Source organism: Erpetoichthys calabaricus, chromosome 13, assembly GCF_900747795.2.
Source record: "Erpetoichthys calabaricus chromosome 13, fErpCal1.3, whole genome shotgun sequence".
Classification (NCBI taxonomy): Eukaryota; Metazoa; Chordata; class Cladistia; order Polypteriformes; family Polypteridae; genus Erpetoichthys; species Erpetoichthys calabaricus.
This window is the reverse complement of record NC_041406.2, coordinates 146,687,386-146,756,197: the sequence shown is the minus strand read 5'-3', so window position 1 is coordinate 146,756,197 and position 68,812 is coordinate 146,687,386. Positions and strand designations below refer to the sequence as shown.

The window sequence follows — 68,812 nt, the reverse complement described above, 5'->3', positions numbered from 1 at the left end:
AGACAGCATATTAAGAGCACAGCGAGTCTGTCTACTCCAGTATGGCCCTGACATAACACCCTGCACAGCTGTACACGACTCCACTTTACTGGTCATTTAGCACACACTGCACTGAGTCTGTCAAGTCACAGCCATTAAATAATTCAATCTGAACAGCTGGAAATTTATTTTGGCAATGATATTTCTGGTAAGGCATTTTTATATTGTCGTTTCTCATTGGTTTATACTGAAAATCTGGTTTACATCAATGTAGTTTTCAATAGTGTGTATTATATATATAGTATATAAAAAAATTAAAGGAACACTTTGAAAGCACATGAGATCTTAATGGGAAAAAAAATCTTGCTGGCTGTCTCTACTGCTGTGGACTGATGTGTTAGGAACAAAAGGATGGCAAACCGTTTGTTGGAAATGAAAATGATGAACCTACAGAGGGCTGAATTCAAAGACACCCCGAAAATCAAAGGGAAAAAACGATGTGGCAGGCAGGCAGGAGAGTCCATTTTGCCGAAATTTCATTGCAGCAACTCCAAATAGCACTCAGTAATTTGTATGGCCCCCATGTGCTTATGTGCATGCCTGACAATATTGTGCTGGGGGGGGGTAGGGGGTTATGCTGCTAATGAGATGAAGGATGGTGTCCTGGGTGATCTTCTCCCAGATCTGGACCAGGGCATCACTGAGCTCCTGGACAGTCTGAGGTGCAACCTGGTGGCATTGGATGGACTGAAACATAATGTCCCACCCAGAGGTGTTCTTGGGGCAGTCAATGGGATCAATTCCTTCATCCTCTGACCACATGAGGCCGGCCATTGTGGTGCACCAGGAGGACCTGCACCAGCATAGGGTCTGCCAATGGGTACAAGGATTTCATCCAGATACCTAATGGCAGTCAAGGTGCCCACTGTTGTCTAGTCTGTAGAGGTCTGTGTCCCCCTCCATGGATATGCCTCCATAGACCATCACTGACCCACCACCAAACCGGTTATGCTGAACTATGCCAGTGGCAGAATAACATTCTCCATGGCTTCTCCAGACCCTTTCACATCTGACACATGTGCTCAGGGTGAACCTGCTCTCATCTGTGAAAAGCACAGGGTGCCCACCAGTGGTAGACCTGCCAATTCTGGTATTCTATGGAAAATGCCAATCAAGCTCCATGGTGCTCACTAGAGGACGTCGGGCCACCTTCAGGCCACCCTCCTCAAGTCTGTTTGTGATTGTTTGGTCAGAGACATTCACACCAGTGGCCTGCCTGCTGGTGGTCATTTTATATGCTCTGGCAGTGCTCATCCTGTTCCTCCTTGGCCAAAGGAGCAGAAACTGGTGAGTCCTGCTGATGGTTAAGGACCTTCTACAAGGGGCCTAGTCCAGTTCTCCTGAAGTAACTGCCTGCCTGTCTCCTGGAATCTCCCCCATGCCCTTGAGACTGTGCTGGGAGACACAGCAAACCTTCTGGCAATGGCACGTGTTGATGTGCCATCCTGGAGAAGTTGGACTACCTGTGCCAGCTCTGTAGGGTCCAGGTATGGCCTCATGCAACCAGTAGCAACACTGACCGTAGCCAAATGCAAAAGGAGTGACAAAACAGATGAGGAAGAAAAAATGTCAGTGACCTCACTCCACCTGTTAAACCATTCATTCCTGTTTTGGGGGTCATCTCATTGTTGCCCCCCCTCTAGTGCCCCAAAGCAGCTGAAACTGATGAACAAGCCCCACTGCTACTTAACTGACCAGATCAATAGCCCACAAGTGTCACTGACTTGATGCTGTACTCTCATTAAAAAGGGTTCCTTTCATTTTTTGAGAAGATATATCTATATATATAATGTCAAGACCTTAGAACAACAAGGTCCTAGCTGTGAGTCATGGTTTTAGAATACTGATTTTCAAAAGTTTTGACTATTTATCAGGCGTATACAATCCTTTTCTTTTCATTTTGTTCCCATATGTAAAACCTGTATTTTAAGTTAAAAATGCAAGTGTTATTGAAAATGTGACTCCTAATAAAAGATAAGTAAGAAGCATATTATTGTAGAGTAAGTTTGTAAGTGAACAGCAAAGCCTCGATCAGGACGCTCAGTTTCCAAGCTCTTTTATCTTGTGGGATTACTAGCAGAGTGCACAGCATTTGTAACCCTGTGGATACGAGTGGAGGCTCTGGTCACATCTGTCAGTGTTACTATGCAAGGTGATTGGACCAGCGCCACTTAAACAGAACACTCAGTATTAGCACTACCAAAAACAAGATTGTATTAATAATTATTCAATATAAATTGTGCAACAATTTCAAGAAATATTTACAATTATCAATAATGATTGGTCAGTTGAATTGAAAGAAAGAATTCACAAAGATTAAATTTAACAAACAGACTGATCAAGAAATACACTGAAGTATTAAAACAACAGCATGCCCGCTTCTATATATTATATATAAATAAAACAATGTAAAATGCATAACAACTGTACAAAGCAGTTATAACAATTAAAGAAAAAATCCAGATGACATCAATTGTCTAAAAACAGACAAGCAATTTCAAATATACAGAACTTAGTCAACAATCTTTAACAATAACAGAAAGTGTCCTTTATTATTTACATCAATAGTTACATTAAATATATACAACTCTATTATGCACAGTCATTTTAACACACAGAAATAAAAAAGACAAAAGAGAAGTAAAGAAAGAGACACATTTATTTGAGTAGAGTTGAGATGTAATCCCGAGTTTAAATGCCTCAGTGGTGCTTTCCTTGTACTTCCAAGTGTTGTAAAACAAGTACAGTTTGTCAAACTCTTCCTCTCACTAAAAAAACACAACAAAAACAAGCACACAAATGAACAAATTCTAATCATACCAACCAGAAACACGTCTGCATTTGTCATTTGAAACCACAATTCTTGACCTTGTAAAGTTTAGAATAAATGCTACATATGGCATACTTCTAAATGTAATTTTACCAATACTACAAATGTACTAATGTATAGTTTAAATGTCACTTTAAACATATATATTCACATTTATATATATTTAGTTTATATTCTTGTCTAAATTCACAACAACTATAGGGTATTCTGTTTAACAGAATAATGGCGCTGAAAAGAAAAAGAAAGGACAGTTTATTTTCCACATGACGTACCACTCACTGTCTGCTGGTCCATCCATGAACAGATTGTCTGCCTCTGGCAGAGAAGTCCTCTCAACTGTTTGTACAGCTTTAATAAGAGCCCATCAAAAACACAGAAAAAGAAAGGATGTTACTCATAGACACACTTTCGGTACTCATTAGAGATTTACTGAAGGCTAATTAACCTCTGGTATCAGCACATCCAGAATGATGCCAACTCTGTCAATCCTCTCAAAAGTGCCTACAGCTCTTGACAGCACTTCATCCAAGAAGTTGTACACTCTAAAAACTACTGTTTTGGGCCAACAAAAAAAATTAACGCAACGCTCTGCATCAAGCTTTTTAAGTTACTATAACTTCTGGTTAAAATTACGTAGAACCAACCCATAACATTGAGTAACTGGAAAAGGTTTTCCCTTCAGATCTTAAATTGCTTTTAAGCACCATCAGCTTAAAAAATTATAGGATACACAGAACTTTTTAAATTCACTGCATAGAAAAATTAAGTTGTCCCAACTAATTTATGTTACATTTTTAAAGACTGTTTTAAGTTCTACGTACTTAATTATTAATATATTTTAAAGTTGTGATGGTGTAAAAAGTGAAGTTGGTGTAATTAGTGTTTTCAGCCTATAATTTTCAGCTTTATCAAGTTTAATTATTTATTAAATTATTAAAACTACAGCCACTTAAAGAATGAAAATGTTGCAAAATTTACTTTATTGGAAATATAATGTTGCATTTTTATATTTTTCAACAAACAGCCATACTACAGCAGCAAAAATATAGGCCTCAATGTAATATTCAACTGCCAAATTTGTCAAACCTGACTTCCATTGCAGGATGCAAAAACATTTTGAAAAATATAGCAACCTCACTATGAAAATACTAAGTGCTTACAAAGATCATGAGGTACGAACACACAACAGCACCGACCCTCATCTAAGAACATTCTTGGATAAAAGAGCAACATTCTTTGAACATAGTATTACAAAACCATAATGAACAAGTTTTCAACAGCACATAATCAACAAAAATTTAAAACAAAACCTGAGAATGTTTACAATTGAAACAGCTGTTTATGGATTAAATAATAACATGGGTTTAAAAAAAAATGGCAGTGGTTTGAAAGAAAAGTGTTCTTAGAAAATGCTGTACTTGAGATTCATTACTTTCCCACTGGTTTTTAGTCCATCAAGTTCAAGGAACAGTTTCGAAATACTTCGTATGTACATTTTAGATCCTTGGGATAGCTCAGATTCACAGTATATATTAAACCCATGAGCAAAGCACAGCACCCTGGGACATCAATACCATCCAGGATTTTGGCTCTCTCGATCAGGATGGTTCCAGTGTTTGGATTCTGGTCTTTGATGATGGCAATCTTCAATACTTGCCTGTCAAGGTTTGCTTCAAACTCTTCAATATTCTGGCAGAACAAATGTAAAAGTATATTAAGAGGTTTAGTAAAACAGAATTGTGTTATTACTGCTGACGTTATTTTAACCATTCCAACACACAACCATACACATCTACTTACATGAACTGGCTCAACATGAGCAGTGAGTAGCATTGCCATCACACAGTAGCTATGGAGACAAATTTAACTCACTTTCTTTGTTTGTTGGGGTCAAAAGTGCCAATATGAAGTATTACAAGAGCATGAAAGCTTACTAGAATCTTCATAGTGGCAAAGATCGTCAGGTATTAATCCACCAAAAAGAAAAGATAGTGTTTGGCAGCCTAATCAGAAACCTGAATATGTTTGGACTAAGCATTAAGTCAATACACTCATAATTTTTTTTCTCATTTACAAATGGGACAATGGTCAGATCCATTGCCAGGATTTAGCAAAATGCTGTTGTGGTTATTTCTATTATTTAAAGAAGCCTTCTTGCATATATTGTGTTATCCTCTAGCATTATAATGTGTCATTCTTTAGGAAAGTGAGAATGTTTCAACTATTTGTGATGTCAAATTGTGCCACAGTAGAACTTACTTTCAACTTTCAATTCTTTGGTTGAGGTCTACAGAGAAAAATTTCCTTTTTTAAAATGTCATGATTTGCTTTAGGCATATCACAGTGAAAGGTATCAAAACAACAAAAATTTTAAAAATAAGTGAAACAGGTTTTCAGTAACAATTACAGCCATCTATAGCAGGTTTTTGTCTGGAATATTAAAGTGTAGATTCCACGGTGATAAATTACTTACATTAAACTCCTTGAAGAGGTCCTGTTCCTTTTCTCCAAGGTAGACAACCAGGCAACGAATGGCCACCTCTCTCCGTACTTCAATTGCATTGTTCTAATTGCGTAAAAAGAGAAAAAAGAATAAAATTAAATTCCAATATGACTAATCCAAAAGGGTGACAAGTCAGCAAGCTTAATTTCAAAGACGAGTCTGATTAGTTCTCATACCTCTAGAAGCTGATTCTTAATGTGCCTTATCCTCAATCCTGAAGTTCCTCCTCTCGATGAGACTACATCCATTAATTTGGTCAAAACAGTCAATGGTCAAACAGAAAGAGCTCTATGCAATTCAACCTTTAAGACCAAGACAAACTTGGACAAAATTTATAATATTACACTGATTCCATCCCCCCTGCAGATTTTATAAGCAAAGGAACACTTTACAATCCAGTTGAGGCAAAGCACACACATATGATGATGGTGGTGAGTTTAACATACATACATTTTCCAACCCGCTGAATCCGAACACAGGGGTCTGCTGGAGCCAATCCCAGCCAACACAGGCAGGGTGCCAACCCACCGCAGGACACACACAAACACACACCAAGCACACACTAGGGCCAATTTAGAATCGCCAATCCACCTAACCTGCATGTCTTTGGACTGTGGGAGGAAACCGGAGCGCCCGGAGGAAACCACGCAGACACGGGGAGAACATGCAAACTCCACGCAGGGAGGACTCGGGAATCGAACCCGGGTCCCCAGGTCACCCAACTGCGAGGCAGCAGCACTACCCACTGCGCCACCGTGCTGCCAGTTTAGCATACATCCTGATTAAAATGGCTACTTTGAATAATTGCAAAAAAGGCACAAAAATGAAAATAACAAACAGCAATTTTAAGAAAAATGTCTGTACAGCTTCGGAGTATACTCTAAACTTAACAACTGGAAAATAAGTAAAGTCAAAGAAAGATTATTACAATTAATGAAGTATCTTCTCAAAATGGCATCAGGCTTACATGCAGTAAGGCAACATTGCATCTAAAATCCTTAACCAACATTGAAACGCACGTGAGAAATCATTAGCGGCTCGAACAAAAAAAAAGTAATGTTGAGAAAATATGGTAAGATGGACGGCACTAAATTTCACTAGAGCTGTTCAACCGGTTATGCAAAATAAGTAAATTACATGTTAGAGCAATGTAAATAATTATTATCTTGAAATTGCTCCTCTATCACTTAGCTTTTACCTGTTCATCTGCCTAATGTTAGACAGCCATCACGTTAGCCTGCCTGAATCCGTAGCTTAACCTCTACAGACGTAAAGTAACTTTACTAGTCCTATCAGCATTGCGCAAATAAAAATGCAGGATTATTGAAGGAGAAATTAAGTACTATTCACCTTTGACAGCAATTAAAATAGCTGCTCTATCACTCACCGTAGCTGTTTGTTTCACTTGCAATATGGCGTTACGATCTTCTCACAGCATGTTAAGTGGGAGGAGTTTCATGCCCACTCATGAAACAGAGAAATTAAGTAGCAATAACGTTAGATTAGGTTAGAGGAACTTGAATTTTGTTTTTCAATAAATGAAAAAAGGAATTTGAGTTCAGATTACTTACAAGTCTAAGCTAAAATATGTACTAATATAATTCTTTCACATCAACGCATTAAATAATGTTTTCAAATTAAAATGTTTAATAAAATCATTGAAGTTGAATTTTTAACCTAATAGAATGCACTTGATTAAGTGGTGGTTAGAGGTCCCTTGAATTGCTTTTTACAGTGTAGAGGCCATCTATCAGCTCCTCGTCTTCTATATAAGTCATTACCCGGTGACCTTTAGGATTTTCATAATTTTTTTAACCATTTGGACGATACCTTACGAGATACAACAACCTGTTGGACAAGAAAATACAAGTGTTTGGCACTATAAAGTCATCATAGCTCTTTGCTGCCAGAGATTACAATACCAAAGTTTTACTTTTTAGTTAGCCAATAAAAGGTGTCATTTTGCTTGACGACTCATTTCTTCGTCAGAATAATCTATGTTAAAACACTAATAAAACCACTAGTTCTGTGCATAACGGAGTAAATATCATACATATATGCACATCTGTGATAAATTAGCTGTCTGTCTTAGACTTTACCCATCTATCTATCTAATATCCATGGTCTCTGGTGCTCATCTGTGACCCTAACCAGACTAGCAGGCAGGGCAAACAGCAATTACTGAAACAGCAAACCTGTTTTTAAAAACACTAACTGTTTTAACAGTTTACTGAAAATAGACACGGTTCTATGTACAGACATGAAGTATAACCTATATACTCTTTAGCCAACTTACATCTTAAAATAAAACTGAAAATACTCATTTATATTGAGCTAATGTAGGTGGCAGGTTTGTTCTCCTAATGCTGTCTGTTGTCATTAACAGCACAGCAAACTACATCAACCACTGCAGTATTGTACATACAACAGAGACATACAGTATAGGCAATTGACCTGTATGTGAAAAATATGACACTACAGCTGGTTAAAGGGCTGCAAGTGCCAAACAATTTCTTCTTCATCATCATCAATTCCCACTTCTATGTGTGGTCAATGTGCTTGATCAGCACTCTCCATACAGCTTAGTCCTGAACTTACTCCCCTGTCAGACCCTTGCCCTTCAGATATTCTTTTACTTTATCCATCCATCTCTGCTTATGGCCTCACTAGCTTTCTCTTCCCCTGTACTTCCATTTTTATCATCTTTTTACCCATATACACATTATCTCTACTCATTACAAATTCAAACCACCTCAGTCTACTTTCCAGTATTTTCTTAGATATCTCTCTCATTTGTGTTACTCCTGGGATTGTCTCATTTCTTAGTCTGTGCATAAATAAAAAGTAGCTGAAAAACGTCCAAATGAGATTAAAAGAAAAGGACTGGACACCATACGTGGTAATTATCAATACAGAAAAATTAATTGATAAATTGGTTTAAAAATTACTCAGCCTGAGTTAATGGGAAAAGTGGGATACACGTACCTCTGTAGGAACCTGCTGTTCTGCGGTGATCTCACAAGTGTTCATTGCTCGTATATACGAGTGTGAAGAATACAGTCGTGGATGACAGAAAGGACACAAAAACACATCTGAAGATTGAAGTACGGACGGAATGGCTGTGGTATTTTTGATCGTGATATGATCCTGTTTAAAAAAAATGTAAAATAACATTACAGCGTTTTAATCGAACATCTCACAAATGTAAATATGCACAGAGTTAATAGGGAACCAAACTACTGGCGGTGATCTACTAGCATTCCACCGAGCACCGGACAGGGGTGGGTGTGGGTGGATGTTCCCCGTGAAACTTGCTTTGCGGTGTTTGAAGAGTGGCCGGCACCGCTGAGTGCCGGGCCACTTCAAGCACTGAATATGCATCAATTACTACAGCGAAAATGATTATTAATACAAACGTGAATACAATATATATTAATATTTATACAAACGTACAATCACAACAAAGAAACAAAAAAAGTTATTTGAAAAACACGAAGAAAACGTAGCAATTGCAAATTTCATACGTTTTAATTTAGAAGCAAACTTACTTCCATTGTCAGAAATAACAAACAATTCGTTTCGTTGCTTCTTCTTTGTTCTAATAGAGTTTCTTCGATGCTGCTTCGTCTTTGTCTTCTTTTCTTTAACAGAGTATCGTTGCTTAGTGCAGAGCTAGGCTATTTCAAAAGAAACTCTATGGGGCGGAACCTCAAAGCGGTAGGGATCACTAACTGAAAAGATTGGTGGAAGTTACACTTGATAGACAACTTCAAATGTTGAGTGAGTTTTTGATTGTCATACGTTAATAACAATCTAATTCGTTGAAATTCTGAATTAGCCAATACTATCCACTTCTATTTACAGTAATCTCGCCTTCAGATCCGCCCATAAAGTCTCCGGTCTGCAGCAATACCCTTCTCGTCATTTGAGCTGTTATCATGGCAATCTCTAAGCATAACTCCAGTGAAATTATTAGTGATTTGAGTACAGACTCGAAGCCAGAAAATGTAATCAGAGATCTTAAAAGTCACATAAGTCAGAGGAAAGATAAACTTTCTGTGCTTATAGCTGAAATAGAAAGTCTTAAAGATACTCCAGAAAATCATTCAGAAGTAGCTGAAAGACTACACAGTGTGATAGAAGAGTTGAATCAAAGGCTAATATCAATGCTGAGTAAAGAAGGCGCGATTAAGAAACAGAAAACTACATTCGCCGAAAGTTCTAAGAATTGGAACGAATTTATTAATGTTACAAAGCTATGGCTGAAAGATGCAAATAGACAGTTAACACATAAATCCGACTAACAGCTAGTTAATCAATTCGAAGAGATGCAATTGCAAGAACGGAATCGCTCAAAGTCGAAGGTGCGAAAGGCTTCTCCGCAGTTAAAGCGCGCTTTGGATATTAAATGTGACTCTTTAGCCCAGAAAAGCACTGCAGCAACATCATCACCTTCTTCGGCAGTGTTGGTTGAACAATCGACACTCGATAGAATCCTACAAAGGTTAGATGAACTCGAGTCGGAAAGGCAGGATCAACCAGTTTCCACAGGGGCCCGTTCGCAGACTTACAAACAAGATCTTGTTGACGTGTTCATACAGAATCAAGCTGAATATCAGAAAGCAATCATTGAAATGGCCAAATCGCTAACTCAACAAAACACAGCTACTACTCTACCACCTCCAGCTCAGCGTGTTGAAGTACCACATCGACAGGTCCCTTTATTTTCAGGTGACCCAATGACTTATACGAAATGTATCAGAGCCTTCGATCACGCTATAGGTGACGTACTAGCAGACCCACAAGAAAAATTAGATTATTTCATTCAATATACAAGAGGATCAGCTCAAGAAATGATTAATGGTTGTACACGATTGCCACCAGATGAAGGTTATAAAAAGGCAGCTTGAAAGTTACTATGGCAACCAAGCGTACATAAGTAAAGCATTGAAGTGGCCTCAAATAAAACAAAAAGATGGGGAGGCCTTGAGAGACTATGCAACCTTTCTCGATAACTGTATGGACTCCATGACTAAAGCTAAAAATCGAGCAGCATTTAATAGCAATGAAAATATCCGTACTATACTTTCAAAGCTCCCATATTCTTTACAAAATAAGTGGGGGGACATAGCTTATGAAATTGAAGAAGAAGAAAAAAGAGAGATCGAAATTTGCGATTTAACTATCTTTTTACATAAACAGGCTAAGATATTTATGCATCATATTTACGGCAGCAAAGAGAAAAAGGAAAAGACTGACAATGTTAGGTCGTCACCTCTTAAGTATGGTCAAAAATCAGGAAGTATCTACACTACAAGTATATGATACTGCCGAAAAGAGAACTCAAGAAATCTCTGTCAAAAAGACTATTAAAGATACATGTGCATTTAAAAAGCCTTGTGTATTCTGCAATGGCCAACATACTCTTGCTGAATATAGTAAAATCAAAGAATTGCCACATAAAGAAAGAATTGACTTTTTGAAATCTAAAGGTTTATGTTTTCGCTGTCTCAAACATGGGCATCTTGGTAAGAACTGTAAAGAAAGAATGAAATGTCAGACATGTTCTTTTCAGCACCCAGATATCCTGCATATCAAAAAAGACAGTGGAGCAACATCTAAAGCTGCAGCCAATGTGATAACACCTACTGAAAAGGAAACAGAGACTGGAACTTGTGCCTTCACTGGGGCCGGAGAAGAGTGTGCACTACAAGTAGTTCCTGTTAAGGTAAAATCTAAGAAAGGCGAAAGGTATGTAGAAACATACGCCTTTATAGACCAAGGCAGTACAGTAACAATCTGCACTGAAAGTCTCCAGAGACAATTAAACCTTCAAGGGAGAAGAACACAAGTATTCCTCAAAACTATGAATAACTATGATGATGATTCAAAAGTGCTAACCCAAAGTTCTGTCTTATCAGATTTACAAGTCTGGGGTCTCAATGATGATGAATATATTGATTTGCCAAAAGTCTTTACACAGGTCTCTATTCCAGTGGACAGAGAAAATATTCCAGTACAAGAAGATATCGATAAGTGGGCATATCTTAAAGAGGTACATCTAACTCATATTGATTCTGAAGTTCATCTTTTAATAGGAATCAACTACCCAGAAATCTTAGAGAAGTCACAAATCATACCTAGCCAAGAAGGTTGACCTCACGCCATGAAGACTGCACTTGGATGGGTGGTTGGTGGACCATACAAAGAGATAGATGACCTCACAAAACAAAGCGGTAAGATGCCCAAACATTCAACCAATCGTGTGTCAATAACTGAGATTGAAGATATGTTGCTGAACAGTATAACACAGATTTTCCAGAACGCAGCTGTGAAGAAAAGGAGGAGATGTCACAGGAGGACATCAAGTTCATGTGCATAGCCTCAGAATCTGTGAGTCTGGTAGGTGGCCACTATTCTTTAAATTTGCCTTTGAAGGATGAAACACTTAAAATGCCAAACAATCGCTGTATTGCTGAACAGCGTGCTATTGGACTCAGAAGAAAACCAAGCAAAAATTCAGGTTTCCTCGGAGACTATAAAGCCTTCATGAAAGACATTATAGACAAGGGTTACGCTGTCAAGGTACCCAAAGAAAACCTAAATTGCAACGAAGGCAGAGTGTGTATGATCCAAAGAAAAATAAAATTCGAGTGGTCTTTGACTGCACTGCCACCTACCTGGGAATCTCACTTAATGAGCAATTATTAAAAGGCCCTGACCTAACTAACACACTCTGGCGTCCTTACAAGATTCAGAAAGGAGCACAGTAGCACTAATGGCAGACATTAAGTCAATGTTCTATCAAGTTAAAGTACCAGATAAAGACACTGATCTTTTACGTTTTTTATGGTGGCCTGAAGGTAATCTAAGTAAAGACCTTGAAGAATATAAAATGTCAGTACATCTTTTTGGTGCTACTTCTTCACCCAGTTGTGCTTCTTATGCTTTGCTTAGAACAGCCGAAGATGCCAGAGATGCATTTCCTGAGGAAGCTGTTAACACCGTTCTCAATAACTTCTACGTGGATGACTGCTTAAGGTCAGTAACAACAGAAGAACAAAGTTGGCAAAGGACCTCCAAGCTCTGTGCCTCAAAGGGGGATTTCATTTGACTAAGTGGGTGAGTAACAACAGAGAAGTTTTATTGTCTATACCAGAAGAAGACAGAGCTCATGAACAAAAGGACTTAGATTTGAGTCACAGTCTCCTTCCCATAGAGCGTGCTCTGGGTGTCCAGTGGTGCACAGAAATGGACAATTTCAAATTTCAGATTAAGTTACAAAACAAGCCTGCTACAAGGCGCAGTATTCTGTCTGTTAGCTCAGTTTATGATCCACTTGGTTTTCTAGCACCCGCCTTACTGCCAGGAAAGCTTATTCTAAGAGACTTATGCAAAGAGAAATTTGGGTGGGATGAAGAAGTAGAAGTCAAACACATTCAGAAATGGAAAAAATGGATGGAGGATTTGCAGCTACTTACAGGCTATAAAGTGAACAGATGCTTCAAACCTACTGGGTTTGGAACCATAAAGACAGCACAAATGCACCATTTTGCAGATGCTAGTGAAGATGGATATGGCACTGTCACTTACCTTGTCTTAACCAACGAAGAGGGCAAAAAGCATTGTTCATTCCTGATGGGCAAGTCAAGAGTTGCACCATTGAAGCATATCACGATTCCAAGATTGGAGCTGACAGCAGCCGTTGTGGCAGTTAAAATGGACAAAATGCTTAAAGGTGAGCTTCAAATGCCCTTAGAAGAATCTACATTTTGGACTGACAGCACCACGGTGCTAAAATACATTTCAAATGAAAGCACTCGGTTCAAGACCTTTGTTGCCAACAGAATCTCCGTGATCAGAGATCATTCACAGCCTTCACAGTGGAGGTCTGTCACATCTGCCCTTAACCCGGCTGATCAAGCATCCAGAGGGCTAACCATAGAAAACTTTCTCAAAAGCACCACATGGTCACAAGGTCCAAGTTTCTTACTGAAGCCCGAACGGGAGTGGCCAAAAAGACCAGATCAACCAAACGATTCACTCACTGAAGATGATCCAGAAGTTAAAACTTGTGCAGTCAACATGACAAAAATAGAGGAAGCAACCGAGCCTATCAACAAACTAATCACCTATTTTTCAGATTGGCATCGCTTGAAGAAAGCAGTGGCTTGGTTCCTCAAGTTTAAAGACTTAATGCTGAACTTAAGAAATGAAAGAAAAACATTACAACTAGAAGTCAGTCAGACTAAAAGTAATCCGGAAGAACAAAAATCACTCATTGCAAAGCACATGAAAAAGTATAAACTGACTCTAAAATCAAGTCCAATTTCTCTAGACAATTTAGTTAAAGCCGAAACAGAGCTTATCCGCCTCAGTCAACAGCAAGAATTTCCAGAAGAATTAAAGGCTTTAAAGAAAATTACTTGTGTAAAAAAGAACAGTCAAATCTATAAACTTGACCCGATCATACAAGATGGAATACTGAGAGTTGGAGGAAGACTCTGCAAAGCCTGAAGACGCTAAACATCCTGCAATTCTACACAAGCATTCACATGTTGCTTCTCTAATATTGCAACACATTCATAAATGAATTGGACATTGTGGGTGCAATTATGTGCTTGCACAGCTACGCCAGAAATACTGGATACCTCAAGCAAATTCAGCTATCAGAAAAATAATTTCAAAGTGCACAACGTGCAGAAGATACAATGCCAAAGTAGTTGAGCAAAAAATGGCAGATTTGCCAGAAGATCGTCTAGCACCAAACCAACCACCGTTTACAAATGTTGGAGTCGATTATTTTGGTCCCTTTCTAGTCAAAAGAAGACGAAGTCTAGTCAAGAGGTACGGAGTAATCTTCACATGTTTAACAACCAGAGCTGCGCACATAGAGATCGCACATAGCTTAGACACTGATTCTTGTATCCAAGCCATACTCCGATTTACGGATAGAAGAGGACAAGTTAAAATCATGCGTTCAGACAATGGAACAAATTTTGTTGGAGCAGAAAGAGAGCTACGAGAAGCTATTAACAAATTGGAATACAAAAAAATCAGCGACGCTATGATGCAAGAACAAATCAAATGGATTTTCAACCCACCATCAGCTTCTCATCAAGGTGGAGTGTGGGAAAGACAAATCAGGAGCATAAGAAAGATCTTAAATTAAACACTAAACCAACAAACACTTGATGATGAAAACCTTCCTACAATGATGTGTAGAGTGGAATCAATACTCAGTAACAGACCCCTTACAAAGACATCAGATGACCCAAATGATTTGGAGCCACTCACACCCAATAACTTGTTGTTATTGAAGACAAAACCTAAATTACCACCCAAACTCGTTTCACGGAATGAACCATACCCAAGAAGACGCTGGAAACAAATTCAATACATGGCCAATTTGTTTTGGAAGAGATGGACTAAAGAGTATTTACCAATACTTCAAGAACGTCAAAAATGGCTTGCACCAAGAAGAAATTTTGAACCAGGGGATGTTGTTTTAATTGTAGATAAAGCTACACCTCGCAATTCCTGGGTAATAAGTCAAGTCATCAAGACAATGCCAGATGCCAAAGGTGCAGTCAGAAGAGTTTGTGTGCAGACCAAAACCAGCACACTGGACAGACCTGTGAATAAACTGTGCCTGCTTCAAGAAACAGCCAATGTTTAAAATGAGAAATTTTTAAAATGTTTGTTTGCAGTGTTATTGCTAGTGATTTGAAAACAATAGTTAAAATAAAGTTAACTGGCTCATATTGAAGTATAGTAATCGTCTCCGCTCAAAGTTTTGAGTTAAACTCAGATTAATGTTTGCTTTATTGGAATAGAATATAATTTCTTCTATAGTCATAGACAACGGTATAGTCTTTTTCCCCTATAAGTTAGCAAGATATAGAATCTTCTTACTGTAACTGAGAAACAGTGTGATAGTAAGCTCTTGTTGTGTTTAGAACAGGTCCCATTAAAGAGGGACTTGAAAGACCCATTCTCAGTTAGAAATGGGATAAGCATACAGTTTTCTGACCACTTTGAAATGGTTCAGAAATTATAAGTGACTAGTAACGATTTTAGATGTAACAAGATTAAGCTTAGAACTAAATTTTTCTTATTATAATTTTTCCTTTTTTTTGCTATTTTAATTTTCTTTTTTGTGTGAACTGTTTTACTTTGAAACTTAACTAAACTTTTAATAACGAAGATATTTTGTCTGTGGAATCATTTCTGCGCGTCAGGCCTTTGTTGAATCACATTTTTTGAGTTGGAGCTGCTGAATTTTGGAAACGTCTGCTTGGACAGAATTTTGGACAGTCTGCTCCCATGGGCCTGTAGTTGCGCTCATTTTGTACAAACCTGTGTGGTGGTGGTGCAGAGATCTCCAGCATTACAACAGTACAGGAAAATTTATTTTTAAGAAAAGTAGGATGTAGTAAGGGACCATGACTACCTTTTAAGAGAACTTGTCAGGCGCCGTGCGGTGCCACATCTCTTATCTTGAAGAGCTTCATGCTGTATTCAATCTGCTATAACATGCATTCTAAGATTGAAATCTCACATTTCTTTTCAACGTGCACTTTTAATGCTCTCACTCACTATAATCTGTATGTTTTAAAAAAATTGTAAACCCCTCTCTAATGCGTTAAAGACAATTCAAGTTTACAAAATAAAACTTCTTTCTTTCATGATAGAAAAACTTCATGTTACTCAGCTGAATGCTGTCAGCAAACACCTGCAGAAACTCGCTCTCCGGGTCCACCCGAATGTGAAATTCGCCTCAAATACCACATATCCCACAGCGAGTTTAAAAAGAACAGAAAGTATGCGTTTATTATGCAGTTAATTTTCTTCAGTGAACAATTTTAATAATAGCATATCACAACAAAAATGCACAAGACAGTTTTACATGCTTCTCCAATACCACCTAGCAAAATGAAAATCTGAATAAATACACTCACACAGTAACACATTCAGTACCAAAACATTTAAGTTACAAAAAAAAGGTAATAAATAAATTAAAATTTTTTTGTCAGACATTTTTACCCATCTGCAAAAATAATAAAACAGCTGGAAAATGGCAGCGTACCAATTACCTGTTTTTCGGTCCATGGGAGATCATACATATGTATGCATAGAGAGACACCCAGCACCGTGGTGGCAGCAGAGTGCGTGTGTACTGGTATTTTTATATTTGTTAGGCCATTCGGCCTTAAAAAGGCAGCAAAAGCGCAGGAACCACTGTCACCTAAAAATCTTAAGGAAAGGTGCACTGTTCCGCACTGTGTTTCGGGTGGTAAGAGGGATACAGGATCAGGTTGTAACCAGTAGGATGTGAGAATCGCAGAGACGTTGATGCTTCACCATAGACTGCTGACTGTGAAAGTGGTGCTGAGGTCAAAGATCACAGCAATAAATGTCTGCAACAATTAAATAAAAACCCCAAAGCCTTTGTAAGACACAATGCTTTCAATGAGCACGTTAAGTTATAACATGGAGTATAGGTGTCTTTTTGTTTTAATGTTTAATTTAAAATGGGTTTATCATAAACCAAAGGAAAAAATAAAAAGGCAGGCTTAAAACAGGTGCCTAAACTTGTACCATTAAAATATTGCAACTGAGCACTTAACAAAGCAGCAATGCTTCATCATCACTCGTCTCACTTTTGACAGTCGCTTCCAAGCATACATCTGGTATCTGAGCCGTATGTACAATACCACAATGTTCACATGGGCCATCCCTGTTCGTTGATCTCGTTCTGTGCAATGTGCCTGGATTAGACTGCACAGGCCCTTGACCATGCTCTGCTGCAAGTTCAAGTAAAGGCCTAGAACAGTCACTTAAGTCAATATCTGCTGCTCCATCAGATACAGGAATCAGTAATTCCACATCGTCGTCTTCCTCTCTCTCGCCACCACTGCCATCGAGCTGCCTCAAAGGACTTTGGTTCTGATTTAATGCAGGAGATCTCCCAAGAGAAAAGCGTACCCAGCGAAGACTTTGGGTCATACGGCTAAGTGCACTGGTTATTTGGTGTCTCCTTGGACTAACACTGGGCAGCTCAACGGCTCCTGCTTCTCTTGAATTTTCTGTTGTATTCCTGCACGCCTGCTGACCTGCTGAACTTATGGAAGATGCACCCAGTGCTACTTCCACAGCAGACACTGGTGGAGTCTTATGCGGCAGTGCCGCTGCAACACCACCAACTGCTCCTGGAACATCGCGTCTGTCCCCCTCTGTGTCAGTGTCATCGGAATCCAAAGGAAGCAGACTTCTGCGCACACTGTTCCTTTCTGGATCCCGAGTAAGGTTGTCACTAGAGCCATCCTCAGTATCAGCAGACACTAAAGCCAAAGATCCTGAGCGTCTCGATCTGGCAAAATTGAAGAGTCGCCTCCAAATACTGCTGCTTCGTCCAGCTGATGGAAGTCTAATGGAGGTAAAACCAAGCTGAGAGCGTACGGCAAGTCGCAGATTTTCTAGGACAGAAGCCTGAAAAGAAAACAGATACAACTTACAGGAACTGTAACTTCTAATGGTTTCAAATGTGTGTACAGATTCCTGAAATCAAATAAAAGTGCACATAATCATAACAAACTTGAGTAAACAAGACTTTGCATTAATGTTTTAATATGGTTATTTTGTATACTCAAAAAACAAAAGGAGAACGATGCTTACTACCACAAAAGCAAAAACAGCAAGAAAAATATCTTTAGGGCCGGTGATATCTTATATTTAACAAATCCATAGCAATGGTTACCTAAACAAACTCATTTAATAATGAATTTGGCCACTTTTTAAAGGGTGTGATGTATACAGGAACCAGAAAGCAAAACTTTCTGATGGCGGTCTTATTTTTGGTGATCCCCAAATACACCAAAGGATGTAAACAACTGTGCACATTCAGCCCAGTTTCATCTGCTTAAAGATTTGTGGTAGCTGGCCACTTTCTTCACACTGGCTCTGAGCTAGCAGAAGAAACCACTTCTGAAGGTAATACGAAGCGATGCTTGTACATTTACATTTACTAACATGGCAGTGTACATTTTGTACTCGGTAATCTCAGCACAAATGTAACTGACAGCGAGTATGACATGGTCAGAGTGAAAATGTGACTCGGATTGTTGCCCAATTGATTGGTGCCTCTAAGATATACAAGAGTTTAACAAACATTTCACTTTCCATTATGCTTTTACAGGAAATCTGAGAGAAATTATTTTGTTTAAAAAAAAAAAAAATCATGGGGAGTAATCCTACCTGATTTGCTGAACAAACCGGGAAATCTTCCACAGGAGGAATAAGGCCTTGTGCAATTAACTGTCCATAGGATGGAGGGGCCTCCCTTCTAAGCAACTCTGCTTCAACTCTTGACAGTTGGGTTTCAAACGATCTGAGAATAAGCACAAATGTACAGAGCTATAACAAACTGATAAAGGACACCAACATGTTTATTGCAACTCCTTTTCCTTTGCTGATAACTTCATGCACATCTCCGAAAGACTGCAACAGCACCTTTGGATAAATAAATTGTACTACTGCAATGTACAGATGTCAAACATTTGGCTCCGCCTAATCATAGTAGTGGTAGAAGTCAATTTGCTTGCTCCACACATCTCAGTGTTAAGACTAAACGCCAATAACAGGATTATTTTACAGGTATTAGTCAAAGAATGTTATTACAGTGATAAGAAATTCAAACCTCTGGCAATTTTGGTACTACACTACAGTCAACCCCCTAGACGCAGCCACTAGTATTACAGTTTTGTAGCTTACAAAATCCACCAACTATCTTAACCATGTTCTCCCAGAGTACTGTTTGAAAAGTTCAATCTAAGACATGCTAAAAAATGTATCCAGGCACAGCTATGGCACAACTACACAGGCTCTGTGAAAGCCTGGGCAACACCAGACCTGAGAGCCAATATCCAAATGGATACATGAATACAGAGAGGCAGTAAAAGTTTTTATCCAACTGATTGCTGCTACATGCATAAATGCAAGGTCTACCCAATGTGTAGAAAGAATTAAAAATGCAAATCTTATTTTAAAACACATGAAAGAAAAATCATGGGCCATTACACTCAGTTGCTGCAACACACTAGTGAAAAATTCTAGGACAGTATCACAAAATGTTTTTTCTTTAGCCAATGTGGACATATCAGGATTTGATCACCCTATAAACAGTACCAATAGATAAAGGTGATTTAAACACCACATTTACATTAATCATCCAGTGTATAATTGAAATAAACATAATTGCAGATTTCTCATTTGGAAAAAGAAAGTATACCCCAACATTTATCACTACCTCAAATACCTACAATTAAAATCAGGTGCACACGATGATATTTATTAGAGAAGAACCTGGAAGATCTTTTATTTAAACCTCAGATATTTACTTTAGTTTGCTCTTTGTTGTTGAAGTTTGTGTTCTCATAATGCAGAGGCTTAAAGAGCTCTATGAGGCCTTCAGAAAGTCCGAGAAGGAATATAAAAAGATTTTCAAACACTTGGAAATCAACCTTCTACAAGTGGAGATGATTTTAAAATGCTGCCAACTTGTCTATGCCAGGCCACACCAGCAAGATCAGCTGAGAGCACAGCGCAAAATACTGAAATAATTCTCCATGAACCCCAGAAATTCATCACGGGAGCTACACGTAGCTACTGCCATGGACAAAGTACACAAATTTATCATTAGAAAACGGTGACACAAATTAGATTTACATGGCAGGTTTTTCAGGAGGAAACCTTTTCTGTTCAGAGAGAATATCTGGGAAAGAGTAAAGTTTAGCAATTAAAACTTATGTAAACCCCAAGATTGATTTATTTGGCCATAGTATAGAAAGACATATTTGGTGAAAACCAAAGACAGCATTTGACAAGGAGAACCAGATAAAGTAAATCAACTGTAAAGCATTGTGGTTTAGAGGTTATTTGGTGTGAGCCTGCTTTACTGCATAAAGGCCTGGGTATCTCAACATCATTGAATCCAAAATGAATTCTTCATTACCAGAGAGTGCTTGAGGATAATGTGAGGCCATCTGTCAAAAATGACTAGTATTCAAAAAATGAACCTTGCAACAGGACAATGAACCTAATTTTACCATTAAATCCACCAAGGAATTGCTAAAAAGAAAGAAATAGAGGGTTCTAGAGTGGCCTAGTCAAAGACCAGATCTGAATACCACTGAAAAGATGCTATGAGGAAGATCAGAGACAAGCAGTGCACAGAAGACACCCCCTCAAACATCACACAGCTTAAAATCCTCGACATAGAGGAGTTGGGAACAACCTCCCAGTCAATTCTGGAGACTGCCAGACAGTTTTAGGAAACCCCTATTTGCAATTATTTAAGCCAAATGGGGTAATAACCAGCTAGTTGAGCTGAGGTTGGACCCCTTTTTCCACAGATGGAAATTGCAATAATCAATTAAAAATGAATAGATACACTAAGTAAAAATGCCACTGTCCCCTCCCATCACCTTTACCCTACCCTAAAGATACTGTTTAAATGATGGTCAAATCTTCATATATCCATATGTTTAAAAAAATACATTCCATGGGATGGGCATACTTTCACATGATAGTATGAATTTCTCAGAAGAATGAACCACAAATTATTGGCCAATATAAAATTTCCAGAAGGCAGCAAGGGGATCAAGTATCACAAGTCGATCTGGTTTTGCGTATGTGGAACACTTATTTCATCTCACAGGTCAAAAGCAGATTTTGTCTCCAACTGATCTCATTTCAGGTCTTAACAGTCACTGCTATGCATACTGCCCTTCTTGGGGTCATAGAAGTGGCCGTAAATACCTATACAGTAAGCAGCAAAGCACTTATTATAAATGAACCAAAAAAGTGACAGATAAGCTTTAGGCTACTGCAACACTAACATTTTGGGTTCTGAGAGAATCTTGCAAAACAAAAAATATCAAATATCAAGATATTAAAAGGAACACATCTTGCATTAAGTTGTACGTGAATTTGTGTGTTGATGAGAAAATGGTGCTGCTCTAGGCAATATTTTAAATGTGACTGAAGGAACCTACACTGCAAATTAACATTAACTATTATCAAACAGTGCATCTTTACTTTATGCCATATTGCCATTGTAGAAGAAGAATGTTCTCCTCAGCACCATGTATTTTTGTGTGTTTAGAAAATTAGAATTTTTATAATAACTATTTTGTAACTTGCCAGTGAGAGACGCTTTGGCTTATGAACTAACAAAAATGTTATTCCAGGGTTCAGGAGAAATAGTGTCCAGATGAATAAAATGTAAGCTGTTTCTTGTTTTCTCTTTCTCAGAGTGAATGTTTCAGGGACAAGGTCACAAGGCTGCAGAAAGTACATGTAGTTTATGCAAAGGCATCTCTCCTGTGCTTAGCTTTGAAAACACAGATAATGCTTAGCTCAACAGACATATTGTTTAACTTTACTATTTTGATAAGGATGTTCTTTCTGTCTTATTAATCATGAGATGCTGAAGTATAAAAAACCCCTACTGGCTTTTGATCGGGGTTCAATTGAGCTTTGCGGCAACAAGTTATGCTCTTTTGAATCTCTACTTACTGTGACTCTGAATGAAATAAATAAAGAGAATTGAGAAAAAATATTATCTGCCTGCTTTTCAGTGTACCTTTTTCGTCCACACCATATTACGTGAAACAATTTAAAAAGGGACTCTGTTCTATTACTTGATTTGTTTCTTATTTAAATCAAAAATACAAGCTGACATGAGATAACAGCTCTTGCAGGCCATACTTCTTTTCCAGGCAAAACTGTCATATTTTCAGTGCTGCGTAAAAGCAGTTTTCTTTAGAAGTGTTACACCGGGGCTCTTACCTTCTTTCAAACATCCTCAGCGAGTACAGCTTGCATGTACATCCAAGAGCAATAACAAGTAAAAGACCACAGATGAGGCTACCAATAACAGCTGCTGTTATAACGCGGGTTGGGACAATCACTGGACAGTTCTCCTCATCACTGCTGTCTCCACAGTCATCTTGAGAATCACAAACCCAACTTTCAAACACACATCGATTGTTCTTACAGTGGAAGTTACCTGGCTGGCAAAAGAAGCAGTTTTTTTCATCAGATCCATTGGGGCAGTGGTTTTGGTAGTTGCATCGATCCGAATGGGGGTAGCATGCTCCATTTCGAGAGCATGGAAACTCATCTTTTTGGCATGTACTGCAATTGACTTCGTCCCTTCCATTTGGACAGTGCCAATAGCCATCACAGCGTTGTTGCTCAGTGTAACAGCCCCAATTGCCACCACATGGTATTTCCCATGGCAAACAGAATCCATCTACTTGGTAAGTTGCATTGAATCCACGAGCTGCATTTATTTTATCTGCATAGAAATGAACCCGTATTTGTCCAGATGAAGATACTACAGTCACTGGGGCACGCGAGTCAAAAGCAGTCAACACCCGTAAAAGTCTGTAAGGATTCTCTTCTAAGCCATCATAAACTTTTACATAGTCCTCAAATCCAGTTCCATCAAGTTTGAAATCAGTAAAACGCAATATGACTTTACGATGGTCACCAGTGTCAATTAGCCAAGTACAGTTGCTACCAGGAGGATAAAAATCGGGATAGTTGGGAGAGCTGAACGTACCATAGAAATTTCTGAGCCACTCTCCACACATTGGAACATCACATTCAATTTCATCTCCTAGATCTTGACAATCAATGTTGCCATCACACTTGAGGGATTCTGGAAGGCATGTGTACACTCTTGTGTAACGTGAAAGACATTGGAACTGGTTAAAGGCACAGGGCTGAAAAGAAAATGCAGTGGGTGGGTTTGACTGTGAACACAGCTCCTCATCAGAATTGTCTCCACATTCATCCATGGTGTTGCACTTCCAAGTACCAGGAATACATTTTCCATTAGCACAGTGAAATTGATCCCAGTCGCAGCTGGGCTCTTCTGATTTCCCTAAACATTAAAAAAAAACAAAAAAAAAAAAAACAATCAAAATGCTGCACATTCTAAAAGACAAAAATGCTTTCCTGAAAACTTCTTTAAGTTAAAACCAACTAAATGGTTCAAATCACTGAGTTTGCTTCAGTTATTGCCATGTTTTTCCCCATTTTATGTGCCTTTCCTCTAGAGTCCCTAGCCCCTATCCAATTACAATCAAGTGTTTCAAAGATAATGCTGCAAGATCAAGGTGGAACTCTGAATTGTGCAGAGTGAGCAAGTGTAGGTGTATGTTTTACAGTTTTCATGTCAGTACACTGGTTACCTGTGTCATTCAGAATTGACTTTAAAATACTGCTTATTGTTTACAAAGCCTTAAATAATCTCACTCCATCTTCTAACACGGAATGTCTGACACCTTACATTCCAAGTCGTAACCTTAGATCCTCTAATGAGTGTCTGCTTAGAATTCCAAGAGCTAAACTTAAAAGAAATGGTGAGGCAGCCTTCTGCTGTTATGCACCTAAAATCTGGAATAGCTTGCCAATAGGAATTCGCCAGGCTAATACAGTGGAGCACTTTAAAAAAAACTGCTAAAAACTCATTACTTTAAACATGGCTTTCTCATAACTTCATTTTAGTTTAATCCCGATGCTCTGTATATTCAATTAATTAGCGTAACTATGCATGCTGGCTCTAAAATCTGTACTAACTCCTACTCTCTCTGCGCCACCACTACCTAATCAAAGCACTATAATGTTCCTACATTGATGGATTAAAAGCCAGAAGTCTACATGACCATCATCATTAAGTCCTTCCATGAGAACCCTAAATACAAAGAAGACTGTTTCATTTATGTTAGGTAGAATGCCCAGAGGGGGCTGGGCGGTCTCATGGTCTGGAACCCCTGCAGATTTTTTTTTTTTTTTCCAGCCGTCTGGAGTTTTTTTTTTGTTTTTTCTGTCCTCCCTGGCCATCGGACCTTACTCTTATTCTATGTTAATTAGTGTTGTCTTATTTTAATTCTTATTCTTTTTTCTTCATCATGTAAAGCACTTTATAGCACATTTTCATACATATAATGTACCTCATAGATAGATAGATAGATAGATAGATAGATAGATAGATAGATAGATAGATAGATAGATACTTATATATATATATATATATATATATATATATAAATATGCTGTCGTTGAACTTTGAAATGTGTCGGAACTTTGCTTGAGGCGGAGTGAACACATTGGTCTTTGCTATGTCAGAGCACATGATGTGGTTCATCCTCAGTTCATTTTGGATGGTATGCTCTTTGCCATGCCCTCTGTAACACTGTACAGATTTTTCTGTCACCAAGCTAATGCTTAACATAACAAGAGTTTATGTGTAGAGTTTCTAGTGGATGCCCTTTCAGGGTCCTCCTGGCTTGGAAAAGTGTGCACAGATGTCATCATATTCCAACACTGTTGTTACCATATGAATTTCAGAAAGCTAGTATAACATTGGCCTGTAAATGTTAGCTGAAAGTGTAGGCTGCAGAAGATCCACAGTCCAATTTAGCTGTTTCAATACATTTTCCGGGTTTAAATCCACTCTCTTCAATGCAGAAAAGGCAGGTTAAGAGAGGTCTAGCTGTTATTCCCCAAAAACAGGCCAACCATCTGCATATTTTTGAGTATTGTCGTATTCAATTAAGACAGCAGGGGAATCAGAATAAACAAACACTATTTGGTTTAGAGTTCTCAGGCCAAGTGAATATGAGCGATTTACGTAACAGAGTAACTGAGTCTAACTGCCATCATTTTTCTCTTGTATTAATAAATGGAAGCAGCCTACCTTTACCATTTTATTACCAATTAAATTATGTAACTAAGCTGTCTATTGCTCTATGGTTAAGATGCATCTTCTTTCTATTCATTAAAATCGAAGTAGCAAAATAAGCCATGTGTTGCATAAATGGATGTCTATACTATGGCAAGGAAGCAAGTACAGCTCAAGGGACTGCTGTATTACTGTCATATAATATGTAGGAAGTGAAGTAACCCAGCCACGGGGATGCACAAACCAGTGTGTTTCTTCATGCCAGTCCCAAGCCCGGATAAATGGGGAGGGTTATGTCAGGAAGGGCATCCCGTGTAAAATTTTGCCAAATCAATATGCGGACAATGCTAAATTTTCATACTGGATCGGTCGAGCCCCAGGTTAACAACGACCGCCACCAGTAAGGTTAGCCAAAAGGGTACTGGCAGAAAATGGGCTACTGTTGGCCACAAAAGAAGATGAGGGGAAGATGTGTCCAGAGGCAGGAGGAGAGGAGGAAGGTAAAGAGAGTGGAACGGAGGGTAGGAACTTTGAATATTGGCAGTATGACTGGTAAGGGGAGAGAGCAGATATGATGGAGAGAAGGAAGGTTGATATATTGTGCGTGCAAGAGACTAAATGGAAGGAGAGTAAGGCCAGATGGATTGGAGGTGGATTCAAATCATTCTATCATGGTGTGGATAGGGAGGAGAAATGGGTTAGGGGTTATTCTGAAGGAACAGTATGTCAAGAGTGTTTTGGAGGTGAAAAGAGTGTCAGAATAATGATTATGAAGCTGGAAATTGGAGGTGTGATGATGAATGTTGTTAGTGCATATGCATCGCAAGTTGGGTGTGCAGTGGATGCGATAGATTTTTGGAGTGAGTTGGATGAAGTGACGCACATTGTGTACAAGAGGAACAGAAAGTGGTGATTGGAGCGGATTTCAATGGACATGTTGGTGAAGGGAACAGAGGAGATGAGGAAGTGATAGGTAGGTATGGTGTCAAGGAGAGGAATGAAGAAGGTCAGAGGATAGTGGATTTTGCCAAAAGGATGGACACGGCTGTGATGAATAAGTATTTTAAGAAGAGGGAAAACATAGGGTTACGTACAAGACTGGAGGAAGATGCACATGGGTAGATTACATCCTATGCAGAAGAGTCAATCTGAAGGAGACTGAAGACCGCAAAGTGGTGGCAGGGGAGAGTCAACAGACAGTTGGGCAACTACAGCAGATGTAGTAAGGGTGATAGCAAGAAGGGTGCTTGGTGTGACATCTGGACAGAGGAAGGAGGAAAAAGAAACCTGGTGGTGGAATGGTACAGGAGAGTATACTGAGGAAGAGGATGGTGAAGAAGAGGTGGGATAGTCAGAGAGATGCAGAAAGTAGTGCAGAAAGTAGACAAAAGTACAAGGAGATAAGACACAAGGTGAAGAGAGAGGTGGCAAAGGCTAAAGAAAAAGCATATGATGAGTTGTATGAGAGATTGACACTGGAGATAGTGAATCAGGAAGTGCAATGGATTAACAAGGAGGAAGGACAGCTATGAAGAGGGTGAAAAATGGTAAGGCCATTGGTCCAGATGATATACCTGTGGAAGCATGGAGGTGTTTAGGAGAGATGGCAGTGGAGTTAACAAGATTGTTTAATGGAATCTAGGAAAGTTAGAGGATGCCTGAGGAGTGGAGAAGTGAACTGGTAGAGATACAGTGCATCCGGAAAGTATTCACAGCGCATCACTTTTTCCACATTTTGTTATTTTACAGCCTTATTCCAAAATGGATTAAATTCATTTTTTTCCTCAGAATTCTACACACAACTCCCCATAATGACAATGTGAAAAAAGTTTACACGAGGTTTTTGCAAATTTATTAAAAATAAAAAAAACTGAGAAATCACTGCTCAGTTCTTTGTCGATCCACCTTTGGCAGCAATTACAGCCTCAAGTATTTTTGAATATGATGCCACAAGCTTGGCACACCTATCCTTGGCCAGTTTCGCCCATTCCTCTTTGCAGCACCTCTCAAGCTCCATCAGGTTGGATAGGAAGCGTCAGTGCACAGCCATTTTAAGATCTCTCCAGAGATGTTCAATCGGATTCAAGTCTGGGCTCTGGCTGGGCCACTCAAGGACATTCACAGAGTTGTCCTGAAGCCACTCCTTTGATATCTTGGCTGTGTGCTTAGGGTTGTTGTCCTGCTGAAAGATGAACCATCGCCCCAGTCTGAGGTCAAGAGCGCTCTGGAGCAGGTTTTCATCCAGGATGTCTCTGTACATTGCGGCAGTCATCGTTCCCTTTATCCTAACTAATCTCCCAGTCCCTGCCGCTGATAAACATCCCCACAGCATGATGCTGCCACCACCATGCTTCCCTCTAGGGATGGTATCGGCCTGGTGATGAGCAGTGCCTGATTTCCTCCAAATGTGATACCTGGCATTCACACCAAAGAGTTCAATCTTTGTCTAATCAGACCAGAGAATTTTCTTTCTCATGGTCAGAGTCCTTCAGGTGCCTTTTGGCAAACTCCAGGCGGGCTGCCATGTGCCTTTTACTAAGGAGTGGCTTCCGTCTGGCCACTCTACCATACAGGCCTGATTGGTGGATTTGCTGCAGAGATGGTTGTCCTTCTGGAAGGTTCTCCTCTTTCCACAGATGACCTCTGGAGCTCTGACAGAGTGACCATCGGGTTCTTTGTCACCTCCCTGACTAAGGCCCTTCTCCCCTGATCGCTCAGTTTAGATGGCCGGCCAGCTCTAGGAAGAGTCCTGGTGGTTTCGAACTTCTTCCACTTATGGATGATGGATGCCACTGTGCTCATTGGGACCTTCGAAAGCAGCAGAAATTTTTCTGTAACCTTCCCCAGATTTGTGCCTCGAGACAATCCTGTCTCGGAGGTCTACAGACAATTCCTTTGACTTCATGCCTGGTTTGTGCTCTGACATGATCTGTCAACTGTGGGTCCTTATATAGACAGGTGTGTGCCTTTCCAAATCATGTCCAGTAAACTGAATTTACCACAGGTGGACTCCAATTAAGCTACAGAAACATCTCAAGGATGATCAAGGGAAACAGGATGCACCTGAGCTCAATTTTGAGCTTTATGGCAAATGCTGTGAATATTTATGTACATGTGCTTTCTCAATTTTTTTATTTTTAATAAATTTGCAAAAACCTCAAGTAAACTTTTTTCACATTGTCATTATGGGGTGTTGTGTGTAGAATTCTGAGGAAAAAAATGAATTTAATTCATTTTGCAATAAGGCTGTAACATAACAAAATGTGGCAAAAGTGATGTGCTTTGAATACTTTCCAGATGCACTGTATTTAAGAATAAGGGGGATGTGCAGGACTGCAGTAACTACAGGGGGATAAAATTGAAGAGCCACAGCATGAAGTTATGGGAAAGAGTAGTGGAAGCTCAGTTAAGAAGGGAGGTGATGATTAGTGAGCAGCAGTATGGTTTTATGCCAAGAAAGAGCACCACAGATGCAATGTTTGCTCTGAGGATGTTGAGGGAGAAGCATAGTGAAGGCCAGAAGGAGTTGCATTGTGTCTTTGTGGACCTGGAGAAAGCATATGACAGGGTGCCGTGAGAGGAGCTGTGGTATTTGTATGAAGAAGTCAGGAGTGGCAGAGAAGAACGTAAGAGTTTTACAGGATATGTACGAGTGAAGTTTGACAGTGGTGAGGTATGCAGTAGGAGTGATGGATGCATTGAAGGTGGAGGTGGGATTACATCAGGGATTGGCTCTGAGCTCTTTCATATTTGAAATGGTGATGGACAGGTTGACAGACGAGATTAAACAGGAGTCCCGTGGACTATGATGTTTGCTTATGACATTGTGATCTGTAGCGAGAGTAGGGAGCAGGTTGAGGAGACCCTGGAAAAGTGGAGATATGCTCAGGAAAGGAGAGAAATGAAGGTCAGTAGGAACAAGACAGAATACATGGGTGTAAATGAGAGTGTGGTCAGTGAAATGGTGAGGACGCAAGGAGTAGGAGTTGGCGAAGGTGGAGGAGTTTAAATATTTGGGATCAATAGCACAGAGTAATGGGGATTGTGAAAGAGAGGTGAAAGAGAGTGTAGGTAGGGTGGAATGGGTAGAGAAGAGTGTCAGGAGTAATTTGTGACAGACGGGTATCAGCAAGAGTGAAAGGGATGGTCTACAGGATGGTAGTGAGACCAGCTATGTTATATGGGCTGGAGACGGTGGCACAGGAGACAGAGCTGGAGGTAGCAGAGTTAAAGATACTAAGATTTGCATTGGGTGTGATTAGGATGGATAGGATTAGAAATGAGTACATTAGAGGGTCAGTTGAAGTTGGATGGTTGGGAGATGAGGCAAGATTGCGTTGGTTTGGACATGTATACAGGAGAGATGCTGAGTACCGTATTTTTTGCACCATAAGACGCACCTGACCATTAGACGCACCTAGGTTTAGAGGAGGAAAACAAGAAAAAAAATATTCTGAACCAAATGGTGCACTAATATGTTTAATAAAATATAGCAGAATAATATTTCAACCATGTAAATTCAACAGCGGTATTAAGAAACATCATCACTGTCATTAACAAATAAGGAGAGACTTTAAGGTTCAAGCATTCTTCTAGTTTTATGGAAACCCCAAGAACTCCTCATCGCTAGTGTCAGAATTTATTAAGCTCAGTTGCTCACAATCACTTTGCAGCATCACGTACCTATCATCACGCGACATAACCTGTCCAAAGCCACCAGGGGACAAAGCACGTTTGGACCAATGCTCCCTGAAGTTATATCGCCAGTCTAGTCCCATCTATATTTGTAATGCCACAAAGCCCTTCATCTCGTGTTTTGTTGTGGGTTTCCAGTTTGAAAAATGAGAATGCGGTGCAAGCACAGCCCTGGATTCAAAAAATTGCTCTGCATACCTGTTTGTCTCGTCTGACAGTAGCTGAAAGGCAGCTTCAGGAAAGAACAGCCTGAAGTAGTCCAGCGGCTGGTAATCTATCGAGTCCAGAGTCCAACTCAGTGATAATGCGCTTCGCTCCCTCATGAGATGTAGACGCTATCTTGCCTTTGTTTATATTTGTTTAGATTTCGCAACTCACGCACATGCAAGGATTAGATGCCGAGTCAATGAGTCTAAAATTCCTCCAAGCACAGAGGGAATGCCTGTAACGTAACAGTGAGTTTTGTCGCCCTCTAGCCCTGGATGTCGACTTTTGTCAGGTATTACACATCATGGTCTGTGATGCAATATTCGCACCATAAGACGCACAGACATTTCCAACCTTCTTTTGGGGGAAAAAAAGTGCGTCTTATGGTGCGAAAAATACGATATATTGGGAGAAGGATGTTAAGGACAGAGTTGCCAGAGAAGAGGAAGGCCTAAGAGAAGGTTTATGGATGTGGCGAGAGAGGACATACAGGTGATGAGTTTAACAGAACAAGATGCAGAAGACAGAAAGAGATGGAAAGAGATGATCCGCTGTGGCAACACCTAACGGGAGCAGCCGAAAGAAGAAGAAGAATATGTAGGAAGTGAAGTGAGCAGAACAAAGATACATTTATTCTAGGAAAAAGTTTACCGCTGTTCAATTGAACCAATCTAATACATTTTGGTGGTCACTGCACATTACATAATTTTTACCCTAGCTTCTGCTCATTTACTAGTTAACACAAAAAAAAAAAAAAAAAAACCACACTTAAGTAATAAACTGGCTTAATCTAACTTTTAGGGTTAGAGATACTGGTTCCAGTCCAACACTTATTTACATTAAGCAAATTTGGACCTGCCAAAGAATCTGATATTCACATCTCTTTGATGTGAATGGAAAATTAGACAACCTGGAGAAAAGCCCATCCAGACATACGGGGAAATTAGTAAATTCTGCAGACTACTCCAGACTCTAAAGAATTGGAAAGCATTTTAAATACTTTGACATTTATTATGGCCATAAAGATTTCAGTACAAAACGAGGAAGGAGGAAAGGTTGCTGATTAGAGGCAAAAGGCACATTTAAAAGTTACTACTTTTTAAAATGACTTCAACATGTTGCAGAGGTCTTCTCATTCAGTAAGGAGTTGCTAGGGAGGAAAGGGGCCAAAAGAAGTTAAGTATTCAGATCAAGGCAAAAAGGTCATTGCATTTGCTCACTCACTGCACTCGTTTATTTTTTTTTTCTTCTATTACATTTTGGATGTGTGGCAGCATTCACTGGGGAAAAACATTAAATAATAAAGGAAAAAAAAAATCTCCCTTAACATTCAGTATTCCATCACAAGTGTCTTGACATATATCCTAGTCTAGGCTAATATGTTGTCATTAGTGACAAAATTAAAAATCCTTATTATCAAAATGAATAATCTAGGACTCCATATGCCACCACTTTAGCTAGGCACCCCCCGGGCAGCCAAGCAAATAAAACAATATCAAAGTGTATTACAAAGGTGAAAATGAAAAGCGAAGATTCTCACTTAAATTACCTACAGATTTGCATGCAATTCAATACCTGTTACGTAAGAAAGCCTGAAGCCTTTCCCAGAAGTGCTGTCATCTGAATGAAATTTGATCCAAATGTGGTCCTGAGAAGATATGTATGGTGCAGGTATTGATGAGCCACAAGCTTTGTAGCCATCAAGATTTTTGTACGTGCCAATGGAAATCCAGTCAGAACCACAACGGTGAGAACTCTCAATTTCAAAATCTTGAAAGCTGGAGAAAAGGGCATGTTAAGTCAGATTATTCATATGATGTTTACTGAACGTCAACTTACTACTAAATATAAATGTAATCAATTATTTGATTAAAAGGTACAAGAAATTTTTTTGCTAAAGTTTTCAATGTTTAACAACATTTCTCATTTTCATTTTGCTTAACTTTTCCTTTGGACTTTGCCCTTTTAGCTCTAACATCTGAGTTGGAGCCAGTGCAAACAACGCAAAAGGCTAATGGACAGCTATTTCACTATAAAACAATTCTGAGCTTATTTTCCAGAACACACAAAAAGAATACAATATTAAAAAGCAAAAAGAAAGATTTATTCAGTCTAACCTACATTAATTCTTGCTTTTCTCTGTGAATAGTAAGCTTAACTAAGAACTTGTGTTTAATTTGAACAGCACTGCAAGGACAATCAAGTAGCAGACAAAAAACAGACAGTACTGTCATGTATTTGTGTCCGCATTAAACAGTTATGTGGAATCATGTGTTCATTTGTGAAAGTATTTTTTATTTTTTTTAATATATTTTTGCCTGTGCCCAGAATCCTTGCTGCTGATGTTATAAAGCAGGCATTACACGAATCAGGATGAGTATAAAAATGCATGGATATAAATGCTACATAGGTGTCTTAGTTTGAGAGTGCAAATGTACACTGCTTGAAAATGAAGCTGTTTAGATGTGGTACTGTCCAAGATTATGCCAGGTTGAGCCAGATGCATGCTGGGATAGGCTCCAGCAGCACTATGACCCTAACTTAGACATGCAGGTTGAGATGATGATTGGACAAAGTTTTACAGTTTTGACCAGTGGTACTTTGGTATAGTAAATACGTTGTAAATAAAAATGGCTACCCTGAATAAGTCAAGTGATACATCCTATGAAGCAGTACAAACTTCAGTGTAAATACAGATGTGGAATAGACTACATATTTGTGTAGGGTTAGGGTTAGGGTTAGCAGTGGTGCTGTAAGAATTATGTTTCTAGACTTCTCTAGCGCCTTCAACACAATCCAACCTCTGCTCCTTAGGGATAAGCTGACAGAGATGGGATTAGATTCATACCTAGTGGCATGGATCGTGGACTATCTTAAAGACAGACCTCAGTATGTGCGTCTTGGGAACTGCACATCTGACATTGTGGTCAGCAACACAGGAGCGCCACAGGGGACTGTACTTTCTCCGGTCCTGTTCAGCCTATATACATCAGACTTCCAATACAACTCGGAGTCCTGCCACGTGCAAAAGTTCGCTGATGACACTGCTATCATGGGCTGCATCAGGAATGGGCTGGAGGAGGAGTATAGGGACCTAACAATGACTTTGTTAAATGGTGCGACTCAAATCACCTACACCTGAACACCAGCAAAACCAAGGAGCTGGTGGTGGATTTTGGGAGGCCCAGACCCCTCATAGACCCAGTGATCATCAAAGGTGACTGTGTGCAGATGGTGCAGACCTATAAATATCTGGGAGTGCAGCTGGATGATAAATTAGACTGGACTGCCAATACTGATGCGCTGTGCAAGAAAGGACAGAGCCGGTTATACTACCTTAGAAGGCTGGCGTCCTTCAATATCTGCAATAAGATGCTGCAGATGTTCTATCAGACAGTTGTGGCGCGCGTCCTCTTCTACGCAGTGGTGTGCTGGGGAGGCAGCATTAAGAGGAAAGACGCCTCACGCCTGGACAAACTGGTGAGGAAGGCAAGCTCTATTGTTGGCATGGAGCTGGACAGTTTAACATCTGTGGCAGAGCGAAGGGCGCTCAGCAGGCTCCTATCAATTATGGAGAATCCACTACATCCACTTAATAGTATCTCCAGACAGAAGAGCAGCTTCAGCGACAGACTGCTGTCACTGTCCTGCTCCACTGACAGATTGAGGAGATCATTCCTCCCCCAAACTATGCGACTCTTTAATTCCACCCACGGGGGGTAAACGTTAACATTTAACATTATACATAGTTATTGTCTGTTTTTCACCTGCATTATTATCATTCTTTAATTTAATATTTATTGTATCGGTATGCTGCTGCTGAAGAATGTGAATTTCCCATTGGGATTAATAAAGTATCTATCTATCTATCTAAGCAATGTAAGCTTGATTTAAACATGCTTAAATACTTTCAAGACATTCTTACATTAACATAACGATATTTAAGGTGACAAACCAAGAACATTAGCATCCAATCAAAGTATGAACAACTATTTCACTGTACAATATTAGCTTATTACAGGTTAAGCTTTGGTGTCTAAACCAGGGGTGTTAACATTTCGTGTATCCAACATGGGCCTAGACACACAGATACCTCTCTGCGCTCATCACAACTGTATATTCTACCGCACGTTTTTGATGAAATGGTCTTCCCTCTGTACAATGTCTAAGAAAAGAATAGCTGGTAATGGGTTCAGAAAACACCAGCAGCCATGGGACAGAAATCAACATTTGTTGGTTTGGGTGGGGTGTGTACGGTAATTTAAAAAATAAATAAAGTTTTGTGAAAGTGGTAATCAGGATGTCAGAATTTATAGCTAAGGCAAACGAACACCAGTATATATCTGCAATTACATGCGTCACAATCGGATTGCACTTGCTTATGTGTCAAAAGTTGTTGTTGCACGAACATAGAATTTTCCTCTCATGCTTGCTTCGCTCGCCAACCCCCCAGCCTGTGCTACACGCCAGCCACTTCGCGTCTCTGCCGGTCGCGTATGTGGATTTCACTTTCACCAAACAACAAACCTTTTAATTCATGTGAATACACCTTTTCATTGGGAAGAAGCACTACTTTTCCCTGACAGCAACACGAATTAGACGATCTACAAGTCTTCGACTTAAGAGTTTAAATCCGAAAAGCATCTACATACTTCTGTCACATCACCTATGTCCATATATTCGATCTTTATTCGCTGTTCCGTTATTTCACCGAGTAATAATTTCCGTTTGTTTGCACTAATGCGATCTTTACTATCATTTTTTTGAGACATTCGAATTTTACTATTTTCATAATCTCTAACCTGCTCTGCATGTGTATCGCGCCAACGTTCTCACAGGACGAGAAATTATTTCTCTGAAAATGTCTTGTCTCATCCCAGGATTTTTTTATATAATAGAGAGAGAAAATGCTTTACATAGGTTTCGTGAACTCAGACAGAAATAATCTATTAAAATTTGGCAAAACTTAAGTGGCCAATTAGGTGATAATACCACACAGGTCAGGTTATAAAACAATTTACCTGATAGTTATAATTTCTCCAGGGTTGGCTCTAATGTACCAGCTGCAGTTAATTCTAGATGGGTAGTCAAAAGGCCATCCAGGACTTGTGATGATTCCACTTGGTGCCCTAACTTGCTCCGGTACATCTCCACAAGCTGCAATATGTCAATAAAATTATTTTTACACACAACACTGGCTAACAGTGTGATTTTTAACATTCACAATTAGTTTCAATATTCAGCACTCAATATAAAAATAAACTCCCGTTTTATAAAGTACAGACTTATAATTTAGTGTAGAACACTGGCAGCAGTAATGTAGTGGACTAAAGACAGAGACAAACTGAAGAACGAGAAGGATTATCTTTGAAACGTGCGTTTATATATGTGCAATTCAACAGCTAAGCATTACGTCAACCATAAGTATTGTGTAAAATCATGGCTTTCTTTCAGATTCTCAAAAAAATAAAAAACATAACTGGCATAATAAAAAATGCTGCAAAGAAAGAATAAGGGTGCTTTGTGTGTCAGAAAGCTATCATTAATCAAATGATACGTCTATAACTTTATACAATGTGTATAGCACAAATACTATACATTGCTGATTAATCTAGTCAACTAATTTAATCTTAATATTTACGAATAGCATTTCAAACTATTGTTTTCTCACCCTGGAACATGTCTGTGGGTAAATGGAGTCCACAGTCTTCAGGCACCATGTTAATTACTTAACATATTATAGGCAAGAAATCCATCAAGCATACTTTTGAGAGAAAACTCAGTAGTTTGGTCAACAACACTGTAAACTGAAAGGTGCCATTCCCATACAATGTTAAATAAAACAAATGTGGAGATCTGTAACTTAACAATACACATGTATAGAATGTAAAAATACAACTGAAATGAAACAAGATTTTTTTCTTGACTATGGTTTTCAATTCACTAACCAGACGTCCAGTAATTTAAAAATACAATCAAAATGGCCCAGTTTATTTAAATACATCTACTTACCATTTGACATACTGGAAATGTACACATTTTCATTGTGCTCTGCATGAACTCCATTTCCTAAAACAAAAGAAAAAACGAAGTATGACATGATGACCCTAACTAGTTGAGGATACAAAGACAATAGCAACAAAAAAGCTGAAAGTAACTGAATTGGAAGGAAAAAAAACATGCTTTGTCACAGATGCCCAAAACATTTTGCATACAGTCTGGAAACACAAAAGTGACAGAAGACAAAAAAAAGTGCTTTACAACTACTGTATACACCATTTTCAAAACCCCAGCAGATATAGTGGTGAAAGCTTGACTTCAATGCTATGGTCAGATAGCTAGGGAGGAAGTGGAAACAAGAGTTGCAGCTGGCATGAGGCTGGTGAAAATAAAGATCACCCACATCTACCAAAGGGGCATTTTACAATACACAAATGTGAAAAAGTTATTCCTTAATGTTATGAGGCACCATCCTAGAACATGTGAAGGATTTATTTTTATCAGCAGGTGAAGCATCCATATCCCACACAACATCAACGGTGGCTGCAGAGTACTCTGATCCACTTTCCTCATTTGGTTACCTAAGCGGTCCTCATATTTAATACATTTTCATTTTAATTCATTAAACTTCATATCCCTTTATGTTTAGTGCTTCTGAATGATTTTCCTAAATGTATATCCTAATCAATCAAGCCATGATTAATGCATGGCTAATCAATTAATGATTTTTTTTTTTTTATTTATATAGCACCTTTCCCATGTACAAGGTGCTTCACAGAGTCTCATAAAATAACATCATGTATATGTAACATTAGATACAAATGTTTCCTGAACAGAACACTAAAACAGATAGATAAGGCATATGCAAAATTTTAAATAGAACTAAAGACAAAAAGCCGGAGTAAAATACTAAATTCAATACTAAAAGAAAAGCCTAGCAAATAACATCATTTGTGATATGACACACACACAAATTATTCTTAGCATCTGGACAGAGAGGAAAACTGAAAGAGGGGGCAAAATGTCTGGTTAAGTTAAAAGCTTTCCTGAACAAATGAGTTTTAAGTTGTTTTTCAAAAGAATGAATGGAATCAGTTCATCTAATTAATTTAGGGAGGTCATTCTAAAGTCTGAGCACTATACAGCTGCGGGCCCTGTCACCCACAGACTACAGGCTAGTGTGGGGCACAACAAGACTGCCAGAATCAGAAGACCATAGTGGGCAAACAGGACCATGGTGATGGAGAAGGTCACTGATGTAGTTCGGTGTGAGGCCATTTAAAGCTTTGCAGGTTAATAATAGAATTTATACTCAATCTGGTAAGGCACAGGGAGCCAGTGAAGGCAAAGCAGGGTGGGTGTTATGTGCTCGCTGTTGTTAGTTTGTGCAGCAGAGTTTTGAATCAGCTGGAGCCGTGAAATAAGATTAGAAGCGGCCAGTAGGAAGTTACAATAATCGATGCAGAATGTGATAAAAGCATGGACAAGTTTCTCAGCATTAGAAAAGGAGAGGAATGAGCAAACACGGGATATGTTATCGAGGTGAAAGTAAGAAAGTTTCTTAATGTGGTTTATGTGGGTGGAATAAGAAAGGAAGGAATCAAAAATGACACCAAGATTTCTTGCAATAGATGAAGGTCTGATGAGATCACCGTCAAGAAAATTAGGTCCTTCAAAGTCACTCAAGTTGCGCTTTAGTGACAATTTGCAAGAGTTCAGATGAGGTGCAATTTAATTTTAAACAGTTCTACTCCATGCAGATTTTAAATTTCACTGAGGCAAGTTGTGAGCTGAGAAAGCTCCAATGAAGTTTCACTTTTAACACTGAAAAAGAGTTGAGCAGCATCTGCGTAAACATGATAACCCAGCCCATAGCTACGAATGATATGGCCTGGGGTAAGCATGCATATTATATATATATATATATATATATATATATATATATATATACATACACACACAGTGATCCCTCGCTATATCCCGCTTCGCCTTTCGCGGCTTCACTCCATCGCGGATTTTATATGTAAGCATATTTAAATATATATCGCGGATTTTCCGTTGCTTCGCGGGTTTCTGCGGACAATGGGTCTTTTAATTTCTTGTACATGCTTCCTCAGTTGGTTTGCCCAGTTGATTTCATACAAGGGACGCTATTGGCAGATGGCTGAGAAGCTATCCAGCTTACTTTTCTTTCTCTCTCTCTTGCACTGACTATCTGTGATCCTGACGTAGGGGGTGTGAGCAGGGGGGCTGTTCGCACACCTAGACGATAGGGACGCTCGTCTAAAAATGCTGAAAGATTATGTTCACGTTGCTACCTTCTGCGTGCTGCTTTTAAGTATGCTGCACGGTGCTTCGCATACTTAAAAGCTCAAAGGGCACGTATTGATTTTTTTATCTGTCTCTCTCTATCTCTCTCTCTCTCTATCTCTGCTCCTGACGGAGGGGGTGTGAGCTGCCGCCTTCAACAGCTTTGTGCCGCGGTGCTTCGCATACTTACAAGCCAAACAGCCCTATTGATTTGTTTGCTCCTTTGAAGAGGAAGATATGTTTGCATTCTTTTAATTGTGAGACTGAACTGTCATCTATGTCTTGTCATGGAGCACAGTTTAAACTTTTGAAAAAGAGACAAATGTTTGTTTGCAGTGTTTGAATAACGTTCCTGTCTCTCTACAACCTCCTGTGTTTCTGCGCAAATCTGTGACCCAAGCATGACAATATAAAAATAACCATATAAAGATATCGTTTCTACTTCGCGGATGGCTCTGGAACGCAACCCCCGCGATGGAGGAGGGATTACTGTATATTATATATATATATATATATATATATACACACACACAAACACACAGAAGAGCAGAGGGGCGAGGAGCATCATTAGTGTTAAGACAGGCAGCACAGTTAGTTTACAATAAAAGGATAATTAAACTCTTTGGATAAATATAAAAGAATTTCTAGCTATATGTTAAATAACACAGTGAGGCATCAGCATCCGTATTATGCCGCTTCATTCTCCATGGCAGTCTGATGTGATTAATCATTTAAATTAATGTGACGGTCAGTATACAATATATCCAGGTGAAACCTTAAAATGTAGATTGCCTTTTGTTATTCTTTCGAATGGATGAATGCTTTTGATTGTCTGCCTTTTCCAAAATGAGGTAAAATATCTGGGAAGACTGTGTAGCCATGCTCCATGAAATCAATACACAAGGGGCACTTTTGATCCCAGGACCGAAAACGAAGAAATCTGCTCAACATGCTTTTAGTCAAATATGAATTTCTATTCTGCCCATAGATTAGAATCATTAAATTTGATAAAGAATATTTTGTATCAGATCATTATGGACTAAAGATCAAGGACTCCTGTGTCATCTCATTTTGCACTATATGTTTTAGACAATCAAGTGAAGAGAGTTGTTAAGATGTTTACCAACACCAGTAGGAAGTAAGCCACCTGAGACAGATACACTGTTGGCTATACAAACCTGGAAAATTTAAATTGGCCACGACAATTGGGCCTAAATTGGTGGTGATATATAGAATGTCTTGTTAGTCCACTTTTATTCTATAGTTCTCCCATCCTGTGAGCATGTTCTGTGTGAAAGTGGATTAAGCAGATTCAGTAACGGTTGAAAGAAATTAGTAAGAAAGGTAATAGAATGTAGATAGTTCTGCATTTCTAGCATCTGATTAGGCCATCCTGTGTCCACTCTCTGATGCCAAATGAGGGTCATAACTGGCTATATCTGAAATGTATATACTCTTCCAAAACATTTTTAATGGAAAATTCTCCATGATTTACTATGTGACTGCTGTACCTAATAATATCTAAACATCTGCTCAGTTTAACAACTTTACCAATGAAAAGTTCAACCTTAAAATCTGAAGAGGAGAAGGAAGAGGTCTCATGAAGACCCGGCCTCTTAGCCTATTGCTAACGAATTCCACTTGTTCAGCCTCATTCAATATAAAGACACATTTTGCCATGTAGTTGTAATTTCTGGCACACTAATTTAATACAGAGTACTACAAGGAAGCACCATCTGATGAACTGCAATTTCACTTTTTTAGGACAAAAAATATTTCTTCAGTAGTAATTGGTTAGAATTAGCTTTTTTTTATATATATTATAAAAAAAAAAAAAAAAGCAATACACTTAAATTTTCTTGCATTTTTAAATCATAGCCAGTGCTATTATTAGACAATCATACTAGTTCTTAGTCCTTAGAAAGGTTACAGCTTTCAGGAAGACTGTGCTTTTGTTGATCTCAATGTTTGGTAAAGTTTGGTTAGTTTAATGAAGATACACTTCTTTCAACAAACAAGTGAGAAAATTACAGCTACCAAAATACCACCTCTTTATTTTACAACTATATGAAAGCAAAAAAATAGGAGGCAAATCTCAAAATCCAGCACTGATATACTTTATGCCCCCCTTTAAAAAAAAAATAATAATAATACTGAAATTAAAAATGTGCAGAGTAACCTCAAACAGCTGTGGCACTCGGTGTCTGGTTATGATTGTGCTGACAATTTAAATTAAAACCTAAAACATGACAACTACACTGTAATATATTGGATTGTTACACTTGCACAAACAGCTGGCTACAATTAACAACACGCCAATGCTAACTTATTTCAGGACCGGAGAATATCTTAAGAGCACCAAACAAAACGGGACTACTCTTTTTAGTTCTCAAAATACTAACAAAAGGATGGCACCTTGTTTTGTGTGCACAGTAGTAGATTAACACGGAAAATACTGTAGCTTTTAAAATAAAACTAACAGTGTTCTCCATCCACACTAAAAGAGATGTTGCTGCAAACTCGCCATCAACCAACTGTCAGTGAATGAGGGTGACCTCTGATGAGCGAAGGTCCTGTCCAGGACTGCTTTCTGCCATGGGTAGGTACCTACTGCTGGCAAAACATTCAAGTGCCCCTGTTACATCACAAGGTAATGGTCTCTGGTCTTGTGTGTGTTGACAAAGTGATAAAAGAGCATTCAGAGGTGCAATAAAAAAAATATATATAAAAATATTGCTACTGAATCAGAAATGAAGTGTTTAATAATAATCTAAACTCCCCTTCTTCCTGAGCAAGCCTAATAGCTTTGCATGCACAATGCTGCATATTTACAACAAAACTTTGCTTTTTTAGGAAAACTGCAACATGGAGAGACAGAAAAATGAGCACTTAATCAATAGATTGATAAACCTGACCCATTTTGTATTTTGAGTTGTTCGCTATTAGCAGCCTCCCAGAAACACAAGCTGACTGTGCAGAACAATGAATTGGAGTCATCAGTCAGTCATTGTCCAACCCGTTATATCCTAACACAGGGTCACGGGGATCTGCTGGAGCCAATCCAAGCCAACACAGGGTGCAAGGCAGGAACAAACCCTGGGCAGGGCGCCAGCCCACCGCAGGGCACACATCACACACCAAGCACACACTACAATTTAGGATCTCAATGCATCTAACCTGCATGCCTTTGGACTGTGGGAGGAAACTGGAGCACCCTGAGGAAACCCACGCAAACACGGGGAGAACATGCAAACTCCACGCAGGGAGGACCCGGGAAGCATATGCAGAAAGCTTCTGATGCATAAACTGGCCTACTGATTTCAACGCCTGGGTTTGAAGCAAAACAGTGCAAGAACCAAAGTATTTTTCTATTTAATTATTTTGAACTTAATCTTAAAAAAGGGGGCATTGCATCAAACACACCATAGGCAAATAAAAACGGGTAACACAATACTCTTCCATATTTTCTGCCTTCACAACTGAAATTTATACAAGTTAGATGTTTGATATGTAAAGACAATGGATACCGTGTGCTAAAATACACGGTTTCCCGATTTCTCATAAAGACTAAACAGAAAGCAAGTTTACGTTAAACACTCAGCTATTACCTCTATGCATTTTGCTTGTTCTCCCTGTCCCTACACAGGGTTTTCCCCGAGCAATTCAGCTTTCTTTAGAAATCTCCAGAGACATGCAGATAAGGCAACACTGAACTAATCCTATGGAAGTGTGAGTGGATCTGTGAATGGGTTCTGCAATGGAGTGGTATATCATCCAGGATTGCTACCTACCTTCTGCCCAAAGCTGCTGGGAATGGTGCTTGCCCCCACACCCCCTGAACTCAACTGTTACTTTGTTATACTTTTGACTTATAACAATAATAGGAACCACACAAAAAACAACACACACAAGTCATGCAACTATTTTCTCTGCCAGTAATGCTGGTCTCCCGATAGTTCCACGAGTATATGTAGTAGGGTGCTTAATTAACAATAACTATTCAATTTATTTTAATATATATATATATATATATATATATATATATATATATACACACACACACATATACATACATGCACACATATACACAAGCCATTATAAAATTCAAAAAGATTAGGTCGCCAAAAATCATTATCAAGTGGCACCATAAAATGAATGCTGAAAGAGAGACGCATGGGATTAGAAAGTGCTCAGTTGTTCTTAGCTATTTTTAAAGCACAACACTAATGAATGACAAGCTTTGTTGAGAAGCTACAGAAGGGCACAGCTGTGCAGTTTGCTTTCCCTGGCAGATGAACAGGACTGGGGACCCAAGGTTCTCTTTACAGATTTTGTCTGGTTCTTTTCGTCACCTAGTCACACACATTCTTTTAAAACCATAACCAGGTAATTCACCCTAACTTTACATACTAATTATAATGCATTACTTTTTAATCGACAATGTTCTTAATTCATTTCTCCATAACTAATGTACTGGTCAATAATGAAAAATGCACATTTTCTAATTCAGTTTGACTGTTTAAGAGAAATATGCTTTGAGAATTTTCAGGTAAGGAAGACCGAAGTTTCCAGGTAAAGGAATCCCATCCATGGCCTGGTGTACATTATTTACGGCACAGACACCAAAACCCTATGGCCACAAGATTAGATGAGCAGTTTAGTAGAGGATTGGAAAGCAGACCTGTGACATAATGCTACTCTTCATATCAAAATGTAAAGTTAACCTGGCTTACCTGACGTTTCATGTTCTTATGTTGAAATAAGCTAAGAAGTGTACACTGAACGAATTTAGAGTTTAGGTCATGTATTTCATGCTCGGCTACGCCACACAAGCAGTCATAACTCACACACTTTATAAATGTTCTCCTGACTTATCAAGACTACCAGAGTGATCTGCATAATCACTTTCACCAATTACTACTTAACTGTTCTGTCCAAGGATGGCTTGTGTGTCTTGCACCAAGTGCTGAACGGATAATCCTTACACTCGTGTTTTACAGATTTGGAGATGTATAAAGCTCTCAAGCCTTAGTTAGGTGGACATGCACATGTCACACAGCACTACCCAATGAGCTCAGAACGTTAACGACGTTATAAACGATGCGATAACTGGACGCGATGCTACATTGAATGTGTCTTTGCTATTTTATTTATGCTGCAAGCATTAAACCTTGGCATCTAGGAGGCATAGCGCCCGTCCCAGGTAAACGTGCCAGCTAAACTCAAGCAGGAGTCGCCGTTCTCAAAATAGTCATAAAAGCGCATCGTCGGTGACTGCCACCTTGAACCCGTGGTCTCCTGGAACAACAGCTCTGCATTGTAATGCTAATATTGACCCCGAGAGAAAATTGATCGTAAGCCGCTACCAATGTGTTCGACTAATATATCGATGTACTATTTGGAAGTTGCAGATATTTTCGTGTCCTACCTGGTCATAAAAGCTCTGGCAGAAAATGAAGAATTTGTAAAAGGCAAAGGCGTCTGACAACAATCTCCAGCCCGGACGGCAGCCCTCCTACTGTCTCTCCTTCAGAGGCTCATCGGTTTTATACGTGAATACTAAGCAGTTAGACCGTTTATGTTTTTTTACACAAATCAACAGAACGTAGACGCTATACATACCCAGCACAATGAAAGCAGCGGCAGTCCCACAGACAAAGCTCCACAGGGAGAAGAGTCGTCTTCTTCGTGACAAAAAACCGTGGGCCATAATAGCAACAGATGTTCAATGAAGGACGGGGTCTGGAGACTTGCTAGCAAATATTCCTTACAACGAGACGTTTTGGGCTAATGTGAGAAAAAAATCAGGCAGGCGGCCGCTGCAAACACTCGACTGACTGAATAATAATACAATAAAGGCCGACCGCCGATTACTCAGGTAAGAGAACACATTTGGCTTCTCCTAATTTATTTCTGAACAAAGCCTTGCCACTGCACACCCTCAGCTCCTCATACGGGTCATCTTTATGCCATCAGGGGCGGAAAATCAATTTCAAAACAAAATGAGTAAAACATGCCGCAAGCTCTATTAATTTTTCCTCGAAAAAGTAACAAAAGAAGTCATCGAGTGGTTCTGTAATTTGTAGTAAAACAAAGCGAAACCGCAACATTAAAGCTCAGAACCACATCCAAGCTTCTGAAATTGCAGGCCGTCCACTTCCAGCTCTCCCGTGCCCAAACACAGCGCAGCCTTTGTCCGCCGGGCTGCTCAGTTTTCCGTGATCTGCCGTCTCTTCCCTGACGCCTACACAGCGTCTCTCCGGTGACGCGAACAAAAACGATCTCTAATGGAAGCCACACGAATAAGGCAGCATCTTTCCGTAGACCCTAACACACCGAAGACATCCGCTAGACCTACGCGCCTCGGTCTCCGGAGCTGTCGTGTCCCGGGCCCGCACAGCTGCGGCTTGGCGTTTTTTGTGTTGTCGGGGCCGGTCGGTCCCAGAAGCCCTTTCTCTCAGCCTTCACTCGGAGGTCAAAGGTCGCCAACGCGGCTGCTACGTCACCGCGGCACATGCACGAGCATGCTTGACAGACGCGTTTGGGTTGGCGGCCGGCGTAAGGCGACCGGCGGGTGTTTGAAATGAAAGAAAAGCCGACGGCAGACGCTCGACTGAGTTTATTAGTCAACGAGTCAGATATAAGCTGCCGTGGCGAATCATGAGGATCACATAACAGATATTTCGCCATGTTATGCGCTGGATGCGGGACAATGAATTGTTAACCATGTGTAAATATATTCGTAAGTGCCAATTGATTATTTCAACCGTTACAGTTTCTTTTAAACGACCTGAAAAATAACCTGGCTTTACTGTGGTGGACACACAAGTCAAAGACGTTAGGTTACCCTGCATTGTAATTTCTTTTCCATATGTTTTCTGTAACTTTGCAGCCTCCCCGCATCACATGTTTGTTGCCAGATGGTTGATGTGGGGAACATTCTAACTGACCTGGCCCTATCACTGCTCGGCTGTTGTATGTAAAGTGCTTTATAAATAAAGTTGACTTGACTTGACTTGTTTGCTGTGTCTGTGTGTATTGAAGTGGTAGCTCCCATATGAATGAATATCTGGCTTCTTGTTTTGATTGAAAAATAAAGGTGATTTTCTTAAAATTTGTGGACTATGCATCTTCTCTCTGGCGCAAGACATTGCTTCCCTTGTCGCATAGTACCAGGAGTGGGCTCTTGCACCAATGGATCCTCAACAGGTGCACAATGCCAGATGAGGCCCCTGCAGGCACCCCTGCCCTTGCAGATCCCAGGGATTTTCTGGTGAAGATGGCTCCCTCGGATGACCCAGATTGTTTTCGATTCTGTTTTGAATGCACAGCAACACTGATGCCCTGGGACAAGAGAGTCTGGGCAGCAATTTTGTCCCCTTTTTTCACCGGGGAGGCTATTCAGTTCATACAAAACTTTCCACCTGAAAGGCTTGATGATTATGACTTCCTAAAGCAACAGATCATCATCCATACAGCTATGAGCCCATTGGCCAAGGGACATCAGTTTTGGCTGTGGCAGATTGACCCAGATCACCCCATCCAGACCTGATCCAAAGCTGGTTTTGTGGAGACACCTTTGAGCGCATTGTGGAAAAGGTCACTGTTGATGCAGTCTTGTCAGGAATATAGAAATACCTTTGAGATGAGATGCTCTGGAACAATGTCCACTCACTGCTAGACCTGACCTGCTGACTGGAGGGCACCCAAGCCACCTGGAAACAAAGGGGCTATTCTAACTTGGCACTGACTTTGACCCAACCATCATGTCCCCATCCGATGGCCAATCACCAAAACCACGGATTGCAGCATCCACCTCCACCTCATCCTTGCCTCTGCTTAGAGCAATGGCTTCTGTTTATCCTGCTTTGGAGGTTGACTGGGTTGATAACTAACCCTAAGGGCCAATTTATACTTGATGCTCAGAACGCATGTGCATCGTGGGTGCCACGCGTTACCAGCGTTCATTTCACACGTCCTCTGAGCATGTCCTCAGAAATTAATGAGATTCTAAGAACATGCGACAGAAAGCCGCTTTGCAGATCCTACAGGATCAATGTGCATGCTTCAGTGTTTGATGAATGGTTCAATGTGGTGAAGCAAATCATCAAACTTAAATGCCGATATACAAATGTATTTGTGGAGCTTTTCTTCATTCTTTTCTTGCATAGGCAATATAAGCAACGCTTTTCCCCATCATAATTATGCAATACATTTTAAAGGTCTCACATACCATCTTCAGTGCCATCTTTTGTTTTTATTTTTTTTCGGTTGTTTTGCACCTTCACAACAGCAACTGAATGTACAGAAACATATTTCAGCCATTAGAAAAAAAAATAAGGACTGAATGAAACAAAATCTATTTTGTGATTAAAATGGAATTTTTGAATCTCGTAGTTTATTTTGTCATTAAAGTAGAATGTCGCAAATGTCATCTTAAAACCAACCTAGTTGTTTATCGCTACGTGCTTCTGGGGTTTCCTCCTGCGGTGACAGTAGCAGCAGGCAGTGATTACCACATAGAACACATTAAATGTATTATATTCCAGCTCTCTGCACATTTAGAATCCTTAAGATTTATACTTGATATCACTTTCATGAGGAAATGTGTTAAAGCATGTATGTTATATTTTACAGATAAACCGTTAACTTCCAGGCACGTCCCTGGATTGATGGATGTAATCATTTTACATTTACATTTTACATTTATATCATTTAGCAGACGCTCTTATCCAGAGCGACTTACAACAGTGTTTGTTAGTTTTTTCGCATACCCCTTGGGGTCAGAGCGCAGGGTCAGCCATTGTACAGCGCCCCCTGGAGCAATTACAGGTTAAGGGCCTTGCTCAAGGGCCCAGCAGAGCAGGATCTCTTTTGGCAGTGACGGGGATTCGAACCGGCAACCTTCGGGATACCAGCGCAGATCCTTAGCCTCAGAGCCACCACTCCGCCCTAATCCTAATCCGTAATCATTAAACATCCATCCTTTTCACAGATATTGTGACAAGGTGCCTTGGGAATTTAATGGATATTTTGGGCAATTCACAGCACAGCGAAGCTGAAAGTTGTTTTCTCACTGTAATAATATCTTTCACTGCCATCTGGTGGAATGCTCCAGATTAAAATAAAGCACCCACACAAGTATAAACAGTACACTGCTTGTGTAGCATTAGCGTCGGCATGCACACACGTCACGTGAAGTATAAAACCCAGCCTAAGAAGTGTAAATAGGGTATGTCAGAAATGCATTATTTGGGGTACTGTATGTACTGGACTGATGATTATGAAAGGGCCTTCTCTGACTTAAAAGCTGCTTTGTCATCATTCCCGGTTCTGTGAAATTCTAAGAATGAATTCTAAGGTATTTGTTCTACACACAAATGTGAGTGCTTTCGATTTGGGGGTGGTGCTCTGTCAGTGTTTCGATGGGGAGGAACATCCTATCACAGTTCTGAGCAGGAAAATTGCTCCCCAGGGAGCGTAATTACTCAACCATTGAGAAAGAATGTTTGTTAAGTGGGCGGTGGGAACTCTATGCTGCTACTTATGGGGTTGGCGGTTTACCCTTGTGACTGACCATGTTCCTCTCCAGTGGCTCTACAGATAGAAGGATACAAATTCACGGCTTACTCGTGGTTTATTAGCTTGCAGCCATTTGCTTATGATGTTCTCCACCATCCCAGTGCTGTGCACGTCAACGCTGACGTTTCTCACATCTGGCCAAGCCCAGCCTATGTGGTTGCTTAGTCCATACCAATGTGAAGAACGCTGATGTGGAGGATGGCAGATTTTTGAGCCCTTTTGAGAACCTCCCCAACTGTGCTTCACACCGAGCAATTGATGCGTCTGTTGAGGGTTGCTTGTCCATTGCTGAGGCAACTGCAGGTTCGTGGCACCATCAAGGCAACAAGAAGTTCACAGCCTCCCTGTCTAACATACTGTATCTGTTGCCCAATGGTTGATGCAAGGAATATTCTAAACCGGCCACTGACCTGGCGCTGTCACTGCTTGTTTGCCGTGTCTGTGTGAACTGAAGTGGTAGCTCACTTTTAAATAAATACCCTGACTGTTCCTATTTTTATTGAAAAATAAAGTTGGTTTTCTTGAACTCTTTGGACTTGGCATCTTCTCTCAGGTGCAAGACATTGACTCACATGTGTATGTGTACAGTATATATATATTGTCACAGGAGGCTGGGGGTCAGACCCAGCTGGGATGCCTGGAAGGACCGGGAGGTGGTTTATACATCCCCCGGGCCATAATGGGGCAACTGCCCTGGATGTTGAGGGAACTACGGGAAAGGACCAAGGAGGCTCAAGCCCACTGGGGCCCATGGCAACTGCCAGGGTGCGCCCCGAGCGTTGTGGAGTTCGGGAGATCGACACTTCCACCACACCTGGGAAGGTGGAGGAAGGACCTTCCAGGAATGCCCGGAGTGCATCCGGGTGCAAGGGCAGCACTTCCACCACACCAGGAAGTGCTGCTGGAAGAACATCAAGCACCTGGAGCACATCCGGGTGGAACTAAAAGGAGCCGCCTCCCTACAATCAGGGAGCTAGATTCGGGAGCGAGAGCAGGACAAAACTCCTGGGAGGAGAGGAAAGGCGGCCCAGAGAGACAGAGACGGAGACAGAAGCCCGTGGATAGGGGTGATAGGTGCGGGAGCACTGTGTGTTGTGTGGACGTCATTAGCTGTAATAAACATGTGTTTGATAAAGTGCTAGTGTCAGTGTGATGGTGTTCTCATAATAAATATATATATATATACGACAGTCAAACGTTTGGACATACCCAGAAATTGTCATGTTTTTGATGGAAGTTGACACCTATTTTATCAAGATGCCATTAGATTTATTTAAAAATACAGTCAAGACCTTATTAGTGCTATTACTGCTTGAATGACTGACTTTTAATTTGTCATTCAGATATGACTATTGGCTCCAGCAGACCCCCGTGACCCTGTAGTTAGGATATAGCGGGTTGGATAATGGATGGATATGACTGCAAAACCCCATTTTCAGCAGCCATTCCTTCAGTTTTGTAATGGTCAGTTCCCTTAACTTATCCTTAATTATTCATTTCAAATACTATTTGTTTTTTTAAAGAAATCTTTGTGATTCCGTTACCATCACTGAAGCCTGTTATTCTGTTCATTTGGTTTATAAGGTTCAGGAATTCCTAAAATTCAGTTCTACATTTAACAAAGGCCAAAATGGAACAGTTTTCTAAAGAAATATGTCAGTCTCTTGTTTGGTTGTTGTTTTTTTTTATTTGGCAGATTGACGATCATCCATCCATCCATCCTCTTCCGCTTATCCGAGGTCGGGTCGCGGGGGCAGCAGCTTGAGCAGAGATGCCCAGACTTCCCTCTCCCCGGCCACTTCTTCTAGCTCTTCCGGGAGAATCCCGAGGCGTTCCCAGGCCAGCCGGGAGACATAGTGCCTCCAGCGTGTCCTGGGTCTTCCCCGGGGCCTCCTCCCGGTTGGACATGCCCGGAACACCTCACCAGGGAGGCGTCCAGGAGGCATCCTGATCAGATGCCCAAGCCACCTCATCTGACTCCTCTCGATGCGGAGGAGCAGCGGCTCTACTCTGAGCCCCTCCCGGATGACTGAGCTTCTCACCCTATCTTTAAGGGAGAGCCCAGACACCCTGCGGAGAAAACTCATTTCAGCCGCTTGTATTCGCGATCTCGTTCTTTCGGTCACTACCCATAGCTCATGACCATAGGTGAGGGTAGGAACATAGATCGACTGGTAAATTGAGAGCTTTGCCTTACGGTCCAGCTCCTTTTTCACCACGACAGACCAATGCAGAGCCCTCATCACTGTGGACGCCGCACCGATCTGCCTGTCGATCTCTTGCTCCATTCTTCCCTCACTCGTGAACAAGACCCCGAGATACTTGAACTCCTCCACTTGAGGCAGGATCTGGCTCCCAACCCTGAGAGGGCACTCCACCCTTTTCCGGCTGAGGACCATGGCCTCGGATTTGGAGGTGCTGATTCCCATCCCAGCCGCTTCACACTCAGCTGCGGACCAATCCAGAGAGAGCTGAAGATTACGGCCTGATGAAGCAAACAGGACAACATCATCTGCAAAAAGCAGTGACCCAATCCTGAGTCCACCAAACCGGACCCCCTCAATGCCCTGGCTGCGCCTAGAAATTCTGTCCATAAAAGTTATGAACAGAATTGGTGACAAAGGGCAGCCCTGGCGGAGTCCAACTCTCACTGGAAACGGATTCAACTTACTGCCGGCAATACGGACCAAGCTCTGACACCGATCGTACAGGGACAGAACAGCTCTTATCAGTGGGTCCGGTACCCCATACTCTCGGAGTACCCCCTACAGGATTCCCTGAGGGACACGGTCGAATGCCTTTTCCAAGTCCACAAAACACATGTAGACTGGTTGGGCGAACTCCCATGCACCCTCCAGGACCCTGCTAAGGGTGTAGAGCTGGTCCACTGTTCCACGACCAGGACGAAAACCACACTGTTCCTCCTGAATCCAAGGTTCGACTATCCAACGGACCCTCCTCTCCAGAACCCCCGAATAGACTTTTCCAGGGAGGCTGAGGAGTGTGATCCCTCTGTAGTTGGAACACACCCTCTGGTCCCCCTTCTTAAAGAGGAGGACCACCACCCCGGTCTGCCAATCCAGAGGCACTGTCCCTGATGTCCATGCAATGTTGCAGAGACATGTCAACCAAGACAGCCCTACAACATCCAGAGCCTTGAGGAACTCCGGGCGAATCTCATCCACCCCCGGGGCCCTGCCACCAAGGAGTTTTTTGACCACCTCGGTGACATCAGTCCCAGAGATGGGGGAGCCCACCTCCGAGTCCCCAGGCTCTGCTTCCTCATTGGAAGGCATGTTAATGGGATTGAGGTGATCTTTGAAGTACTCCCCCCACCGACCCACAACATCCTGAGTCGAGGTCAGCAGCGCACCATCCCCATCATACACAGTGTTGACACTGCACTGCTTCCCCCTCCTGAGACGCTGGACAGTGGACCAGAATCTCCTCGAAGCTGTCCGAAAGTCGTTCTCCATGGCCTCCCCAAACTCCTCCCATGCCCGAGTGTTTGCCTCAGCAACCACCGAAGCCGCATTCCGCTTGGCCTGCCGGTACCTATCAGCTGCCTCCAGAGTCCCACAGGACAAAAGGGACCGGTAGGACTCCTTCTTTAGCTTGACGGCATCCCTCACCGCCGGTGTCCACCAACGGTTTCGGGGATTGCTGCCACGACAGGCACCGACTACCTTACGGCCACAGCTCCGGTCAGCCGCCTCAACAATAGAGGCACGGAACATGGCCCATTCAGACTCAATGTCCTCCACCTCCCTCGGGACGTGGTCGAAGTTCTGCCGGAGGTGGGAGTTGAACCTACTTCTGACAGGGGGCTCTGCCAGACGTTCCCAGCAGACCCTCACAACACGTTTGGGCCTACCAGGCCTGACTGGCATCCTCCCCCACCATCGGAGCCAACTCACCACCAGGTGGTGATCAGTTGACAGCTCCGCCCCTCTCTTCACTCGAGTGTCCAAGACATGTGGCCGCAGGTCCGATGACACGACCACAAAGTCGATCATCGAACCGAGGCCTAGGGTGTCCTGGTGCCAAGTGCAGATATGAACACCCCTATGCTTGAACATGGTGTTTGTTATGGACAATCCGTGACGAGCACAGAAGTCCAATAACAAAACACCGTTCGGGTTCAGATCCTCCCAATCACGCCCTTCCAGGTCTCACTGTCATTGCCCACGTGAGCATTGAAGTCTCCCAGCAGTACGAGGGAGTCCCCAGAAGGTATGCCCTCTAGCACCCCCTCCAGGGACTCCAAAAAGGGTGGGTACTCCGAACTGCTGTTTGGTGCATACGCACAAACAACAGTTAGGACCCGTCCCCCCACCCGAAGGCGGAGGGAGGCTACCCTCTCGTCTACCGGGGTAAACTCCAATGTACAGGCTCCAAGTCGGGGGGCAATAAGTATACCCACACCCGCTCGGTGCCTCTCACCGGGGGCAACTCCAGAGTGGTACAGAGTCCAGCCCCTCTCAAGGAGATTGGTTCCAGAGTCCAAGCTGTGCGTCGAGGTGAGCCCAACTATATCTAGCCGGAACTTCTCAACCTCGCGCAAAAGCTCAGGCTCCTTCCCCTTCAGAGAGGTGACATTCCACGTCCCAAGAGCCAGCTTCTGTAGCTGAGGATCAGACCGCCAAGGTCCCCGCCTTCGGCCACCACCCAAATCACACTGCACCCGACCTCCTTGGCCCCTCCCATAGGTGGTGGGCCCATGGGAAGGGGGACCCACGTTGCCTCTTCGGGCTGTGCCCGGCCGAGCCCCATGGGTGCAAGCCAGGCCACCAGGCGCTCGCCATCGAGTCCCACCTCCAGGCCTGGCTCCAGAGTGGGGCCCCGGTGACTCGCGTCCGGGCAAGGGAAAACGCCATCCAAATTTTTTATTCGTCATAGGAGGTTTGAACCGCTCTTTGTCTCATCCTTCACCTAGGACCAGTTTGCCTTGGGTGGCCCTACCAGGGGCATAAAGCCCCGGACAACAGAGCTCCTAGGATCATTGGGACACGCAAACCCCTCCACCACAATAAGGTGGCGGTTCGAGGAGGGGTTGACGATAATTTCATTGATAAATTGTCAAGAAGGTGAAGATTTCATATAACAATATCTGTTACTGTCCCGAGAGAAGAGGACAAACCTGCATCGAACCATTATAGAAAAAGAAGAACTTATTAACTGGATAAGGACATCAGTGTGTGTAATGTGAAGAAAATACACCTTACAGGTCCTTAGTTGGCTTCCTTAAATATATGCCAAAACACCAGTGTTGCCTGTAACAATGAAAAGATAACATGGGGATAATGACCTGAAAGTTTCAAAGAAAAGGCTATATCTGAAACTGGTAAATAAAAAGAAACAACACAGACATTGGATTGAAGATGACTGGAAAAGCATAATATGGTGTATCCTGGATAGATCCAGTTCGCACTCTTCTCACTAGAGAATACAATACAATACAATTTATTTTTGTGTAGCCCAAAATATCATAAGGAGGTCTGAAATAGGCTTTAACAGGCCTTGCCTTTTGACAGCCCTTCAGCCTTGACTAGCTAAGAAGACAAGGAAAAACTTCCCAAAAAAAACTTAAAGGATAAAAAAATGGAAGAAACCTCAGGAAAGGCAGTTCAAGGAGAGACCCCTTTCCAGATAGTTTGGTTAGGCAGTGGGTACTACATAATACGATTTGGATTAATAATAGGCAACTTTACATAACAACATAAGTAATTTGACAAATGAGAGGAGACCATTCAATCCATTAGGCTTATTTGTTTAGCTTACAGCTATGGTATCCCAGCATCTCATCCAAATATGTTTTAAAGTTTGTAAATTGTTTCTACTCCATCTCAATTATCCAGTTGTTTCTTCCAGATTCCTACAACTCTGTGAGCAAAGAAGTTGTTCATGTTTTCAGTGCTAAATGCATTTCCCGTTAAGCTGAAATCTGCTTTATCAATGCCTTTGAGGATTTTGAAGACCTGTATTAGCTTCCCACAGAGTCTGCACTGCTCGAGACTAAACAGGTTTAATTCTCTGAGCTGGTTGCAGCAGAACATTCTCTTAAGTTCTGGGATGCACATAGTTATTCTCCTCTGTACAGTTTCAAGTGCTGCTATGACTTTCTTTATTTTGTTGTTGCCAGAACTGCAAACAACACTCACTCCAGATGTGGTCTTTGTAGTGCATTATTAGTCTGAACATAATGTCCCTTGATTTATATTCCTTATTTTTTTTTGATTTAGACTAACATTTTGCTTGCCTTTTAATAGCTTCTGTGCATTGCTTACATGATGAAAATGTTGTGTCGAGGTAAACTTTTAGATCCCTTTCAGAGATTGCTTCCTTTAGGAGAGTGTCTCCTATATTGTATTTATAATTGATATTCCTTTTGCCCACAGGTAGTACTCTGCAATTTCTCCATTAAACTGCATTTACCAAGTGTTAAGTCTTCTTGAGTTTCTATAATTGCCTCCTCCGTGTTTAGCATTCCTCCAATTTTAGTATCATCTGTGAAATTGACAAGTTTTTAACCATACCAAACTCTGTCATTGATATGAATCAAAAAAGTAACAGTCCAAGGACATACCCTAGCGACTCCACTGATGACCTCACTCCATGTGGAGCATTCTCCTCTTACCTATGCTCTGTCGTCTGTCAGTTAACCAACTTGATATCCAGTTTTGTAGGTTGCCTCTGAAGTTTAAAGCTTATAGTTTCAAAATTAATATTCAGTGTTGGACCATATGCAAGACTTTTTGAAAATCTAAGTAAAATATGTCGAATGCTTTGTTTTTGTTAACTACTGCAGTTGCCAGTTCAAAAAAATCTGAACGATTGTTTTGTCAGGATCTTCCTCTTATAAATTCTTGCTGGCTGTAATTTAATATATTATGTCTATACAGGTACTTTTCTAATTTATTTCTTTTTATAGTTTCCAGAATTTTGCATTGTACAGAAGTAAGTGGTCTGTAATTACTAGAATCCATTTTGTCTCCTTCTTGAAGATCAGAGTGACATTTGTAACTTCCAGTCCTCAGGTACTTCTCCTTTCATAAGTGACTACTCAGTTATGCCTAATAAGGGTTTGTTGATTTGTTTCATTTGTTTCAATACAGCTGGTAAATGTAGTGATCCATTCACTCAAAATTTTTAAAGTGGTGTGAAGCCTCAAAAATGGTCAGGAAGGCCGGCCAGAATCTCCACCAGTCTGCCCAGAGGGAGTTCACACAAGGGCAGCTTGAGATCCACCAATACTGATTGGTTTTGGCCTACACCGGGGTCAAACTGTGCTTCTTAATCAAAGTTAAAAAATGTGCTACCAGAGAGAATCATGCCCCTCTGGCACATGGTTACCCCAGAAACATGGTAGGCCATGAACAATCTGACCCTGACTAACTAGTCAAACGAGTTTCTACAGTGCCCCACGGATCAGACTAATACTGATGATCTGGCAGAATACAATGAAGGTCTTTCATTGGAGAAGTTACTGTATGTGGGATCTCATTTAGAAGTTTTGAGTAATAAAATAACGGCAACACCAAGTGGAACTGCAGGACACCACAATTGCAATTAAAGCTACATGAACTGCCTTAGAAGCAGATTTAGTGGCAATTTGACAGCCTAAAATTCATTACGGTCAGTAGAATTCAAAATCATTTACAAATTTATATGGTAAAAGGAAGATTTCAAATTTTCAGTTAAAGTCTTTGGTTGCAGAAGATTTATCTGGTTCAGCTGAAAAGAAATATGTATTTTGTTTATTGCACAAATACACTGTATGTCCCAATAGACGTGCATTGCTGAAGTGACTTTACTCTGGTCCAGAAGCCTCTGTTAGAACTCAGAAGGTTTCTCTTCATGGCTGTACTATGACACTGGTTACTGTGCCTCAGACACATATTACATGTTTCAGAAGAATTTCAAATGAATTTAAATAAATCCTAGACTAAACTAAATCTTTTTATGGTCCGCTCAACACAGTTCTGGGTTTAAAGTTAAAACGAAGCTTAAAGATCAAATTAAATTTAATTTCTTCAATATCATGTAAAACATTGAACACGATATTAAGAGATGGTCATCACTTCATCTTACTTTAGCTGGTAGAATTAATAGTTTGTTATAATGAATATTCTCCCAAAAGTTTCAATATATTTTTCAGAAAGTTCCTAAATGCAGTATATTAAGATCCTTTTATTTTTATTATAAACCTTAGTCTTCCTATTTACATGTAGTGGCAAAGTTTACATGTCACAGCTAATGTAATGGTAAGTCTCTTAAGTAAGACAGCACAGATCAACAATCTATTTAAATCATTCCATAAATAGTAGCAGCTCATTAATCTGCCAGAAGCTGACATGATCTGTGGGAGTCTGTAATTAAGCAATACAAGTCTGCAGCTGTAAACCTTACCAATCTTAAAATGTCACAAGTACAACTAACGTTATTACTGTCCAGACCCAGTGTCGCTCAGCATATCCCAGAAGGATGTGCGTTACTGAATAATTCTTTTCCCTTTGTAAAAACTAAACTTGAGTCTTAAATGTAAAATCATTTATGTCATCTGCCAAAATGAAAGACTGAAGACAAGAAGCCAATCAGTGCTTTGAGAAAAGGAGGGGCACCAAAAATCAAAACCATAAGAAGAGCCATTGCCTGCAGGGACATCAAGGCAGTTGGCCCTACACTGCAGCAAGCACTCGTCATCGGCGGAGGTTTCTGTGCCTTTCCTTTATGGGTAGACCACCTGTGGGCTATGGTCGGATGTTATTTGTCCCAATACCTGACACAGAACTCATGCATCTTGTTACCTCTTTCCAGTGTAAGGATCTTTATGTATGTTTAAATATGCAACAGCAGCAAGTAAAACATATAAATATTAGATTTAGTGATGAATTGTATCTCCTGTGTCATCATACACTCTGAAAGCTTGTCTCAGTATCTTGTTTATGTTCATTTTTTTCCTGCACCATTGTTTTGTAAGATGTAGCGTGAAACCATTGAGTTGAAAAAGTTTCTTTGACTAAAGCAGATTGAGTTGTTCATCTTGGTTCATTTTCTTATGCCGTGTTGGTGTACCTAACCATCTCTATCAAGCTTTACCGAGATGCCAATCAAGGTGCTCTTTACTTTGTTGATGCCATTTCTCAGTCTTTTGCACTAGGGTCATTTCTTCTTTTTCTTCTGATTTCTTTTTTTTTCTCATAAGTGCTTTAGTCTTTTTAGAGCAGTTAAGGAATCTGCCATTTGAAATGGTTTTGTGCTAAAATTGAGATTGGGCCATTTGAATTAAATGAGAGAAAGCAGCACATGTCTTAACATTGCAGAGCTCATTGACCTGTGATGATGACAGCATAAGACGGCTGCACAAAGGGATACATGGTAATTGAAGCATTTTATGCCAAAATTGCACCTTGCCAAAGTGAGTTTGCTATAGGGGTTCCGTAAGAATATCTTGGTATTCACATTGGCACTCTGTGATATGTTGACATATGTAGCATGATGGTAAATGTGTACAACGGCCCTTAAATAAGAGTTTGAAGAGGGTCATAAGCGTACGACCATGCGAAAAAAAGAGGCCCAATCTTATAATCTAGTGCTTGGTCATCACACAATTGGGGGAGGGGGGTAAGGAGAAGATACTCATGTCCTTGGTGCCTTGAGAGTGCAGCAGAGTAGGCACTGGAAAGTCCGAAAATGAAAAGAGGCTGTCTGTATTAAAGATGGCAGGTGAAGATGTCCAAGGGTAAGAACAGAGTTGAGATAGAAAAGAAACAGACATACTGTACTTGGATGCTGTTCCCAGAAGTTCGAAAGTGTGGACATCCTCATGAGATGTCAGAGAGATGATCTCTGTGTCTAGTGTGTGTGTCTGGAGCGTGTGTGGAGGTTGTGAGATTACCAAAGTCATATTCAGTCTTGTGGAGTTAAACATGGCTGACCGGAGTGGTAGCCAAACATGCCAGTTGGTTCTGCTTTAGTCTCCATTTTTAAAGTCAGCACAGCTAAGAGGCATGATGGATCAAGGTAGGTATTCATTGAGATGTAGGGGGCCAGATAGATCGGCCAATGTCCATACTGCCACATCAGACATCAATGTTGGTGCCATTCTTTTAATGCCATTGCCTCCAGGAGCTTTATCTATGCTGGCACCATCATGCACACTTGTCAGGACATATGGAGCTTTTCTTTCAGAAAATGGGAACTAACACTTAACTTGGGATATTGTTGACAAAGATTTCAGACAAGCTGGCATTCAGACTCTCTGCCTTAGAAAGGAAATTACACAGATCAGAAACATTGTAACACACAAACTGGCCATCACAGGGTTATATAATCCTAATAATATGTGGATCACCCTCTCCAGCTCGTGTACAGCTGACACCAGGTTATTTGTTTCAGATGGTGGTGGACTCAGGCTTCCTTATTTGCTGGCTGAAAGCCATTGCGCCTGCATTTCTTCTGTGCAGGCTGTGTCGGGTGTCCTCTGGGCTCAGGGTGGACGTTCACCCACACTAAGCAATCGGTGGGATTCTGGCAGACACCCTTGCTTGCTACGATGATGGCGTCCTGGCCCTCCACTGCCCCCTGCTGTCTCTGATTTGCCCCATCAGGGAAGTGAGGCTCCAGGCGATCCTCCTCCAGGTGTTGTCTTTCGGCGGGCATTGGGCCCAGATCGTAGCCACTCTCCTCGCTTGAGCTCGCCCCGCAGTCGTCCCACAAATCAATGTGCTTTAGCCACAGATGTGGATCCGGAAATTCACCATCTAGGAGGAGGAACAGACATGAAACACTCCCAGGGCAAATCATCCCTGTGGCCGGCGCCTACCTCATTGCGGTTCCCATCCTCTGGAAGTTCTTTCTTCTGGGTTGCTTCTCTCCCTAGCATGCCAATCTGGTCATCATTTTCGAGGGCATGTGTGTGGCTGCCCGCTGCCTTTAGTCTTCTCTTGGTCTTCTTTTTCCCCATTGGGATGGAAGTGGTGCTTCAGAGAGCCTCTCCTTTTTTTTTCTTCTTTATGGGTGACTTCAGCGCATGCTGCAGGAAGTGCTCCAGGTGTTCCATGACCTTCTTTCGGCAGCACTTCTGGGTGTGGTGGAAAGGCTGCAACCAAGGGCTCAGCAGTACCTGCCTCACCCCCTGGTGGCACCCACAGAACCCAACAGGGCTGCTCCATACTCCATCTCCCATGGAGCCCTGTGGGAGTCCAAGGCACCTCTGCAACCCAGGGGAGCTGCCATCTAGTGCTCTGAGAAGGTAATACCCTGCACATACTCCCTTCCCTGGTCCTTCCTCTATGTAGTTATCGTGGCTGGGCAAGGGCTCTGGCTGTCCGCCACAATATATATAGGTGAAGGCCTATCCCAACAGAACCAGGTGCAAAATGGTAAGTCATCTAAGAAGGGACGCCAGTCCATCACATTATTACAGTATTATTTGTATACATGCAGTAATCGTTATTTTGACTCATACTGAGTGAAATTTTTATGACACTTTGTATCAATGATATTTAAAAACCATTCCTGCTCCAGTAGTGCATTTGGTGACAATACGGTAGGTGCCACTCACTCACCATTGTGTTCTGTAGCTTAAGGATAACCGCACTTGAGTTGTTCTCCACTCATCAGAGGCGCTATATGACCTAACTTGTGCCTAGAATTTTTAATGGCTATGTCTGAATGTAGATAATAACGAATCTATAAGGATTTCCTTCTCATAAGGTGTACTTTCAGGTTTCAAACCTCCATTCATGAATTCAGGTCTAACATTAACATTTCTCCCACTTCATCTCCAAACTCTGGTCTTAGTGGGCTCACAGTTTAAACTCACAGGACTAAAGGGCTAAAACCTCCTCTGGTGACCATTAGTGTCTCTGTACCTGTTAGCTCCAGTCAGGCATTAAAAGTAGGTTTTCAAATGGTAATATAATTCCATTTGTCTCCATGAGGTGCACTGCCATCTACTGGCTTGGAGAAGCTGTGCCCTTTTGAAATGCCCCCATAGCCTTATTCTGCCACCCTGCAGTCATTTCTACTCCTGAAAGAGAATCTTGTTTTGTGCCTGTTGTCAAGTGCCTTCTGCTGTAGAGCACAACTCTTATTAAAACTTGTTCAGCTTTATAGCACCTTCTATGCCCTGAAACTCTTTAATAAGATTTCTTTATGGAGTTCAAATTGGCTTTTCAGATCAAATGTGAAGTCCCATGCTGCCCAAGTACAAGACCTTTGACCAGCTACTGACTTGTCACCAAGACTCTGCAACTTCCTCCCAATCCCAATTTTTCCTGCACTCTTGTTTTTTTCTGTTATGTTTAGCTTGCAGATTACCTTGTGATGATCCTCGTATGTTGAATAAAAGCATTGGTTGTGTGATTGACCTGTGGCTTTATCGTGCCTCTAGCAATGCCCATCTTTGTGAATATAATGGCCAAAATGTGGAGCACCTGACGCAATGGCATACAGATACGGCTCTCAACAGGTGACGCATTACAAACACATTTATGTGTTTTTGAGGTTTTGAGTTTGTGTGAGGTGCACAAATGTTTGAATGAGGAGGTTTTGGGAAGTGGTGTTTGAAGACAGCAAGGCATAAATGAAAAGAATATTTCCATCACCCTCTAATGACGATGTTTCAGTTGTTATCCTGTGCACACAGCATCTAGTCTTCTGTCTGTGATGAAATTGTCATTTGTTGTTATGAAGATATGGGATATTTCAGAAATGTCATTTAAACAGATCAAAGAACCATTCCTTTTCTAAAAGATTGAAAGAGCAGAAGCAAGAGACATCATCTAACTAATTCTAAAAAAAAAAAAACCTTAATTTTTGAAGGAAAAAATGAAGTAGAAGTATTAAGAACTCAGCAGTTATTGTGCTGCAGATTTGAAAACAAAAAAGCCTAATAAAAATATCAGACCAGTTTGTCAATTTTAAAATAATCATACTTTACATTGTTCAATTTATAGTTGTATTGATAATGGGACTAACCTAAACAACTTTAGTAAATTATTGTTAAATTGGATTAAACAGGCAGGAGAATGAGATGAGAGAAAGAAAGTCAAGCATTGATGCCTCTTTTCCCAGCATACCACTAGGTGGAGCTGTTTAGTAAGGATTGACTGCTTTTGTCTTTTTTTTCTCTTCATCTGAGTCACATTTGGTCTTTTTCTACCTTCCTCAACTGGTTTACAGCCATCTAAGACAAAGTGAAATTTGTTCATGGCGTTATATAAAGATCGACTTCAAGTATTATGAAATGAAGTAATTGTAAGAGATATATGCTCTGCATTGTGAGCCCAATTTTTTATGTTACCTAAGTGAACTGAATTTTTGTTATTTAGTTACTGCACAATGCATATGCTGCTGTTCCTTCTTTATCACACTCTAAACATTAGAATTGTTCTTGAAACCCCAAGGCCCAGATATTATGTTTATTTGTATAAAGTACCTATCTAATATAAAATGTCAAAAGGTTCATTACATAGAGTCAGATGGAACAAAATCTAAATTTTGGCAAAAAATCTGGACTGGTGAAGCCTTTCTGACACACTGTATTTGTGGAGAATGGCAAAATTTAGACCATCTTGTTTTGCCAATGGTACATCATGGAAGCAAAATTTCTGTTGTGAACCGTAGCCAGTTTTCAGATCTCCCCAAAGCCCCCACTTACTCCAAGAGACCCCTGTAAAGTGGTTAGCAGTTTTCATTAACCCTTTTTAAGTTGTAAAGATGAGCAGTGAAGTCTGAATTTTTTTACTGTAATAATTCACTTATCTGTCACATGTCCCGTTTATTGTTTTCACAATGAGGCATCTGAACAAATTGACAGCTTTTTCTGTAATTGTCTTGCTTTTAATTTGACTAATAAAACTCATTTCTGTCGTAGAAAATTTGAGTCCATTCAAATTGACAATAACTAACTTGGGCTCTCCTCTTCAGGGCTGAACAGGCAGTGCCTCGGGACATTAAGCTTGGACTTGAATTGCTAGAATTCTCCCACTGCTAGACAGAGCTCAAAAGATGGCACCTTCATTATATCCAACTATTTGTTTTAACCTGTCCATCTGATCAGATTAATGCAATAAAAGCTGACAGTGTGACACATCTTGGATTTTAACAAGGTGATGAGCAGCAGTTTCCTTTCCTAAATTTTGCTTTGGCATTACTGCTAACAGGCTGAAAACATTAAGTGACATACCATAATACCAGTGAAAGTGGTAGAGCAGAGAAGGCTGCTAAATAAGAATGAAAGGAATTAAAGAGCCTAAGCACAACAGCACATTTTGTTGCCACAATTACTCCAAATAAATTCCTCTTCTAGGTCATCTCATCTCACTAGCATACAGGTAGCATCCAAAACGAGATGTGTTTTGGTTAGAACAGTGGGAAAGGTAATCTGGGGAAATGAAATGAACCCACACATACTGACTACATCAACTTCTGTATGGACATTGTAGTTCCAGTAAGAACGGTACGCTGCTATGCTAACAACAAGCCACGGATTACAAGTGACATCAAGGGCCTTTTGAACCAGAAGAAAAGGGCGTTTAAAGGTGGTGATCAGCATGAGCTCAAGCGCGTGCAGAAGGAACTCCGAGTCCAGCACAGGGCGGCGAAGGAGCAGTACAGGAGAAAGCTGGAGCAGAAGTTGCAGAATAACAGCATGAAGGAACTGTGGGATGGGATGAAGATCATCGCTGGCTGCAGCTCAAAGCGGGGTGCCACTATCGAGAGAGATGTGGAAAGAGCAAACCAGATGAACAACTTCTTTAACAGGTTTGATCACCATAACCCACTCTCACCTCAGAGTACTGCACCCTCCACCCATCCTTCTGCTGATACTAGCGTAGGTGAGAGTTTACCCCCACCCACAATTACAGCAGCCCAGGTAAGCAGAGAACTGAGGAGACTTTGTGCCAGATGGAGTATCGCCATGACTGCTGAAGGCCTGTGCATCGGAGCTGGGGGGTCCTCTACAGCACATCTTCAACATGAGCCTGGAACAGGGGAGAGTCCCGAGGCTTTGGAAAACATCTTGCATCACCCCAGTCACAAAGGTATCACATCCTAGTGAGTTGGATGACTTCCAACCTGTTGCTCTGACATCGCATGTGATGAAGACCATGGAGCGGCTGCTGCTTCACCACCTGAGGCCACAGGTCCATCACGCCCTCGACCCTCTGCAGTTCGCATACCAGGAGAAGGTGGGAGCGGAGGATGCCATCATCTACATGCTACACTGATCCCTCTCCCACTTGGACAGAGGCAAAACCAGGGAGCTGGTGGTGGATTTTAGGAGGCCCAGGCCCCTCATGGACCCTGTGATCATCAGAGGTGACTGTGTGCAGAGGGTGCAGACCTATAAATACCTGGGAGTGCAGCTGGATGATAAACTGGACTGGACTGCCCATACTGATTCTCTGTGCAAGAGAGGACAGAGCCGACTATACTTTCTTAGAAGGTTTTTATTGGCTAACTAAAAAGATTACGATATGCAATCTTTCGAGGCAACTTATCGTAATCTTTTTAGTTAGCCAATAAAAGGTGTCATTTTGCTTGACTTTTCACTACATTCATAATGGCTAACACGGTACAACACCCTAGTACTACTTATCCATCCCAAACATTTACTAAACTCATTCTTCTCCACTCTATTTCTCTGGTACTTTGTGTAAGTATTCCTTGTTTTTCAGTCATTCAGATCAGCCCAGAGTCATTTTTATTATTTCTGTGCCTGTGAACTGAAAACCGCTTGTGTGTGTCATGTCTTCACTTGAAGACAATCACACCTGCTGTAGCAGTCTTGGGAATTCCTTTGTCTATATAGAGTCACCACAAAAAGCCTTGTAAACATTCATGAAGGACATCCAGCCATTTTTTGAATTTGTGTTGAACTGTAATGTATTAGCTGCAGTCACTCAATGGAATTAAGAAACATCAGATGTGTCGCTTCAGCAGTGTTATGTGAAGAAGTGAAGGTAAACTTGAGCTTTAGCAGTAGGCACTGATGTGGAGAACAAATTTGGCTCATAGAACTGGAACTGACCATCAGTATCTTCAGTGTCTTCCTTGCAGCCTCCAGGTATGACAGGCCCCTCTGGGTCAGTGAAGTTAGTTAACCCCACTTCAGTTTAAACACCTTCTGCTTCTTAAAGTTTGTCTTTATATTCAATAGAGATCAAATTCACTTTAAATGAATCCTCAGACATGGCTTTTGTGGATTCTGACACAGAAAAGTGAACAAATTTAACGTAATGCCAGGTATTCAGGCACAACTCTTGCTACATTCATATAGAGAACAAATAGCACACCTGAGAAGCCCTGCTATCCCGTATTCCAGTAGCATCTCCTTCAACACAAGCTCAAGGAGAAACTCATTTGTTCTGTTTTTCAGAATCTACAAAACACATGTAGACTGGATGATCATTCGCCCTCATATCATTCAAACAGCTGCACCAGATTGAAGATCTGGTCTACTGTTCTACATCCAGGACTGAATCCACATTGTTCCTCCCGTATCTTAGACTCAACCATCGAATGGAGTCTCCCCTCCATTTAAAATTTCATTCATTTGCTTTTATCCAAAGTGACTTACAAAAGAGATCAACCTAATCAAATAACATCAGTCTGGGGACTGTTTGGGAACAAGTGTTATGGGACAAGGGGACAAAATTGATTTCCACAAATGAAAAGTTCAAAATGAAATATGAGCAAATCACAGTTCCTAGATTTACAAAACCTAAGAGCCAATATCATTTAGACAGAAATTCACCAAGAAAGAGGGACTTTAAAAAGCTCCTTGAACACATTGAGAGAAGGAGAATTTCAAAGGGAGCTGAACAGCTCATTCCACCAGCCAGGAGCGTCATATGAAAAGAGCTGAGATTTGATACCACACAGAGGTGGCATCACCAGAAGCAGTTCATCAATAAATGTAAGTGGTTGAGAAGGAGAGGACCTCACAAGCGTCTCCATAAAAGTAGGTGCTGACCCATTGACTACTCTGTAGGCAAATATCAAGGATTTGAACTTAATACACTCTGCCACAGAAAGCCAGTGTAGTTATCTGAAGAGTGGAGTGACATGTGCCTACCTCAGATGGTTGAACACTAGATGTGCCACTGCATTTTGAATTATCTCCAAAAGCTTGGGGGCACATGCCAGTGCTCCTGCTAGCAGAAAGTTGCAGTAGTCCAGATGTTGTGCTGCATACTCTGTTAGATAAGGTCTGATCTTGTGAATATTGTGAATCTGCAAAACCAAGAGACAATAGCAACATAGTCTTTGAAGGACACTTGGTCTTCAGTCACCACTGCAATGTTGCATACTTATGTTGCAGGCGTTAGTAATAATGAACCAAGCTGAACAGGCAGACGAGGTGAGATATCAAGAAACCTGGCATAGATAGGCCTTACCTGGGAAGATGAAGAGTGTGATCCCTCTGTATCTGGAACACATCCTCCAATCACCTTTCTTAAATGTGTGGAAAACCACACCAGTGTGCGAGTCCAAGGGTACTGTACCCGCCTTCCATGAGACATTGAACAGATGTGTTAACCACGCTGGACAAACAATGCTCAATGCTTTGAACATCTCTGGTCAGATCCCTTCCACCCAGCAACCTTACCCCAATGGAGTCCTTGGACCAGCATAGTGACTTCATCAACAGTCATGGGGTTCCACCCACCAGATGTGTCTATCACTGTCTCCTTATATAAGCCTAAAAAAAACCCCAGAAAAATCCAAAAAGTACTTACATTAAAAGTCCAACAGAATTTCACCACAACAGTGAAGGAGCCAGTTCATGGACTGGTGGCTCTTAAATAGCACTGGGGGCGGGGCCAACAGATGCAGAATCAGGTGGCCCCGCCCCCTAGGATTGACAAGAAAAAAATATCAGCTGAATGGAAAAGCATAATAAATGCACAAAGTTATGTAGACAATATACTTCTTAAAACATAATAAAGTACAACAAGGAAAAAGAACAACACAATGAACAGTGCAATCGTTAAATAAAAAGAAAAGAGAAGAAACCCTGGCTGCACCATAACAGAACTGTTAACAGACGCCCTCTACTGGTGAATGTTTTCTTTGCTGGCTGGAGTGTAGGATTTGCTGGGCTTTCTCAGCTCAGTTGCATGTTGAAAAGAGCAGAGCCTTAGAGCTTCCAAACTGAGGCTGCAACATGATGTTGTTATAAAAATCTGCTCCTTGTGAGACAATCATGTCACTGATGATTTTATTGATTCCATTTTAATGCAAGACATGAATCAGTCAGTAAACAGTGCAATAATTATGAAAATGCAAACAATAAATTAGAATTCAGTTGCTACAGGAATAACTGAATTGAAATCTCTTATATGTGCCATTTTGTCATTCAGTTATCTCAAACGAAGTGACCCTGTGATCAGCTGTGATGGTCTAATCCTAATCCTTAATTAATAACTCTTATTTTGTCGTGTTAATAACACTAAGGTTTACCTTTGTGTTTTTTTGAATGCCAGACACCGGACAGTGCCTGGTGTACCACACATGTAACATGATTATATTTCCATGTAGATTTCTCATTTTCTTTCCAGTGCCTTTCATTTTTTTCTTTTTCTAAAGTAAAATTCTGTTCTGTCCAAGTAACATCCACCTCGTGTGACAAGGTTAGGATGTGCTTTTTGTAAAATGGTGGGCCCAGTGGGTCAGGGGTAGGGGTAGGCTTAGGCGTTAGGGTAGGGGATGCCATCTATTTCTCACCTGTCCTGTCTGGCCTTTGATAGCCCCGTTCGCCTTGTGTTCCAGGCTCAAACACGGGAGTGCAGTAACGGGGAAAAGTTCAAATGTCTGAGTTCCTCTGATCAGTCAGCCTGTTTCAAATGGTTCAGTTGTCGTGTATTTCTGCAATTTATTACGTTTTTCAAAGAGTACATTTTTTACAATCAGTTATGTTTTAAGGGTCTTTTGGAAAGCAGAGAATTCAAATTTGATTAGTTTCCTTGTTCTTGATTGTTAAAAACATGTTTAATTTAATCACCATTTTCTGATTCCGTTGCCATGATGTGATGGGAGACGTGGTCCCCAGGAGTCACTTGCTGTGATGTCCTCATTGGATGAAATTCTAACCTGAACACATCGCCTGTACTCTTGATCGATTGTTGACTTTGGGGCTGTCTTGATAAGTTTCTTTAAATTTTGAATTTTGTCTTTCTCTTTGGGTTTCTTGCTCTGTCTTTTGGTATCTTAGGGTTTGCTTTCATCTCCCGGCCTGTCTTACTTATCCTAGTGGCCTGCCAGATCAGCTGTGCAAGATAAAGATAGTTAAAATGAATTCTATCTTTTGTGAATTTCTGGACTTTATGGGCTTGAGTTTTGTGTCTTACTTTGTTATGTTTATTTGACTTCATTTTTTCAATGTGGAATTGTTTCTATTATTTTTATCATTAATTATTGTGTCTCCATTTTACATTTAAATTCTTACATTTTGGTGTTTTTTCACATTAGTAACAACCACCATGTTTGTCCATTTTTTTGGGTAAATAATGTAAAAATCAAAAGGCATTTAATTTTTAATTTTAAGGCTTTGAACTTTTGCATGTTTAAATTTCATGTTATTAGTGTTTTTAGCATTGGATTTTTGATTATTTGGTTTTCTTTGGTTTAGACGTATGCTTGTTCCTTGACTACGCTTCCTGTTTGCCTCTCAAAATCTTTCTGTCTTTTTACCATAGTGCAGAACGCGTTTAATGTCACGAAAGTTAGAATATAACAGCATGAACAAATATTATCAATAGGTGCAACACTTGCATTCATCAAACTCAATTGATTAGCTCCAAGTAAAGTTGTCAGGATATCTCATACCAATACTTTTACATTTTTCTCTGTAACTCCAAACATCTGCATTTTCTTCCAGATTCCCACACATTTGTGTAAAGAAGCGTTTCCTGCCCCATCTTTGAGATCACTCGCCCTTTGCGTCCACTAGGTGTCCTCATGTGTGTGATCCACTAAGTGTCCGGAGTCTTTGATGACCTTTGCATGCAGCCATCTCTGCTCGGCTCTGTCCGAGTTCGACCTGCTTCTATGGCTGCAACTTCTTTTTTGAAGCGGGGTGACCAGAACTTGCACAAAGGACTGCAGATGTAGCCAAAGGTTAAAATGCTTTTAGCACCAGACATCTTCATATTAGTACCACCGTACAAGGGCACACCGCACTGTGCCGCTAAAGGGCTGTGACTGAGCCGCCATTTTGTAAGGTGCTTGCTGTATTCTTTGCTTCCACTACACCTTGATTTCCCCAAGAAGCCACAAAGGGCTTTCTACTGTCAGTGCCTTACTTCTACAGAACTTGTGGCTACAATATGTGTGTGTCTTGCGTTTTGTTCCACACTTTGGTCAACACTAGTTGTTTTAAATCATCTTTATAAATGCACTCCTATACAAAAGAAGCTTAAGTAAATGACACTTCAACTTCATAAAGGCAAGTATAATAAAAGGCCTCTCATTCACACCATGACTTCATTACTGCTTCTGTTTTTCACAAGGCCCAGTTTCGCACCTGTGTTGGATTCCACCTCTTTGTGTGTTCCCACTCCATTCCTTCTAATGTCATTTGTCCTGGCGAGATCTTGTAGAGCTGAGCCAGTCGCTAGCTGGCTCTGTGTGCCACGTATGGAGATTGGTCAACCAGTAGGCAGCACACTGCTGGTACACGTACTGCGTGAACTTCAGGCCGTATGGTGGGCAGCGAGATCCTCAACAATGGAAGCATCATCTCTCTGCCTTATTTAGCTTCAGGGGGCTATGGAATGTTTTCCCAATTTTTACAGGGGAATGTATCTGTTGTATATTCTTTTTTTGTTCTCACTACTTGACTGCCAGGATTGTTCAGTCTTTAAAAGTTTGTTCT

General features: G+C 40.8%; 1 protein-coding gene across 1 annotated transcript; it reads right to left on the bottom strand.

Annotated features, from left to right (window-relative positions):
* Positions 1–16,218: 16,218 nt before the first annotated feature.
* lrp12 (low density lipoprotein receptor-related protein 12) lies at positions 16,219–44,832 on the bottom strand. The gene is made up of 7 exons (XM_028790908.2): positions 43,963–44,832; positions 36,043–36,099; positions 35,052–35,187; positions 31,606–31,808; positions 22,224–23,325; positions 18,630–18,762; positions 16,219–17,864 (listed from the first exon to the last, which is right to left on the bottom strand). Exons 1-7 carry the CDS (start codon positions 44,048–44,050, stop codon positions 16,998–17,000), a joined length of 2,586 nt encoding a protein of 861 aa, XP_028646741.2. The 5' UTR covers positions 44,051–44,832; the 3' UTR covers positions 16,219–16,997.
* Between the last annotated feature and the right edge of the window lie 23,980 nt (positions 44,833–68,812).

What these genes read in the sequence shown, in the direction of transcription:
- lrp12 (XM_028790908.2), bottom strand. Translation starts at nt 44,050, where the DNA reads ATGGCCCACGGTTTTTTGTCACGAAGAAGACGACTCTTCTCCCTGTGG. An exon ending in CAGGCTTTCTTACGTAACAG is followed by an intron (nt 23,326 to 31,605) that starts GTATTGAATTGC and finishes TTTAATGTTTAG; the next exon opens with GGAAATCAGAAGAGCCCAGC. An exon ending in CGGTTTGTTCAGCAAATCAG is followed by an intron (nt 17,865 to 18,629) that starts GTAGGATTACTC and finishes TTTTCTTTTCAG; the next exon opens with GCTTCTGTCCTAGAAAATCT.